This window comes from Aythya fuligula, chromosome 4 (genome assembly GCF_009819795.1).
Source record: "Aythya fuligula isolate bAytFul2 chromosome 4, bAytFul2.pri, whole genome shotgun sequence".
Classification (NCBI taxonomy): Eukaryota; Metazoa; Chordata; class Aves; order Anseriformes; family Anatidae; genus Aythya; species Aythya fuligula.
This window is the reverse complement of record NC_045562.1, coordinates 46900087-46971153: the sequence shown is the minus strand read 5'-3', so window position 1 is coordinate 46971153 and position 71067 is coordinate 46900087. Positions and strand designations below refer to the sequence as shown.

The following is a 71067-nucleotide window of genomic DNA, read 5'->3' as shown; positions in this document are numbered from 1 at the left end:
TTACACCATTCTAGTTTGGCATCATGCTTCTCTGTTTAGGAAAGCAAGGTGTCACTTCCAGAACAAGTAGAGTTTTTACAGTGCTCTTAGACATGGACATTGAAGTTTATCATCTGTTTGGAGCTTTAACACCATTACTAACTGCACCAGGAATGCCTTAGGTTGGCTCAGCATTTGAGTGTTGCTCTCTGAAGCTTTAGATGATTCTGTTGAAGTGCATCAATTCAAAGAGGGTCAGAATCATTCAAATTCTACATAATGGCTTACAGTTTAGAAAATAGCTATCGTCTTCTACTTTAACACCTACCCAGGAAGTTAAATAGTCTAACTGTATTTACAAAACTCAGAAACTAACAATAAAATAATCTGAATTTTTGATCTGCTATACTGACAGTGCCCATACACTTCAACTTCAGTAACAGAACCCTGCTGTAAATATCCTGTGGTTTCAGACACTGAGAATTTATTTCCTTTCTGGCTAAGTTTATCCAGAGCAGGATAAATCACATCTATGTTTTTCTTATCTTTATGTGCTTAAAACCCTTTGCTTGACATTCAGGACCTGAAGAAGCTGCAATTCAGATTGGATTCCTTCATGCTTCTGAAACATGCATTAAAGAGTGGCATAAAAAAATCTTAAGTTTTTACCTGTATAAGGAATAGAAAAAGACTTTTTCCACATCAGCAAATATTTAGTTTTATCTATATTCAGAATAGTAAAAAAGCATCAAGTCATCTAGGAACATGGAAGAAATTTGCTCCCTGACTCAGTTGTGTTACTCAAATAGCAACGTGAAAGCAGATTTAAAAATAAAGCAAAAAAAAAAGCAAACAAACAAACAAACAAACAAACATTATTTTGCCCAGGACAGCATTTTTTTCTAAGATAAGAAACTCTTTGCTGTCAGGAAGAGTTGCATCTTTGGTGAGGGGGTGCAGTGGAGCATGACAGCAACAACACTGCTGCTTGCATCCCTCTGGAAAGCTACCCTGGAGATTCGTGCTGTGAGAAGCCACGGCAAAGACTGCAGATCCATAAGGAACATTTTTGTTCTGCCAGCACATCTACCTCACTTGCTGGACACAGCTTATTCAAAAACTTGTCTGTGTGTTAGGGCTTATGCCCTTAGTTATGTTCCCAGAGCTTTTTTAGGGTGAAGTTGTGTCTGCCCTCACATTCTCAAGAGGAAATTGAAAGGATTTTGTAAGCAGCTGTCAAATTCCAGACATTATCTACTGCTGTGCCACTACCACAAAATTGGAAAGGCTGAAGAAAGTGAAAATAAGTCCTGTATTGCACAGATGATTGGAGCTGAACATTGTGTAGGTGACTGATACTTGTGTTTTTTTAGGAAATACCCACTGTGGTCAGATTGTGTAAATTAGGTTGGTAATTGCAGAATTTTTCTAATTCATTTTCAAGGGGGATTTAAAATAAGTGGCTTTTGTTCCCTCTACACACATACTGTTCAACAGCTCTCTACACACATCATATTTTTAAACCAGAGAATGAACACCCATGTAAATGTGCTTGTTCATTACCTTTTATGCAAACTTATTAACCTTAATGAACATGAATTCCACAGAATTTAATGTACCGCAACATAAAACCTTGCCCTAAATTTAACTTTACCATTCGTATTTCTTAGAATTACTGGACCTCAATGCTGAAAACCCCAGCACTTTATATTTAAGCACACAAGCGGCATCAAATCATGCGGTTGACCTGACCTTAACAGAACAGCTGATTCTTTCCCAGTTCAGCTGGAGCTGTCTTGAAGGAGTTCAGACAGTCTCCACAGCAAATTTCCCTCTGTGTTTAATGGATCATTCCTGCCCACCCAAGCCAGGAACCACAGACGGCAAAATAAAAGATTCACATATCCTGCTTACATTTAAATACAGTCAAATCATTGCCAATGTCCCTTGCAATTAAAAAAAATATATATATACTAGTTCCAAAAAGCTATTTTCTTCCTCACACCGTGACTCCAACATAGAGCGCATGGCATCCCCACATGAATTATACTCCTAACTTTTGCCTTGACAACCATCTTTACCCTCACCATTTATACTTTATAAAATTCTCACAGCAGCAAGGTCTCCTGGCATAAGTTTTACCCATCATTTCGCAAATCTTTCTCCACACACAGGCAGTAATTAAGTCAGTAGGACAGAGATGAGGACAAAGGTACAGTCCAAGAGTATAGAACTGGGTCTTAGGAATAACACCAGGATTTTCCAAAGAGCTGAGCTGAGCGCACACCAGTTCTTTCCAAAGTCATAAGAATCATGTGAGGCCTGATATTCAGGCATCATCAAATCTTTTCTTTTGTGGCAAGCCCTATTTACAATGTAAGAGACACACTGCATTTTGAATGTCCTTTGGAGATAAAAACAGGATTAGAAGGGCATTAAGGAAAGTTACTTGTGCTGAACAGCCAGAAGAACTACTTCTCGGTTCATTCAAAACTAGCATTCTTACACAGAAAAGTAAACAGAGGACTTTTTAATCACATCAACAAACTCGGTTCCCTACTCTGTCCCATTTGTCTGCTACAGATTGGATTGATTCCTGCACAAAACATTCAGATGTAGCTGTCATGCCAACTGCACACACCCTACCTTAAACAGGCACTGGGCAAAATAGAACAGCTCCCGTTATTCTCTTGGACCAGTGCCACTTGCCTGGTTACTACATCTGTTCAAGCCTGATATGGCATTACGTGCTTATGACAAATACAACAATGCAGAAACAATTATGAAATAAATTACGTACTCCTACTCTTTGTGTATCCTGCAATTTACTTATGTCTCATTTGGTTTATTTTCACAATTACCCTTAAGTGGTTTGCATGAAAGTATTCAAGGTTTAGTACACACAAATTTTATCATATGGATTTACTGCGATAGAGGCTCCACGGGGCATGCCAGAGGGATGAATGGCCTCTTGGTTTGTCGCGTGAGGGGTAGAAAAGCCCCAAATCCAGTCCTTTAGGTTAGACTGACAAACACGGCTCTCCTGGGAGAGCATTGCAACATCCCTGAGGGTGTAGGAAATGCTTCTATTTAGAGCAATGCCACATGAAGGCATTTATACTGAAAGGCCACTAAAGCAAGTAGCCCACATTTAATCACTTGTGTCTTAATGCCTCAGAATTACACAGATGTGCTCTGCGGCCTGATTGCAGCAAACAGCTGGAAACCAAAGAAAGGTGGTTAATCACATAACATGTGGCTAAGTCATAGTCAAGGATGTTGCAAATATTAGGAGCTTACAAGTGTCTCCTATGGATAATGTGTAGACATATGGCCAAAAAAAATAAAATCTAAAGACTAGCTCAGGAAGTCTGTGGAACACGAATTGTTGACAGTACAGGGGCAATTCTGGGAAATTCTTGCCCCACACTTGATCTATTCTTTTCTAGAAGTTTTTAGCTACCATCAAAGGAGACAAGGCTGGGCTGGATGGGTCTTCAATCCCATCTGGTGTGGCTGTTCTTATGAAATTAATATGTACTTCACTCAGCAGTCTGCCACAGTTAAGAGAATTTGGATTTAGTCCTTCCTCATCTCTCTTGTGGAAAACAGGCACAAGTATAGGTGATGCCTTACTGTGTTGCAACACTCTGTGTTTTGATAAACCAGGAGAAAACAAACCCAGGTATTAAAAAAGCTGTTTCCATCACTGGCACTAGGGAATTACCACAGGGAAGCAACCTCCGTCCCCAACCTTGGCAGTACCACTCCACACCCATGAATATGCTGCGTGTTCTCCTGCCTTCTGCCCCACCATTCCTTTCCTGTAATTCACAGGCGACCTGAGATTTCTGCTCCTTCTCCACACCCTTGAGAAAGTCCTGCCTGCACTGGCCACCACTCAACAGACTTTTAGTGCATCACTGTCCTGTTAGCAACGCTGTCTCAGAAGTTGCACAAATTCCAGACAGAGCTACGTCCTGTTTCATTTGACCACTTGACTTTGCCGTTTGTAAAAATCGCAGGTCTCCAAGGCAGAATTTTTACTTTGACTACCTGGTGCATATCAAAGAGTGGGGCAAAAAAATCTGCCAACAGTTTCCCTAAAGAGCAGACAGAGGTAATTTACCACTTGGAACAGCTGCTAGTTTGTATGTTGTTTTTGAAAACTGGATCAGTGAAGACTGCTGCAATTCTTCCCTCCTCCTCTATGTCATATGTTTTCTTCACATACAAGCTAATCTACTAAAACAGCAATGGAAATATATGGTCTTGTGCAACCCTGGACTTTTGCCTCCCACCCAACTTGAGACTATATTGCCCAACAATAAATGCAAGGAAAGCAAGACATAAAAAGCCTCCTTTTTTTTTTCAAAGTCTCCATGAGACCTAGGACCTTCTGTAATCAGTTCTTGCAACTCTAAAAGTACTAAGCATAAAGAAAGATAAGCCTGACAGTACTCTCCGAACTTCAAATATATGCTTATAGATAGTCAAACACACACAGTCACATTAAGCCTAATTTTGCAAATTAAAACTGGATTGGACCCTTGCAGCTGTTTTTCATGGCATGAAATGTGGAACTGGAAGGAGGGTTTCCATTTAAAGTTCCACCTTTGGATAGTCTACTGTGATAGTCTTTGCACAGTTTTGTAATAAACTTGATTAGCTGAAAAAAAAAAAGGAAAAAAAAAAAAAGATATTTCAAGGAACAGCTAGGAAATTGTTTTGTTATCCATAGTTGCAGACTCTAGAAACAGAATACTTTGAGAAATTAGAAATTACCCTAGAGGAGTATGCAAAGATGGTCACTACTACCATATGAATCATCAAATCATTTCTGTTGGAAGAGATCTTCAAGGTTATCAAGTTCAACCTGACCTACATCCCATCACCAAACCATGTCCCTTAGTGCCATGACCACACATCTCTTAAATACCTCCAGGATGGGGATTCCACCACTTTGCCTAGGCCCCCGTTCCAACCCCTAGCCACCCTCTCCATGATGAAATTCCTGCTAATATCCCATCTTAACCTCCCCTGGCACTATTTGAAACCATTTCCTCATGTCCCACCACTTGTCACCCGAGAAAAGAGACTTAGCCTCTCCTTGCTGCAACCTCCTTCCACCTAGTTGTAAAGATTGATTGTAAAGACCTCCTTTTCTCCAGACTAAACAACTCCATTCCCCTTAACCACTCCTCATAACTCTTCTCTTCTAGTTTTTCAGTTTTTTTCACCAGCCACATTGCTTTTCTTTGCACAAGCTCAAGGAACTCAGTGTCCTTGTAGTGAGGAGCCCCAAACTGAACACAGTATTCATGATGCAGTCTCACCAGTGCCACGTACAACAGGACAATCACTTCCCTAGTCCCACTGGCCACACTATTCCTGATGCAGGCCAGGATGCCATTGGCTTTCTAGGTTACCTGAGCACACCACTTGCTCCACTTCCGAAAATTAAATGCTGAGTTTGCAGCACTTAAAATTGCTTTAAATTTGCATTTCAGAGTTTTCATCTGGAGGTAAAAAAAAAAATTAAATAGTAATAGCTGGTAACTGTTGTACCTGTACATGAATCAGAAACAAAATAAAGACATTTTCTGTTATTTTCACCATGGGGATGGAAACTAGAAGAAATTAGAGACAGAAACAATCCAGGAAATTAGTGAGTCCATCTCTCTGCCAAGAGCAAATCGAGAAGTAATCCTCCATAACTACTCCAGCCACTCCCAAGATAATTAACTATGGAGCACTGCTAACAACGTTTTGGCTGCAGTTAAGAGGTTGCTTTTGATTTCTGTGTTCCTGAACTAAGCTGTATTCCCTGGAAATGGGATGTTAAGTCAGAACCTAGAGAGCTTTCAAAAGCATGTGGCATACTGTAGCTATCGCCTAATTTTAATTAACTTATTTTCCTTTTTAAGCCTTGAAGTTAATTCCAAACCAATTGTTTTTCCTTGTCTCTTTGGAGTCTTCCCCCTCAGCACAGTCAGTCTGTGTCATAATGGGTCTGTTCTCTGCAATGACCTCTGTAGGCAGCCAGGATAATTTCTTGTAAACACTCTATTTAGCCTTAAAAATAGAGGGATGCGTGCTTCAGTGAAGATGCATTCATCCTCTTCAACACAGAAAGTATCTCTCAAAATGAGCTGAACAGCACGTAGAAACTCACTTGACAAACCAGCAACAATTATTATAGGCTTTGTTTTTTGCTTTTTTTTTTTTTTTTTTTTTTTTTTTTTTTTTTTTTGCCAGTACTATTTCAGTGAAGTAGCAAAACACATTCTCAGTGAAGGCCTTGTAGTTAAAGGGGTTTCCTTTCCAGAGTCAGGCTAAACAAAAAAAAAGCAGGTTCTTATGCTCTGCACAGAAATGGTTTTGCACAGAGAAGATAAAACATCTTTGTTTTCTATGTGAACCAGCTGGCATCATAAGCAAAAGTCATCCACTAACCTAAAAGAGTTATACATGTACTAAGGATAAATTTGTCCTTATCTTTCCTGATTGGTGCGTTGGCATAAATATGAATTTTCAGCCCAGCCCAGAGTTTCCTTAGTAATCCTCCTACCTGCTAGCAGCACAGCTTTATTTCTGATACCTACCCGATGTATGTAATCTCAGGTATGATGCTGCACTTGATACCTATATTTGTTGCTCCTCATCAATGGATTGTTGATAATTCATTCTAGGATGTTTTGCATACATTCTTCTATAACTTTTATTACATTGGTGACCTTTCAGTAAAGTGCTGGATTTATATCAGTTTCCAGAAAAACACTGTTTCTGTAGTACCTAGACAATAAATATAATATATCCCACACCAGCTATTTTTATTTCAAGAAGTTGGCTACTCCTCTTCTCCTCATTGGAATATTAACTTTAAATTAAGTCTGTAACTAAATCTAAATTTAAGTGGCAAATAGTCCAGTTTGAAGAACAAGGAATCAAATTATATTAATTAATTAAAAAAAAATACAGAGAAAGAAAACAAATGTAGATCCTAACAAACACACTGATTACAGACTGGCTTTTAAAAGACCAATTTATTCTTTGTCCAGACATTTTTGCCTGATATACCAGATTGCACTTTGATTCTGACCAGTGTTTTCTGCTTTCCAGGAACAGTGTACTCATCATCATAAGTGTATTAAACCATATTTCTACTGTAATGCAATTGTTTAAGATGGACCTCATTTTTTTTTACACTTAAGGCAAATCAGAACATTACAAGAAATTTCTTCATAAGTTTTCTCCCCCGCCTTTTTCTCAAAGAGAGAATGACCAAGTTCAGCTGCACATATTCACAGATTCTTTTAAGTGCTTTCCTGTAATTCCCCTGGTGATCAAAGACAGCTGCCAGCACACAAGCTCTTCAACAGTGATACACCCAAATCCCTTGGTCCCTGGACTCCGATTTATCAATCCCCTTCAGCACATCAAGTTAGCTTCCAAAAAGAAGAGTGCTCAGCGATTAACTTGGCAACTCAATTCAAATCTGTCTTTATCGTTCTGCAGCCCGCACCCATCACAGTATTTGTATTTTTTTCCCAGACACCTTTAAACCCTTTGCAGCCCTGCTCATCATGTTTGATTAGCTACTCACCTCAGCCATAAACAACAGCATTCTGCTGCATGTTCAGAAGGAAACATCTCTCAGCCCTCGGAAATGAAATTTGAGAAGGGACCATATGTCCTTGCCTGAAAGGAAAAAAAAATAGTCAGCAATGGAATTTCAATCCTGTATTAGACAGAAATTTTATGCCTCTAAAAAAAATATAAATAAACAAACCAAAAGCCCAGGTTAAAAAAAAGGATGGGAACTTTGTACCACTGGCATATTACTGCTGCCAAGTCACTCATTCCCTCCCATAAAAGATGTTGAAACTGTCAAAGTATATAAAGCAACAGTAACTGCAATATGCATGTGACAGGTATTTTGGAATGTCTATAATTTTGTAGAAGACTTGGGACAGTATATATTTTCATAAGGTAAATGCCATGAGCTTAGAGTCTCATACAGAAAACTGTAGCTATATTAACATCTTTTCTAAATTTTTGACATGAAAAAGCTGTTCAAAATTGTAACATGTCTTTAGAATTTCCATTTTTTTCAGTGATATAAATAAACTGCAGATAAAGTTACATCCTGGGATGGTGAACAAAAGAGTGCTTTGCCAAAAAGCGTAGCTGCCTAGTGGCTAGATGAGTTCTAGGTGCTTCACAAACAAAAACAGCTGAAGAACAGTTTAGCAAGTGACAAGAATGAAGATAAATAGTATGGGTATGCTGCAGACTTCGGTGAAAATTTACTTTAATGTAAACTCATAACATGTGTTCGCTTCAGTAACAGTGCTAACTGTATGAGTATACTTAAGCAAAAATCCACCTTTAATGCTGGTTGTATGTTCTGTTGATTTATGTCATCAGAAAAACAATTTTCATGGGCATTTTTTTCTGAGAACAACCTGTAATGTAAGACCCATGAGAAGATCCCTTTATCAGAAATAATTTATGCTGTGTTGTTAAACCACATGCTAAGTCTTGGCAATGTTTATCGTTGTTAATGATTATTTGGAAATAACATAAACAAAATACAAATACAATTAACATGTCAACGAAGCTTAAGAGAAGCTTTCAAAGGCTGAAAATTCATGCTTCCTGCTGTTGTGCTCATAGCAAGGAGCGACAGCACTGACTAGATACCTTGGTTTCACTTGAGCTGAGTTATAAGTATAGAGGCAAAATATTCAAAAAGTGTTGTGGCAGAACAAGTATGCAGACTACTGCAACTTTATCGAATCTAAACTCAACTGGAAAATCACACCGTTTGAGTAGAATCTGTGTGTATTTATAGCACATTTTACATTCCTTGCGATTCAAACATCCTACTTGGTTTCTTTGGCTAAGAATAACAAATGATGAAATAGTCAAACTATTATGTATTTTTGCAAATAGACTACAGAATCTGGGTATTGCTGCTACTTAGCAATAGATATTAGTAATAATAATAGTAGTTATTACTAGGTATTAATGGTTTTGTACTAGGACAGACTGTTGTGTGATTTAAAATCACATCAAAACAATTTCCTTGCTTCTCCATCCGAACATGCTTTTAAAGGATCCAATAAAGTTTGTGAAAAGCATTATAAATGTATACTGTTATACATTTACTGGTTAACATATACTGGTTAATTATTCCTATTTTATTTAGTTTTAAAAAGTAACACCAGAATCTTTGCTCAAAATTTGATCCCAATCTATCCATAAACTGGAGCGCTCTGGGAGGGCTCGAGCCTTCTTGAGTGCTCTGAGAGCACTGATTTACTGCTTTGACGTCTAAGGTATGCCAAAGTAACTAGGATAAAAAATTCTCATTAAAATAGACTTGGCAAGGTATTTGTTCCTTCAGTTCATGCCTTAAAACTGTGTATTTGAGCCAAGATTTTTCTAAACATGCTGTGTGCACTGGCAGCCTGAAGGCTCTTAATAGTTGCAGGACAAGCATAAAGAAAAGGGGGGTTGAACGATTGCCTGTGCTTCAAGGTTCATTTTTCTCTTCCAGATCCTAAAAAACAGCAGATACCAGTACGAGGCAACAACGTAAAGCGAGTCTAACGCGTGGAAATGCCGCCTCCTGGTGGCTAGTTTCCAGCATAACCTCGAAAACCAGGGAAGAAAAGCACATCCCTTTGTGCAAGTACTGAAATAAGTTCATCCAGGATATCGGTGTTCTTTAAAAACAGAGGAGAGGGGTGTAGAGATAGTAAAGAATGGCTGGAAATTTAAATAAATAAATGAATAAATAAATAAATTTAAATACAAAGCTACCTAAGATGAAAAATGTTTTTGACTTATGTTTTTCCAAAAGTAAGACTCATTTTTTTTTCTTAAACTAAGACTGTTTTTCTTCTCAGCCTCTTTATCTTATACAAATATACAGCTTCCAGTAGCTGGGAAGACAAAAAAGAGAAGAAAAAGCAGAGCAGCGAACAAAGATATAATATTCCCCCAGGATATAAAAAGAAATTATATAAAAAGAAATTATTCACTTTTTTTTTTTTTTTTTTAAGCTACATTTCCTGATAAGGGTTTTTACAAGATGAGAGAATGGTGATATGGCTTCATACCAAAAGAAAAATAATCAACTTCCCATTTAGACACAAATAACTATTAAGAGATATTTTTAGGTTGATGGGATTGTTAATACCCAAAGCAGTATTTTAATATTATAGCCTGTTATCATTTGCACATAAAAACACACAAAGTATAACATACTCTGAAACAACCTGTTAAGAGTACCTACCTTTTCACAGCTGCTGATGCCTAACTTTGCTTTAACCGTTAGGCAAACAAAATGGCATATTTTCAGCTTTGTCTTTTGTACGAATTTCATCAGCTCGGTGTGGATAATATGCTACCATCTTTTATTATAGTAGTATTTATATAAGGTTTTCTATGTAATGTATTCAGTGCACCTTTAGCAATAGCAATGTGGTCCCTTTTTGTAGGCTTTGCTCTGGGAGCTGTTAGATTGAAGTGTTGTTATAGCAGACATGGATTTTCAGATTATCCTTTTCCAGGAATGATAGGAAAAGGCAGTAGTGTGAACCACTGATAAAAATAGCTTTTTTTTTTTTTTTTTTTTTTTTTGTAATTATTAATAGATGTAGCCTCAAGATCAAAGCTGAGATGGCCAATATGATGCAAAAGTTAATTTAATTAAAAAAAAAAAAAAAAAAAGAGAAAGAAAGAAAGAAAGAAAGAAAGAAAGAAAGAAAGAAAGAAAGAAAGAAAGAAAGAAAGAAAGAAAGAAAGAAAGAAAGAAAGAAAGAAAGAAAGAAAGAAGGAAAGAAAGTTAGTTGTGATATTTTAGTTTTAAACTTAAATAGGATCTAAGGCCTAACTAGGCAACTATGGACAAGAAAAAAGGCTTCATCCTCTTATTACTGGGTATCGAATACCTGGTTTCGTATGTCTTTAGGGGTTGATATGAATTGCAGGAGTCCAACTGATATAAAAGATGAGTTTGCAAAGGTAGTAGATAACTTTGTTTTCCTGTTGTTGTTGGGTTTATCATCATTGAATATAAGAATATACTCGCCTGTATTCGCAAACATTCTGTAACTCATGTACTTTTGATCTAAAACAGTTTTTCAGTCACAACTGGAATAGCAAATTTTACCAAAAATACTTATCATAAAACTACTTTTCTAGTGTACTAATGAGTGAGAGAAATATTTGTTGGATATTTTGTCTGTGGAAAACTTTAACAGCAACAATTCCAAATTTTATAATCAAGTATACACTTTACACACACACACAAAAATAATAATAAAAAACAATGAGTAGACAACCTTCTTCTTCCTTGACAAAAGGAAACTTTTGACAGAATTCTTGTCTCTGTAATACCAATTTTTAGTACTAATGTGATTTTTTTTCTTCAGTTCTCTGTCATGTTCTCTGTTATCCTCTTTAACTTTTCTTTCTTTTAATATATTACCTCCTCTTTATGTATATATATATATATATATATATATATATATCTATCAAGTAACCTACTTCATCATTTTCAGGATTACCTGAAAGGAAGTAAAAAGAAATACATTTTTTCCTTTCCCAGCAGCATATAAGTGTCAGTATTTTGCTTTAGAATCTAATCTAATTATGTCTTAAAGATTTGGTATCTGTTTAGGACCATAAATTTTCATGAGAATTCCTATATCCTCACATGCTAAGTTCTCTCCAAACAGGGTAGTGACAAAAAAATAATAATGGAAATAAGGGACAGTGTTTATAACTGTGTCAATGAATCTCGGGTAAGTGTGCTTTTCAAGAAAGCTTTACAATTAATGTAGTACATACATGCTAGAGGGTGTTGCTACTGTATATAAAATAAGAGATGGCAAGCTAAAGGGGAAGATTTAAATAATATACACAAGACTGGAAGAGATATGAGAGATATCTAGGATGATACCTCATTAAAAAACAGTACGTACATCTTCTGTGTAAGCACCTAAGCCATGGCCCTTATGTGAACACTTAAATGATCAAAAAATTTGCCAGTGCTATAGCAGAAACTGCCATAGTAATCTGTTGTATCATTTACACAGCGTTCCCCAGTTTCATAAAGGAATTTGCCAGCTCTCAGGTAGGCTCAGTATTGCAGGTAAGATTGCTGTTACTATTTTGGCATGCTTTGTATTTCAGATCTTGTTTAGTTTTCTTCTTCTCTTCTGGATGTAGAGAAAAATCTGCAATAAAATATGACAGAAGGCACTAGTATATGAATCGCAAGGAAGTCCATGAGACTTCCACTGGGAAAACAAGAGGACGTACCTGAGAATTATGTGGGGCATCATACTGCAACTGCCTGAAGAGACTATAATGAGGTTAGTGTCAGCCATTTTTCGCAGGTGACAGCATGCAAGAAAGCCTCAAATTGTGCCAGGGGAGGTTTAGATCGGATATTAAGAAGAATTTCTTCACAGACAGGCTGACTGGGCCTTGGAAGTGGCAGCCAAGGGAAGCGGTGGCATCGCCATCCCCAGAGATACTCAAGAAACGTGTGGATGTGGTGCTTAGGGACATGGTTTTATGATTCTATGGCTTAGTGGTGGCCTTGGCAGTGTTAGCTGGATGGGTGGAATCGATGACCTTAAGGTTTTTTTCCACACTAAACATTTCTGGGATCCCGTGCTTGCCTGAGCCCGCCGGGCTCGCCACGCCGCCTTTCGGCGGGAACAGCAGCTCACAGGATCCAGGCAGAGCAAAACTCAAAGGCGCCGCCCGCCCTTCGCTCCTTCTCCTGAGGAGTTTTCCACCTCAAACCCCTCCTTTTTTTAATTTTCCCGGGCTGCCGCCTCGCCTCGCCCCTCAGCCTCGCTGCCCCAGTCCGAGCCATCGGCTCCTCCTCCGAACCCGCCCCCGGCCCCCCTACTTGCCCCGTGCTCCTCCCTCCGCCGCCGGGCTGCGGCTGCGCTTCGTGGGTGGTGGGAGGCAAATGGCGGCCGCCGCCTTCTCCTCCTCCTTCACCGTCTCGCTGCGCCCCTGCTTGGCTCCCCTGAGGAGATGGCGAGCCCTGTCCTGCCCGGCGCCCCGCAGCGCCAGCGGCTCCCCCCGCAGCGCCGCCAGGTACGGGGCGACTTCGCCTTCCACGCCCCCGCCAAGGGGTGGGGGCTCCACAAAATGGCCCCCCCTCAGGTGTGGGGCGGCGACACAAAATGGCCCCCCCCCGGCTGCTCCCCGGGGGTCCGGGCGGTTACCTGGGCTGGAGAACCCTGGCGGCTCGGCTTTCCTTCCCCCTGCTGGCAGAAATCGGCCTTTTCAGGATTATTCTGCTCCCGGGACCTGCAGTTGTGTCTCGATTGTTTTACGCAGAATTAGCTTGTACTGATTTCTTGGCGTCTGTCAGGTTGTATAACGATATTAATGGATGCTGGAGAATTTCTCTCTGAAGAGAGAAAATGTGGTGGTGGTGGGGGTCCATCTTTTTGCATCTCTGCCCTCAGAAGGGCAGGCAGCTGCTCTCTTCTGGATGAGTATGAAGTAAAAAATGGGGGAAAAAAGCAAAAAGCGGTGTCTGTTTATCTCACATAGCACTGCAGTGTTTGCTGAAAGCTTTGTAGCCTCTGTTTTCAAACATGAAAAGCTTCATAAGCAATACCGTGACAACTGCATTAAGTGCCTTCACCTTCTAGGCATTATGTATGTTTTGGTGCATGTGATTCTGCTGTTTTTCTGCACAAATGTCTGTGTTTCTGTAACAACGTATGCCTACTTCTGTTCTTCGTTGACCGTAACTGTTTTTTCAATTTCTGGTAAAAGTAGATACTCTTATGATAATGCTTTTACTGAGGTTTTCATTGGGAAATACAGTGTGCATATGGAGTTGAGAAGATCCTGTTATGAAGCCTCATATGATTTTGGACTTGTGTGTATGTGGATCTAAAAGAGTGGCTGGCATCTTGGTGTAATATTTTGCAAGTCACAAGAAAGACTCAGTATGTGAATTGTTTTAACTTCATGCAGGCTTCAGAGTAAGAGCATCCACGAGCAGGTGTGATGATAGCGGGGCAGGGAGCACAGGCGTGCTTGCTCACTGACATCCCACCCTGTCAAGTTTTCTGTGTGGATATGTTTAAAACAATAATTCAGTTGTTTTGAGTGCTTTGGCTAATTTGTTGTAGTGTATAACCTTTCTGTATACCTGATGCCTTCGTTGGTGTGATTCTTAAGTAATATTTCCATTGAAGGAGTTAACCTAGATTCTCAATCTGCTTAAGCATCAACATGCTACAATGTTTGCTGTTTCTCAATTTGACAGCTGTGAGCATTTTTCCTTGAGCAGATGTATATACTGTCTTATTAATGTGGAAATAGGTGTGGTGTTTTTGTTTTAATCTCTTTTTCTCCCTATTTTTAAGACTAGTAGAGGAAATAATTTTTTTTTCAGAACTCACCACTGCGTTTTTTCCATATGTTGTTAGGGTAATACTTAAAAATCCTTAATGTTCGAACACCCATGTGTTTACAAGGTTTAGACACAAGTCACTCAATAAATCTGGTGTTTGTTGGCTTTATTTGGCCCATATGGTGAGTTGTCACCAAATATTTTCCTTGTTTGGCTATGATAATAGACAAATATGCATCTCATTAGTATTAATTGCAAGTTATTTTTGTGTGGCTTCTTACAGTTGAGACAATGCAAAATTGTTTTTTAGATCATTTCTTTGTGTCTCTTTTTTTTCCCCACTGAATGTTATTCTAGGTGCAGCCTTGTTTTCCCCCCAGGATATAGTACAGAAAGGAGTAATGCGAAAACCTGATCAGATCTGTAGTGGTTGAAAGTCATTCTGACTTCTATCTAAAAGAGAAGGCTTTATTTGCTTTTGCAAGTTAGCATGAAATGCATTAATCTTGGCAAACTAACTCAGCATATGTTAAACACCACCATTGCTAACTGCCTGTGTGTACAAATGCATGTTAAAGCATCAAGCATGCGTATTTGCAGAGAAGGTTCAAATATCTTTGTTTTGGATGGTCAGTTCTCAGGCTGAGGAAGTGATTACTGCTGGAGATGTCAACCTTTTATTCTTTTAATAGCTAATCAATTTCTTTTTTTTATACCAGGTCTCTTTACTTTTTTTTTTTTTTTTTTCCAGAAAGGTTTTTATTTAATTTAAACCACACTTCTGTTAGACAACAGGTAACTTGTGTTTCCACAGCATCCTGAATTTGTTCGGAATTCTAAATGAAATTCTGGACCCAACAGAAAATAATAATGAAGGAAAGTAGTAAATACTGCTGTCCCTGTAGAAAGTAAAAGTAAAATGGGTACTTTTCTTATCTGATGTGTCAAGCTTAGTTCAAGTAACAGAAGCTGAAGTTTAACTGAGCACAAGGTGTAAAAATAAGTAATTCATTTCAGGAGCTTAAATCATTAAAATATTTGATAAGAAGAGCAATATATTGGCTTTCTACAAGATGATCAGTTAAGATAATATATTATAAGTACTGAAGTAATTCATTTTAGGACCTCTCTAGATGACCTTCATTTGAACTAACTATTAAAGTACCGAGATTTCAGCTTGTATAACTGAAATACATGTATGTATGGTTAAGTGTGAACACCAAGTACTGGGATTTCTTAATTGCATTTAATCAAGTAGACTTGCAGAACAGTAACACAACTCAATACCTGCTGATTGTGCCATACCTAACTTTGGGAAGGAAAAATACAATCTTTATATTCTAAGTAACGTAATGGTTATTTTACACTTGTTTCATTTGTATTTAGATTTGTAAAACCTACAATTTAGGTGCTGGCTGAGATAGGGCAAAGCTTCTGCTTCTTGCAAGATGGTCCTGAAGGAAGATTAGAAAAGGGGTTATGTTTGCTGTATGTGATGGTGACATAAGCTTTCAAATCTACTACACAACCTCTGCAAGGGAACTTTTCTAAGAAATATTGAACATTTCAACCCAAGTGATGGTTGTTGCAGTAGCAATATTTACAGGTTGGTTCCAGAGACTCTGTTTTTGATGGAATCTGGTGGGCATGTGGAAAGCTTTCAATAGCCTGGGCCTTGTGGCAACAAGGATGCTGAGTTTTGGAACCATTATCAAGCTACTGTGCTTTGATCTGTTGAAAAAAAGGATTGTACTGAGATTAGTAAATCGTGCATGGTTGAGCCTGTGTGGTTAGAGCCAGGTTTGTGATCACTAGCCATGAGTGAATGGTGGTGGGGGGAAGCTTCCCAGCTTGCTACAAATAATAATAAGATTTAGAGAGATCCGCACAAAAAAAAAAAAAAAAAGCTTTTCTTCTTCTCTTCCTTTTTTTTTTTTTTTTTTTTGGGAGAGAACAATGCATCTGAAACTTCACAGGCTATTTATCTGTAATTCTGTAAGATACTGACCTTTCACAAATTATTTAGTGATTTCAGTTGCTGTGTGGTTCACAGTCAGCCTCCAAAGCAAAGGCTCACAGTTTTAGCTGAGTATTTTTCTATACATCATTTTCAGTGAGATTATCCTTGAGACCTGGAGTCACTTCCGTAAGAGCATAAATGCATACGTACTTATTAGCATCTCACTCCCCAGCACCTTTAAGTTATGGGTATGGCAAACAGAGCTACACTGTCAAGTGATAAGTTTTCTTTTACATCTTGAAAGTATCCACGTGGCTATGGGAATGTCAAAAGAGGATAGCTCATTGGAAGTAGGGCCATCCCACACCTTCATGCCATGTTCTGGTTTTGTTTTTTAATTCTGTGTTTGTCAATTAACACGGGATCATTTTGATTTCCTATAATCTGGGGTGCCCCAGAGTATCCATTTTTTTTAGAGTAGTTTTAGCCTAAAGCCATTTGTTCAGTCAAGTTTTTATCTTTTATAATTGGCTTTCACTTAGGCTTGTAAAATTGGCTTTATGCTGTATTGAGAAAGATGCAAGTATCATGGAGTGTAATCAGTGCACCTCCTGTCTATGACATGTTATGTACGTTTTGTCCTAGCTTATAGTGTGTGTATGGGGAGGGGATGATTGTTTTCTTGTGTGTGTGTATTGTGGTATTTTGTTTTCTTTTTTTTAGCACTGTGGTTCTGTTCATTTGCTTTTGATTTTTTGGTCCTTGGATGACTGAGAAGCTTGAATGCAGTGGGGTGAGTATGGTCAGATTTACATGAGATCCTCAAAACTTAATAAGTATGTGGTTAGTCTTTTGGGGAAAGAGGCATGCACTTAAAATTGGCTGCTTAAGGATTAGGAGAACTGATACTTTGGCAATGCATTTAGAGTACAAATGAAATATGATGTGGCTTTTCTATCTGCTGGCATTAAAAAATTAAGTTGTATCATTAAATATACATTTGTAGCCTTAAATATGTATTTTGTTAAATTTTTGTATAATTAAATATATGTGCCATTGCTACGTAGTTGAGCATTAATTATTTATTTGGCATAACGAGTACATGGAATCAAGTGTCTTGTGCCAAAGGCGTGTATAGCCAAAGCATAAATCATGCAGGTGAGAGAAGTATGGAAATGAGAACATAAAGAGGAGGCCGTACAGGGGGAAAAAAAAATAAAACCACATGTTGATTTTTTTTTTTAATTTAAAAATTAATCCAAGTTAAACAGTGCTGAAGGTTATATTGGGAAGTAGTTAAAGCTGGAGTGAAATTGAAGGAAACAAGATGTTCATGTATTGTGCCCTAAGTTGGTTTGCTTAATGGGCCGAATGGTTGGATAGTTTGGTTTCAGCAGGGTGATTTTGTTTTTTGCTTTTTGTTTTTTTTCTTAATTACTAGGCACTGTGATTTATTTATTTGTTATTATTTTTAAGTCTCTTCCATGTTGGTGCCATAATTCTATTGGGGACATTTATAATATGTCAAATGTAGTCATGTTGAATTTATGCGTTCATTTTCAAGCAGGGTTTATGGTCTGTGTGTGTGTACCTGTAAAACCTTTCATTTCCAAGGAGCAAGCTCGAGCTTATTTTCAGCTCGGTAAGATCAAGTCTGTCTTCTGACTGGTAACTCCGCATCTGTAGTTCTGTTTCCAGGAACTAGGTGTTACCTCGCTGCATTTTCACAGTCAGAAAAGCTGTTGCTGTCATAATATCGGATAGTTGTGCCAAGGAAGCTTAACTGTAGGTCTATATTGTGTTAGGAGTTGTTGAGTTTCTGTGAGGAAGCAAGAGGCTCAAACAGTGTAGATAAAAGCTTCAGCAGTGTGGAAATGTCACGCACGGTATGCAAGGTGAGCAGCACCTCTGCTGACAGTAAGCACACAGGCGTGAACGTGGAGAAGACTCGAGAGAGCAGGAGAATAAGCAAGGTAGGATCAAGCTGGCATTTGGGGGATCCCAATAAAGCAGGCCTTAAAGAAGAGCAGTTTTGGTAGAAATGCACTTGATCTTTGAGCAGCCAGCCACTGAGGAGAGCACAGGAAGTTGATGAAAGAAATTGGTAAAGCTTTTAAAGGCTAAGTTTGAATTTTGTTGTCACCAGTATCACTCGAGGGCGAGGGTTGGACTTGTCAGTCAAATTTCTTACTTAATGTCACCCTCTGCCACCCACGATCTACCTTGTGTTCCACTTGAAATAAATGTTATTTTAAAATACGTTTCAACAGTTGTCATCTTATTGCTCAAAAATTGTCATATTGTTTGAAGGGAATGAGTTGTAGGAGAAAATAGAGTTGGCTACTATTATTTCTGGCCCAGAAAAATGTGTGTTCAGATATTCTGTTCTTCTTTGTAGCTGAGTCCTCATAGCACTGTTGTTCAGTGGTCTGAAATGTAGACAGGATTTCCTCAGCTGTCAGTCAGATAGAGAAGTGAAGTTTAGGTGACTTCTTTTATATAAAGCCTTAGCCTGGTATTTTGGTGTTTTGGGGAATTTCTTCCTGCCCAGTTTATTTAACTTCACACCCTTCTGCTTTTAGCTTCTTGGGTTATTAAGGTTTACCAAGAATGGCAGAAGGCGCACAAATCTCTGGAAGAAGTGAAATGGAGCTTCATCTTCTTGGCTGCTTAAAAGTATGATATCAAATTGTATAGCATACCCTGTTTCTGAGTCAGCAACACCACAATTTCTTGCCCTCTAGCTTTCTCTCTGTTCCTGCTTCTTCTTTCCTTCCCCTGCTGAGCAGTAAAGTTGATTTATAAAGGTTGGCTTACTTCATTAAAAAGTTAATATCATAGTACCTGAAAGTGATGCATACTGAAGGCTTATTTCTTGCAGGTTGGAGGGGTGCATTTGGAGGGTTCCACATCCTTGGTTGGGGTCATGATCACTGCAGTGATGCAGGGAATGATGCTGAGGGGGGCTGGAGTCGGTTGGAAGCACAAGACACTTGAGTTTTCCTCTGCCTTTGCTACGAAGGCAGGGCAATGGTGGTGGGCGCTTCCCAGGAGGAGGATGCTTGTCTGTTGTAGTGCTGGTTGAGGTTAAGAGCAAGATTTTGGGAAGGACGGGAACATGAAAACAGAGGGTGTAAGAGCAGCTCTTGACTTAATCAGTGTAGGTGTTTCTCAGCTTTCTTAAAATTAGCTTAGATACATTATAATCAAGCTTTGGACAGAATCCCACGTCACATATATTGTTTGAAGTAAGTTTGGAGAGTGAGTACAAAAATTCCTTAAGACAGAAACAGCTTTGTGGTGTAAGGCTGTTCTTGTGTCCTGTTCCCAAGCACAGGAATCGATAGCTACTAAACCAGATTGGCTATGTGTGCTGGGACGGTGGGGTGTGAGGCAGAAGGCAGGTGAAGCTTCTCTTTTGTATGTACTGGTGGCGCTTAAATGCTTTTCAAATAAGATCATATGAAGAAATAAAAAATCCCTTTAAATAACTGTGGTTTTTTTCCACAGGTGGATTTGTACTGCATTAGTATTTTTTCAAATAATATTTGGAATGTTACTGAATTGGCTAGTCCAAGGACTTGCAAGTGTTAAACACAGTAGATTACACACTTAAGTGTCTTGTTCATGCAATTTTTTAGATGTAAATGTTGTGTGCCTTTTTGTCTTTATAGCGATGAAGCAACCGTTATCTCAGGGACAAAGCTTGCTAAAGAAGTCTTGAAGGAAGTTCAAAGGGATGTGGAATCGTGGATATCCTCTGGAAACAAGAGGCCTCATCTCACTGTTGTATTAGTAGGAGACAATCCAGCTAGCCATATATATGTCAGAAACAAGGTAAAAGCAGCTACAGCTGTAGGTATGTACAATATAATATAAATGTTATTGTAGCAAGGGCAAGATACAGTGCTTTAAATATATATATAAACATATGTATCTAGAAGTAGCAGAGTGATCTCCTCTGTATCTTTACTTGATTTTACTCAAGTAAATCCCTGGTCCTGGAATAAGGACCAGTCAGTACAGCATCTCACTTCCAAATGGAAGTAGCTTAAACAGAAAACTTCAACTTTATTGCTCACCATGGAGCTGCAATCTTGTGAAGTAACTTGAAAAATCTGAATTTTGTCTCATAGTAGCAGAACAGTCATGTTACCGGTATTAAAACTTACTTATTTTTATTTTTTTTAACTTCTGAAGCTACTTCGTCAAGCTACTGATTTATTTTTTTTTTTTTTTTTGCATGGTTCATCATGAGATTGCACTTGACACCTAGAAATACAGCATTAAAGCCCATAGAATTCAAGTGGGATTTTTTTTGGAAGTACTGCATGATTATTGAAGATGTTTGTCAAGCATCAGGCAGGTTGATAGACAAAATGAGTAAGCTCTGTGTACATAAATTTCCTGATTACAAATATGTTTCTGTTTTTTATCAGGCATTTCTAGTGAGATCGTACTAAGGCCTGAAGATGTTTCTCAGGAAGAACTGTTAGATATGACATTGAAACTCAACAAGGATCCATCGGTTAGTGGTGTATTAGTTCAGCTACCTCTCCCAGGTAAGTGATCTCTTATCCCATCCCTCTAATACAGTCAGCATGAGAGAAAAATGTTTAACACCTTTTGCTGTGGCAAGTCTGTCTCAGTGATATAAGAAACTCCTCAAAACAGGACACATATAATGAAGGACTAAATGAAGAGATTATAGAAATATGTTTGTTGTACGCAGAACAACCCTGCCCATTTTATCTATTTGACTTCTCTGGTTTTATTTTCTTCTTAACATGTTGCACTGCTTTTCCTTGAACTCCAAGACCTTTGCCACAGACCTTTGCTCTTCATTCCCTACCTTCTGCCAAGTTATGATACTTAGCAGACAATGCTACAGCCTTTTTCACAGTAGTTGCAATTTTTGCCTGTTCTGTGCTTTCCCCAGTGTTCCAGGTGAGCTCTGTGTTAAGGACCTAAAAGCCTCTATAATATTCTAGCTGATTTACTTACCCCTTTGCAGTCTATACTAAAAACTCACCTGGCTGATCCATACAAATGAGTTGTCAGTAGCTGGCAAGATGGTCCTTAGACAGAGGTAAACTTTGCAGATTTTCTCACAAACCTACCTAAATCAACGTATTTAAACTAGTGTAAACATTCTTGTGGAGATGTGCCTGAATTACTAGAGTTACTGTAATAAACTGGCATGTTGAGTTTGCCCCACATCGGTATTTCCAGTTGTTGTCTTTTATCACATATTTAGAATGTAGGCTATGAAGTGTAGAAGTGGTCTTTTTGGGGGATTTATAGATGCAAGTTCCTAGCACAAGGTGGGACCTGATGTGTGTTAGTGTTTGTAAACAAAACTGGTGATCATGAAGTGGAAGATCAGTTTTTAGGTAAGCTCTTTGTTTCCCCTTTTGTAGTCTTGGTTTTTGCTTTCAGGCAGTTCTTACAGTCTTAATTGTGTATCCCCAAAACATCAACGGGACAGGTGGTATATTTATGGAGGAAGAGAAAGATGTGCTTTGTTCACGTTGATAATAGACTAATTAGAATGAACACTGATTTATGTACTTATTCTTGCACTTCATATTATATGAAAACTACCTAATGGTTGTGCCCAAATTTGCCACCTGCTGGAATAAGTTGGCCACGAGGTGGAAGTATAACACCAGTAAGGAGAAGGAGGTCTTGGATATAAAGAACTATGGGAGCTGGCTGAAAGTGGTGGGTTTGCTTAGAACAAAGATCTCTGTCTGTAAGAAGAGATCAGGGCAGACAGGTTATTTAACAAGAACTCACAGAAGACATTCAGCACTGACAGCTGAGGGATGGAAAACTTCTGCAATGTGTGTAACGTAGGAGAGAGTCACCCTCCAGACTCCCAATCTGTGGCGGCATTCCCCAGAAGAGGGAGGTGTTGTGTGTCACATCTTTTTTGTGCTGATCCTACATAAAATAGTTGGGTACTGCTGGCAGAAACACTTGCTATCAGATGGATCAGGACATGCAATAGGCTTTTAAGCAGTCTGCCTTCGTTGTACAGAGTGATACATAATTCAACAAGGGACTGAAGCGTTAGTGATTTTTCAAATATTCAACAGGTTTAAAAGAAACAATCTGAACATGACTCTAGTTGTGTCAATTCACATGTCTATTGCTAGTACCTTTAAATGTTTTAAGGCCACAAATAACTGGGTTAACATCCCCTTCAAGAACTACAGTATGTCTGTCACAGTAACTATGTTAAGACTAAATAGTTTTCATTTAACCTCTAGAACTTGCTAATTTGAAGCCTGGCTGTTGCCTACCGTAGTAAAAACCTTGGAGTAATTTAATTAACAGCAGAACCTTTCCAAAACCATTTTGTCCATGTAGATATACAGTAAAGGTACATATCTAATCCATCATGAACTGAAAACGTTCAGGGAATTCTTTTTATAATGGATGTAGCTTGGAGTGCTGAATTATTACTTGATATTATTTATTAACTGCTAAATATCACGCTCTGGCAAGGGAACATTAGAGAGAAGGGCAGAAAAGTTATTTACCTCCAATTTTCCAAAGTCCTTTCAACTTGTACTGTAATGGAAGGATACAAAGACCAGAAGTTGTGAAAACTTGATCAGTAGTGGCTGCTTACCCCACAGTTGGGATGGTTGTGTGGTTTTGGATACTTATTTATTTTTTCAATAAACCGCACACAGGTGTGGCTTTTGATCAACATTGGGATAAAAATAGAAGCAGAGAATAGCTTTGTTCTCTTTGACTTTTGTGAGATGGAGCAACTTAACTTTGAGGATTATCATCTTTGCCTGAGGAAAACTTCCTTTCTGTGCACCTTTTGAGTGCATTGCTTCTGATACGGTAATGGTTTCGTGGAGAGTTTCCTTATCTCTTCCCTTGCCTGGAAGATGGCTGTGACATGTTAGATGCTTGTCTGAGATAAAACTAAGAAAACGTCATTTTTTTTGCATTCTAAGCAGCAACGAGGTGTGGGACAAATTGGGATAAACATCACATCCTTCTGTTGTGAAGGACAGTGCCAGCCAAAGAGCAACCTGCTTCCATGAAGCCAAGCACTAAAATCATAGCAAGGGCCCCATACAGCTTCTCAAGAAGATTGCCAAGGAGCTCGTCGCTGCCACTGAACTGCTTCTTCTTTGCTTCCAGTCCGTGTTTCTTGATCCACGTGGCATATTATAGAATCTCTTTTGTTCCATTGTTATCACTTCCATCAGTCCTCTCTTTTGAAAACCAGTCTTAATTTTTAGTATGTCTGCATTGGAGGCACGCGTTATTTGTTGTGTAAATAAGAGCTTGGAATGACAGCAAGGAGGTTTGGGTGAACCTCAGCTGAAAGAAGGCTAAGCGTGTTCTCTGAGACTGGCACTAACACACTGAAGAAATGACTTTGCTCCTCTGGAGCAAGAAGGGGGGGGTGGGGAAATACTGTAGCCCTGTGGAAATAAACCAGGAAGAATATCTTGTGGCAAGTAAAAGCTACACACTAGGTAGTTACTACATATACAATTGCAGCTGTTGTTTCTTGTTGGAGGAACATAGGGGATGATGATGATGATCAAGCTGGCATTCTATAAGCAACTCTGATGAGGCCAGGAAGGTGTCCGCATCTTTGTTTCTCAGGCCCATGCCAGCTGATTTGTTCCTAGCTATACAGTTGTACTTCTTTCCAGTACATTGTGCCCTTTTTCTGAAATTCCATAAATCAATTCTTAGTGGAAAAAATGCACATGAAACAGACTTCTCTGCCTCTTACATGAAATTGACTTTTTGCCTGTCTGTTTCAGGGAAGCTAAAGACAGACAGGCAAAAACTTACTTACTTACTTACTCTACGTACTTAACACCTTAATTTCCACAGGCCCGTATCAGTAGGATACAGAAGGAATTCTCCATTTTCCCAAGGGATAAAGTTCCACTCTCAAATCATAATAGTAAAACCTGTTAAGCGTGGTCTGATTTAACTCTAAGGTGTCTTTTGTTTGTTTTAATTGGAAAGCTTTTAACATGAGCTTACCACATTTTAAGTTCCTTAGTATGCATGATATATTTTAATTAGTTTGTTTCTTTTCATGCAAAATAAGACAACACATGAATAGAGCAGGGTGACCACTGAATACCATAAAGATGTCTATAAAACACTGTTATTGGAAACGTCTCAGTTTCATGATCAACGCTCATTTTCCCTTTATTGGGCTTTTTTAAACATCCTGTTATGTACCCCGAATTGGCCTTTGGGATATGTCACCTCCTAACAGCAGAGTTCAGTTAGGGATCTAGCCTAGAATGGGCATTCCGTCCTTACAGAAGAGATGCAAAAAAATAGTTCTGAGATGGTACTAAAGCTTGAGCGTAGTTCTGGAAAATGTTAAATATATTTTTTAAATGTTCTTTCTGGGTCAGATTGGAGACATGCTTTATAGAGCTGTTCCTATAGTGTCCTAATGTATGTAACTTTTACATTTGGTTTTGTAACTTCTCAGAGTTGGAACTGGCTAACACATATCTTTATAATTATTACTATCAATGTTTATGTATTGTAAGCTTTAAGCAGCTGCAGACTTATCCTGTGTTGCTAGCATGTATGAAAAATGCTTATAATGAATAGTTATAAATAATAAGTTATGTGCAGGTATCTTCATTTCAACTGTATTTAATGTTTGGAGCTCTGTGCTATCAAACATTTTTTTTTCATTCTTAGTTTTCCAGAGAAAAGGCCTATCTTCACCCCCAAATTGGCAAATTCTTTAAAGCAATTGTCATGTTATAAAATTGAAACTGAAGATAAGACCTGTAAAAATCGTTTGAGATTACCATTTACTTACATTTGATTAAAACTTAGTTAATATATCTTGTGGTCTGTTAGAGAGTGATGAGAATATGCACAAAATGATTTTCCTCCTATGATTTTTTGAGCCAAATTATAATTAATGCTTCTAGATTGTAGAAGAAACTCAAGCGTTGTGCCTAAACTCTTCAATAAAGCCATCATTGGTAGCTGAGTATCAGTCTTAAAGTTTGACCAAATCTTTTGTGTTAGCTGTGTTGTTCACTGACTCATTGAATTTCCAGTAGATGACAAGGAGGGTTGAGGTTCTAACTTTCGTCATTGAGGGGGAGATAATTATTTTAGCTAGATGGAACTTTGTTTCTCAGTGTAATGATTCAGGTAGGACTGATGACCCCTGACAAGTGAAAGAAATGTAATTTGAAAGCAATGTTTCCCAGACCATATAGATGAGCGAACAGTTTGTAATGCTATCGCACCCGAAAAGGATGTGGATGGATTTCATATTATTAATATTGGACGTCTGTGTCTTGATCAGCCTTCGATAATACCTGCAACTGCTGCTGCCGTGTGGGAAATAATAAAGCGGACAGGTAAGAAACTGAACAATATTGAAACTTTTATTTAAGAAGCAGAAAATGAATGAAGTCAGGTGTAAATGAGAAGGTGTGGGCTATCCTAATGTTTTGCACTCATTGAAGAACAGTGTTTAGGGGATTAATCTAAAAAATAAGGAGGTGCCAAAGATAATGAGATCTTTCTTTTTATTTTTTACCAGTATTGTAACTATTAATTAAGTGTAGGTGGTGGTTCATGTGAAATACTCAAAGCATCTTTTTTACTTCCTTTCTGCTTGCTAGTGTTGCAAGGAACTTAAAGAATATTACTTAACTTTGTGATTAATTATAAAATACAAGATATCCATTTGTAATTTCTTGTGGGGCAAGGTGGGGGGGGAGAACAACAGAAATGAGAACATGTAATTGGTCACTAGAAGGGGAAAGGATAGTTATAATATGACATCACTTTAATGTGTAACTATAGATGCTCCTATTGACTGATGTACAAGCTTCTGCTTCACTTTGTGGTCAGAGAACAGAAATTAAGTCCCTCTGAAGGGAGGTTTAGGTGACCTGAATTAGTTGCCAGTTCTGTTTCAACTCTGAAAGTCAAAACTTGTTTTGTGGCTTCAACATTGTGGGTTTCCAAGTCGTATTGGTATCAGCAATCTGCAACAGCAAATAATTATATATTGGGCATTGAGAAGGGGTTTATCTCAAAATAGCAAAATAAAATCTTGTGCTCTGTTTTGTTCTGTGTTTTCTTTGAAGGAATCCAAACATTTGGAAAAAATGTTGTTGTAGCTGGAAGATCTAAGAATGTTGGAATGCCAATTTCAATGCTTTTACATACTGATGGAGAGCATGAAAGACCTGGTGGTAAGACGGTCAATGTTGTCAAGTATTTTAATGCTTTAACTTGCAAAATCATTAAAATTAAGCTAGCCTAAGGATTTGGATAAAAAGAGAGAGCTTCTGTGTATTGTGTGGTAGTTGCAACTGGAGCAAGGAAGTTAATTTGCTGATATATTTCCTGATCATTTCTCAGGAGAGAAGGTTAGTTTCTGGACTGAACATTTTCTGGTGTTATGTCATCACTTTCTTAACCTTTTGAAACAGCTTCCATTTAAATTAAGGATCATTTCCCAACTTAAATGATTCTGTGAATGGGACCTGGAGCAACCTGACTTAGTGAAAGGTGTCCCTGCTTATGGCAGGGGAGTTGGAACTAGATGATATTTAAAGGTCCCTTCCAACCCAAACCGTTCTATAATTCTAAATAGCTAGCACCAAACATTAAGGATAGTACCTGACAGCCTAGCCTTAGAGCTACAGCAGTTTGTATGATGTTTATACTAAGTACAATAGCTTATAAGCCTTATCTTCACACTTATATAATGCTGATTTCAAGTTTTTCCATACATAAATAAAAGCATTAAATGTAATGTTTGTGTTGTGCTATGCTGGTTAGGCTGTGATTATGAGAACACTAATTACCAATGAAGTAGCTTTTCAGTGTAAGCTTTATGATACTATTTGTTGGTTTGGGGGATTTATTTTTTTCTGCAGTGCAGTTCGTATCCCCTTGGAAATCATAGGCTGTAAGGGAAATGTTTTTGAGTAATTTTAATTATAGAAGCATGTATGTGCTGCTGTAACTATGTTGTAGGAAACAACAACAGTATTCTATGTAATGTTTATTTTTGCAGGTTCATTTTGATGTTAGAAACTGCCACAATGGTGTGCGCAAAGGAGGTAAACGTGGATGTTTAATCCCAGGCAAATTTAATAGGAGTGGAGTGAAATCTGTTATTAATATAATGAAACGCTAAAAGCTTCTTACTAATCATAGAGTTGGTTTTTCCATTCAGCCTCTGTGGGAAAGTTGCTATTTGAAACTTCTCGGAGTGTTTGAATTGTAATTACCATCGGTGTGTAATTTTGGTCTCATCCCCATTCCTGTGAAAATTAGTAGGATTTTTGCCATTTACTGCAAATACTGGGTTCCGTGTAGTACTGGCAGTGCTTTTCAGTGATCCAGCAATGAAGCTGGTAAGAGGCTTTCTTTGGTTCAGATGTATATTGTAACCTACTCCCATGTTTCTCAGTGGGAAATTAAGAGGTTTAGCAACCTGTGATTCTTTCAGCAACTTATTCTAAAACCCTAAGCAGTGGTGCATAAGTTTTTATGCTGTAAATAGTGTTTTGTAGTTGTCATCTTTTGAGTTAGTTGGGTCCATGTCTGAATTTTCTTATATTCTGGGACTGTAGCTGTACCTATAGCTGTACCAGCTGTACTGGCCAACAGTGTGACTTGCTCTTGGGAGCTAGTCTGTGAGCCTGCTGGGCTATGAATGAGCTTTGTTCTGCTGCAAGGTAGCCTGCCTAGGCTCTCATTTCTGGCATAATGCACATGTACTTCACCAGTAGCACCATTTGCTGGGGTTGTCATTTATGCTATGCATGTCAAGTGTGCTGTGTGGGGACAGAAAAATATTCAAATATACCTTTCCGCACCCTGGAATCTAGATGTGAGAGGAGTTAACTTGTTATTGTTACCTATTAACCTTATCTTTGCTTATTCTGAAGAAGTGGATGCCTTTATAAGGCAGTCCTTCTTGTTTTCCAACCTGCAGAGCAGTAGTATACAGTGTAAGGCATCTGACAATAAGAAAATAAAAACATCTGTTGTCCTTGCACACTAAACAAGCACTAAACACGTATTGGTTGTGTACATGCTAATAAATCCTTTTCAAGCTGAGAGTACAGTTTGCACTCCAGACGTGGAGTGGGCTACCTTTGAAGATCTGGTTGGTGTTCTGCAGTTAACTATCTTGTCCTGCTCGGAGCAAAAGCCTGGCTGGGTGTGGAGGGGAAGGCAGGCTAGACAGCGGTTTCAGCTCTACCACAGTGGTTATCACAACTGAGGGACGTATTGTGACAGAGGAGAAGCCGAAGTCAGTTGAGATAAACTGAGACAAGCAGTGAAAGAGAATGAATAAAGCTAATGGTGCCTGAAATGGGGGAGGTGGATCTAAAGTACAGATCGGAAATGTGAATGTAATAAAAGTAATAGCTGAAGTGGAATTATCCTTTTCACCTGTGTTTTAGCAGCTGGTAGCAGGTCAAGATGTACGTGTTAGAGATACAAAACCAGGTAGCTTTAGCAAGCGTGCAGTTTCTAGATGAAATGTTTTGAACATGAAAATGACTTGTAAAATTGCAGATTTTTATTATTGAACAGTGGCAGGCTTTCCTCTATGTGCACATTTAGAATGGTTTAAGTTCGTTAAGACAAATTAAGTGGAAGCTTTTTTCTTTTTCTTTCTGACTTTCTGTTGATGATGTTAGAGCCCAGAAAAGACATTGCAAGTGCTGACAAAACACATTCAGGTTATCAGTCAGGATAGGGTTTTAACAGCAACTGGTACTGACTTTGTGAAATAAGTGTGGTTGAAAAGTGATGCCAGGTGTATGGATAGGTTTTTAGGTTTGTTTTGGTGTATTTTTGTTTGTTTTTGTTTTTTGGTAGTAGGTTTTCAATTCTTCAGAAGCAGAACTGGAAAGCTGGGGTCTGTCTTCATCTGTGACATGTAGAAACTGTAACGTCCTGCAGGTGGCGATAACTGATCATGTAGGAAAACTATCTGTAAATTTACAGAGCAATTTGTGTTCTTCATAGACAGGTCAAGAGACTTTACATTATAAGCTAGGGAATTAGCTTCGCAGTATCATGCTAAACCTTATTTCCTAAATATCTTCCTCTGTCTTCTTTCAGCACAAGTAACAGTGTAAAAGTAACTTTCTGTTTTGGTCTGATCTCAAATGGAAAATCTACCCTTTTGGAGGTGTCTGTAAGCTTCTGGGCTTACCCCTCTGGAAGGTGGGGTTGGCTTTTTATTTATTTATTTATTTTGTTGGGAGTAATTGCTTGGTTTCAGGAGCTGACTACAGACATGCATTTCAAAATTATTGTCAGGAAATGATTTTAATTCTTAAAAGCTGATCATAACTTTGGATCTAATCCATTGTTTTCTCTCATCCTGCTTGCTGAATATAGTACAAGAAGTAAAAATAACCTTACTATATATGTGGCTTTTGAAGTAATGATTGTAGTTCCAGGTAGAACATCTTTCTTATCCTTACCTGAACATATGATAACAGAATATTACTGTTCTATTCAAACTTTTCTTTCCAGAATCCAGTGTTAAGGATGACTTCCATGTGTGAAGGATCACCCTTCATAGAACAATTCCTAGAGAAGGGATGTGTGTCTCACCAAAGGACAGATGTGATTCTCCTCCAGCAGGCAGCATTTTGTTTCAAATTTGTTTTAGAATGAGTCCTCCAAAGGAGGAAAACTATAACTGTCTCTACAGTCTGTACGTGACTCAAGAATGTGTGAGACCTCCATAAAAACAAATCAGTAATTGGAGGGATGATGCTTTAGATTAGCAAAATCAAAAGTAACAATGAATAATTATTTTGTCATGTTCCTTTTTTTTTTTTTTTTTTTTTTTTTTTTACTATTGTTAGTTACCCTTTGGATCAATAAGTGACTTTGGAGAGAGGGAAAATAGAAGGAATCTAGACATGCAAGCTTTATGTACTGTTTGGGGCCTTTCTATTACAAGAAAGGCTAGCAGTGCAGAGATGTTCTTAAGACGATTGTCTGTCTAGGCTTTTGATGGACTTGCATACATAGGAAATAAAAGAACACTGGTGAAAGATGTCTGCTGGCAATTCTCATTTCAAGAAATTGCTTCTGTACATCTGTACTTCTATGTCATTAACTGAAAATACTTTAATTTGTTCTCCTTGAGGACATGGTATGAGGTGTAGAGACTGAAGGAGGACAGGTGATAACTGAAGGAGGAGGGGGATGAAAGTTGTGAGAAAAGAGCCGAGAAGTCAGAGTGCAGTCAGGTTGAAGATGAGATGCTTGAGGAAGACAAGTAATGAGATAAGAGGTCCAGATTAGACAGTCAGATGCATTCCAGAGGCAGCCACTGTGGTTGTAAAGACTGAGGTGGCAAAAATCTTAAGTTTAATGGCTAATAATGTGACTTTGGAGCCCATGATGAATTAATTGAAGGTGGAGATGAGGGGATATAACACCAGACAACTACGCAGTACAAATAGTTGTGGGGGAGAAGCATGGCATCAGAATATGCAGGAGTTTCATTTAATAGCTGCTAGTTTTGCTGTTTTCATGGGCAGTCTTAGAGGGACTGCTACCCTTGGTGTTGCACGTGGTGTAAGACCTCAGTCCCTATTTCCATGTCACTTTTTGTGTGCAGTGGTCTCTCCTCAGCATCTCCCTTCATTTGCACGAGGTTTTTTATGCTCTAACAGCAGGGTTTATTTGTAGCTTCTTGCCAAGCAATGTGGATACATGCAGGAGCAGGCCCCAGAGCTTTTGAGTTTGCCCAAAAGGATGTGGTCTTCTGCTTGTGATAACTTCAAACACTTCCTACTCTGGTATCAAGTAAGTGTTCAGCAGTTTTTCCTTTATCAGGAGATAGAAAAGCTGGTAGGGCATCTGCAAAATCTGAGCGCCTTTTAGTCAGTCTCTTCCATTCCTGTTCTTGCACTTGAGCTACGCAAAACAATTACTTTAAATGCTTTGTGTGTGTGTGGAAAAATGTATGCGTTTGATGTATTTATTCCTGAAGTGGTTACAGGGATAAACATGCTCAGATCCATCCAACTGGAATCCTACAGATCATATAAATATTGATGCTGCTGTTGATTGTGTTCTGCATGTATATTGAAGAACATCCCTCCTCACTGAAATCTGTTAGTGTTCCAGTTAACAGGGGGATTTTGCTGTCTGCCCCCTGCATGCAATTGTTGGTTAGACAGCGTCTAAGCGAAGACCTTTGGCCCAGAGTGTCACTGTTGTCATGGCTGCTAAGCCTGTTCCCTACGCAATTAGGCCCTGTGAAGAGAAGAGCCTTGGTTGTCATCGTGTGGCTTTGGTCAGATGATCAGCTGTGCTCATTCTTGAGAGGGGGCACATTAGTAAGAAATGATGCTACTTCACTGAACGTGAATTACTGTTTGTTCCTTGAGCAGTAAAAATTCGTCAGAAACAGAGGCCAAAGGCTAAGCACTGACCATACAACAGGAGGTCAAAGGAAGCGTTCAGGGAGTTTCGGGACAGATGAATGACAAATGTGGTTGAGGACAGAGGTCTGAACACGCTGATATTATATTTGAAGCTTTAGTTTGTGACAAGCAACTGAGCCTTACGGTGCATTCCACAGGTTGTGCTTAATAATGTAGGTGACAAATTCCATGCTGGGTTTCTCTGTGTAATTCTACTAAGTGTAATGAAGCTGATGGAGTCAGTCCAAGGTATATGAATTAATTAATCCTGCGTGAGTTTTTAAGGATAAGCACTTTTTCATGCGTGTAAAAGGCAAGTGTTACAAGCGTTCTGACTGTGCTGAAGTAAGTGATGCATCCCAAGACAAATTTGACGGTCATCTTTACTGTTTCTGGTGGACCACAATGATTCACATGTACCTGAAAGTAAATGCTTTACAGGCCTTCTGTATGTATCAATTAATTGCCCGTCTTTTGCCTTTCAGGTGATGCTACAGTGACCATTACTCACCGATACACGCCAAAAGAGCAGCTCAAGATCCATACTCAACTTGCTGACATTGTCATAGTAGCTGCAGGTAATACTAGTTGTTAGTACTCTCATCACAATGTTTACAACGTAAAAAGAAAAGCTTGGTGTCTGTTGATAGCACTACTAGCTATGTCACCTGTTTTACCAAATATTTGGTGCTCATGCTTGCTGAGGGTGTTGCAGTACATAGGATTTCTTGTAAGAAAGGCAAGTGATCTGGCTCTTTGTTCTTGCCCTTCACATTTGCAGACTCATAAACTGTTTCTCATCACATGTGACACCTTTCCCTTAGGGAGACTTCAGAGTGAACTCAAGACTGGGAACCAGTTAGTGCATAGTTTATACAGGTATAATTATGTAAATTAAAACATTCTCTGTACAGTGCAAAAACCGTGAGTCATCTAACTTTTGACAGGAGGGTTTCTTTAAATCAGCTGGAGGCTGCATTCACGAAACAATGGTATCTTTTTCTTGCTGTTGGAATTAAGGACAGCCTTGGCAAATTAAATGGTAGTTTTGGTAACATATGCATGTTATTCATGGCTGATTTTTTTTGTTGGTATGTTGACAATTATCATGTCAAGAGGAAACGAATGGTAATTGCCAAAAGGAAGGGCTCTGAAAGATCCGTGTCTATGTTCTTAAAGCAATGTAGAATGAAATACTTTCAGTTTGACTTGTCTAGAAGAAAGAAACGAGTAGCAGTGCTTCTGAGCTTTTTTTATTTTTTTTTTTTTACTTGATTGGTATTTATTAATTGAAATATAAATTAAGCAGGGAAAAAAACAAACAGCCTCTGGTCAAATTCTGTGTCCCCTTGGAGTTCATGACATCTTCCTTCTCTGATACTGCTTTGGAGGACCACAAACAGATTCTGTCTTTGTCTTTTTCTCCTCCCTTCCTCTGTCTTCACCATTCTCAAGACCAAGTCCTGGGAAGTTATTTTCCAGATTTGGACAGATAGGTACATGTCCAAAGCTCATCACTTCCTGTTGAAGCAAGATGTCCTTTTTTCAGAGCTTAATTGCGCTACCTCTTTCTCATGCCAGGTCAGGAACAAGAAACAGCTCAGTTCTCCCACATGGGATTACTCAACTGTGGGTCAGACCAGAATTCTCACACGGAATGAAAAATAATGATGTGTCTGCTAATTGGAAATAAACTAGTAATATCAACATATACTGCTTCTGATTTAATCATAGTTGAAGGTTTTTTTGTCTGCTGAATGCTTTGTCATCAGTTACGCTTGTAGTGAAACATTTCAGTAGCAATTCAGCTGTGTTTGTTCACATTATTTTTCCTCATGTCATTTGTAAGAAGAGCATGATACAACACTTGTTACACAACATGAGATATGCTTTGAATGATGAAAAAACCTAGGGCTAGATTGTGCAAACAGCATGCAGCCCTGCCCCAGAGAGAACTCTGGGGAGGATGACACCTTGGAAGGGTGTCCCTCCATGTTCCCCTTCTTGAGAACTCTGTGCATTGGGTCTTTGGGATGGTGCTGGGCTTAACCCTCGAAACATGTGACCAATGTAGTGAGCAGTGCAAGAAAGGAAGCATTTACAGTGTCACAGACCACCATGCAAGATGTGCGAAGGGAAGAAAGCTTTCTGTGAGTCGGTTTCACCCTAATAGTTAACTAAACTCCGCCATAACTGCCTTCTCTCTCCCAGACGAGGGAAGAGGGAAGACAATGTGATGAAAAAGGGCTCAAGGGTTGAGATAAGGACAAAAAACTGCTCTGCCATGGTACACCATGCAGGGGAACTGCTGAGGAACTTGTGTTCCACTTCATCCTCACTTTCTTCACTGACCACAGTGCCTGCAATCTCGTTTCTTACATCTTTTCTCAATCCCCTTTCCCAGCTGCTGTTGTGCAGCCATTTGTTTCCTTTCTTGCCTGCATTCTCATAGAAGTCCAACCAGTGTTGCTCATTGGCATAGCTCTGCCAGCATCGCTCCCTTCTCTCCCTTGTAGAGTCTGCTGGAACTGGCTTTTAGCTAACTTGGGGCAACTTCTGAACTCCTCACCGAGGCTGCTCTTTCAGCCCTGCTGCTACCAAACTCTTGCCACGTAAATCCAATACACTGTGTAAAAGAGCAAGATTTCTGTTCTCCTCTTCCCATATAATGCTCTAAGAGCCACCTGCCCTCTGCCTCCCCTTTTGGTGACTTGTGACACTAAGCGTGTTCATTCTGTTATGGTGCTCTGTCTCTGAGGAGTTTCCTGTTCACTTGCGTTCATGGTTCTCAAACAGTTCACACCAGGTGCTTCTGTCTTTACTCTGGAGTTTGGGAATGCCCATCTTCAGAGGCTGCTTCTTGTTGGCTCCCATCCTTGGTACCCTGGTTGTCCAGCTTTCTGTGATGGTAAATATTGATGCAATTTATTCCTTCTCTCTCGTCCCCTCCCAACTCATTGCATCATGAGGCATTCCCTTAATTCTCATTTTCATTCCCTCCCTGAAATCTTTGTCTCTGCTTCCAGCTGGAGCTTTCTCAACTCTGTGCCACACACCTTTTGCCTTTCTAGCCAAAGTGTAGTATTTCCTCCCAAGCACACCTGGCACTCTGCATCCCACTACGGACTTCATAAGCCATTGTCCCTGCCTATGCAGACATCCTATGGTGTCTGCTCCTGTTGCTATCACACCAGTCCCATACTGACAGACTAAGTAAACCTTTACTTATGGTGCTCATGCAGCTGTTGCAGTGTTTCCAGGGCAGTGATGGAGGCAGTAGGCAGTCTTTGTCTCCTGTAATCTGCTGCTGCTGCTCTTTGGGCTTTCCAGTCTGCCTTGGGAGAGACAACTCACCTGCCTGCTACCTTCGGAGAGAAGGTGAAGAGAAGGAACCGAGGTGCCAAATGCCAGATGAAATTCTTCTGGGCAAACTTGCACTGTCCCTCAGGACATGATCTGTGGGCCTCCTGCATGGGAATTGCTGATTTGCCAGGGTGCTTTATTCAGCCAGTCGCTGGTTAACTTCCTCAGGATTTAGCTACCTTACAGTCTTTATACCTAAACTGGGATTAGGGAGGAGTTTATTTTTTTTGTTGAAAGCATGATTCACTGTTTTTGACAAAAATTAGTAAAGAAAGATTTTCCCACATTCTTCAATCACTGCATTTTAGGAATAGCTGCTCTAACGCTTATCTCTCCCTACTTGGTATGTAAAGTAGGCTTAAGTAAATAGATCTGCTCATTTGGTTTGGGGGTTAGTTTATTTGTTGCTATTAAGTATTTGGCCTATTATCAAACCATTTTACAAAGGGTGTAACTGTGCAACTTCCGTTAATGTGCTTCCATCCCTATCACACACAGATCATTAACCCCCATAAGACGAAGGCATTATCCAATTACCAGCCAGCTTGCGATTGATTGCATAAGAGCGATGAAGTAGATGCAGCCAGATCTTATCAACGGCATAGGAAAGAATTTGAGGTCTTGGCTTGCTCAACATTAAAAGCAGAGTTTCAAGCTTGCGTCCTATGGGGGAGTGAGAAAGGAAAGGAAGGTTCTTGTGTTGCTTGTAGCCAAATGACTTGCTGGCAGACGTCCAGCACTTCAAATGAATCCATAGCTCTTGTCTGCCAGCAGTTGCCTCCAATAACACCATGCTCCCAAAAAACATGGATGTGCTTTCTTCTTTTTTTTTTTTTTTTTTTCCTCCTGAGAGAAGGCTGATTTCAAGGGGAGGGCAGCAGAGGGAATTTAGATTCCCCCTTTGCAGATACTACTACCAAGGTAGCCGTTCTTCAAAGAACGTAAAACTGAAGGAATAACTGAAGAAGCAGGGTAAAAGTTTAACTTATTTGAAATTTGCAATTTCCTTTCATTCCAAGCTAGAGGCTGTGTAGCAGGAAAGAAATTTTGGAGGTCATTTAAAGCAAATGCACAAAAAAGATTGCAGCTGTTGCCTTTAAGGTGTGATAGGCTAATGTAATGCAGATGATGGCTGATGACTTTGTAGTCTTGACTCTCTGATAGCGTGTACTGACTTAGCACTAGATAGCACTAGACGTAGGTCTCAGATAGTAATTTGCCTTAGCATTTGAAGAGGTGGTTCATTTGTTCTGAGTCTGTCCAGGAATTAATTTTCAGATGTCTGGTCACACATGATGCTGCTGTTGGTAAGCAGTGCTTGTGTTTCTGTTCTAGGGCAGCCTTAAAATTGCTGTTCATTAAGAGAGCTCCTCCTGAACTCCTGGTACTTGAAAGAAAGGTCTTTTGTGTGCATCCAGTGGAGCTGTTGGTATGCTAGAAAAGCATTACCTATTACTTGAGAACACTTGGGAAGTTCAGTGACATTCATCTTGAAGTAAATGTGTAGTGCTGTCTGCTGTTTGCAATCTGTTGTGGCAGTTCTTTGTGAAATGGAAGACGCTTCCAGTTTGGGAGTGCTGCTGTAGAAAACAGTGTTTTGCTATCCCTTCAGTAGGACCCAGCTCAGATCCTGTGGGCAATTAAGTTGTCATTGTTGTGCTTCTCTTGTCCTAGCACCTAAATAATTGTTTTGGTGTTGCTTGCAATGTATACAGATAGATGAACTGTGCTGACTGGGAACATATGCTGTTGCCTCAAGTTTTTTGTCCAGAACTTTAAGTGACCTTTTAGCATTTATATGTGCTGACTATCAAACATCTTTGTAATGAATATCAACATATTTGGAATTTAAATGCATTGAGAAAATGAGTTATATGTGGAAGTTCTGCGGAGGCTTGTCACAGTACCCTGCTAGCTAGGGTTTCTTTACAATAGAAGTGTCAAACCCCAGGAAATTACCCAGATGTAGCTCACCTGGAGCTGATGAAGGTATGTGATGTTGAGGTCCGGCATCTTTGGTCAAGCAGGGAAGTCTGTTCCAAGTGGCAGAATTGCAAATCGTAGAAAAGTAGGGCAAGGAAGTTTTTTGAAAGCCCCTGCCTTAACTTCTGGTGCACTATGATGGATATTTGATATACCTGTTCAATCTGCTTTTAACATTTCCTGTGATAGAGACATGGTTCTCTTCTTGGGCTACTTGCTCCCCTGTTCCTCTGTTCTTATGGTTTAAAAATTCTGGACAGTGCAGCAAAGAACAATTTTTTTTTTTTTTTTTTTTTTTTGCATAACATCGGTTGTGGTTGTTTGTGGGGATGGGAAGCCTAGTGCCAAAAAGCTTTTTTGTGTTTTTTGAAGGCTGCCATGAAATCAGGCAAGTTCATTCGGGGCAATGTTTCCTCATAACCTTCATTGTTCTTGTTGGTGCTCATAGAGATGGACAGACAGATCAGAGAAAGCTGGCATCCACAGCAGGAATATGGTGTCCCAGCTGATGTTGTCTGTTGAAGAGATCAGGAGTTTTGCGTGTCTTGCAGTAGTGTGACTGTCTGTTCAGGTTCAGTTGATCTAATTTCAAATTTTTCTTGTTGAAAAGTGACCACCTAACCAGTTGCTGACTGCCTTGCCTTTGCAAGGGGTAATCATTCGTATGTAAAGGAATGGTATCTTGCCTTTCTTGCTGTTGAATGTCAGCTGTTTTTTGGTGCTTTTCTCCTTTTTGCCAGCGGTGTTTGAAATCTAAGCTAATCTGTTTCAAGTTCTTTCCAGCTTTGGGTCATTTGCATTTTGTGTCACTACTAAATAGTAGGTGTTCTCTTCTGTCACGTTAGTGCCATTATAAATGAACACCTGGCCCTTGTAGAACTCTTTCCACACACACTTAGGTTTTCATCAAGAACCACCAGAGCCTGTTGTTACCTACCAGTTATACCTGAGTACAATTACCTGGCCAGTATTCTATCCAGTATGCTTTTCTTTTCTCACTCAGGAGGTCAGGTAGAAGAAGTTCTATTTGAAAGGCAGTTGCTTTTCTCTTGCAGACTGATCTGACACTTATGGGTAAATTGAGTTGGCCCCTTTTGTTTGTTTGTTTCTGTTGTTTACCTCATTTATATATTGGAGTAATGAAAAATAAGCTGGTGACATAGATCAGATTCTCTCACCATGCTTTTTTTTTTTTTTAATTTTTTTACAATAACATTTTGTGTAGCTTGTATTTAGTATTTTATTAACTGCCTGAAAAGCATTGCATTTAAGGAGTACGTGACCGGTCAGAGAAGGCAAGAAGAGTAGCATGAATCGAATACAGATGCTCAGATGCTAAAAAAAAAAAAAAAGCCAAGACAAAAGAAAACATTGCCAAGATAACATACATAGTTTGCTTCAGAGGTTCCTGACATTTCTGGACTGGTGGAATTCCAACAACCCTAAACATTTCTTGTAGCTCATGCAACACCTTTATCATCCAGCTTTTTTTTCTTTGGAAAAGTTATGAAGGTGACTTGCCACCACAAACCGGCAAGCACATAGTTCACTGGGATCATGTTGACTACATTTGTGACCACAGGCTTATCTGAAAATATTCGCTCGGAATAAACAGCTGTCAAGCTTTTTGTCTAAAAGTTACAGGCTGTGTGAAGCCAATTGTGTTCTCTGTGTGATATGTCAAGAAAAGTTTAAGTGAAAGATTTCTTTTTATTTATATTTTTTGGTGTAAATATACATAACGTGCATACACACATTACTATAACTTGGAATTGATGATCTAAGACTATCTGGCTGTGTTAATCAAATACCTTGATGATTCCAGGTATCCCGAAGTTGATTACAACCGATATGGTCAAAGAAGGTGCAGCTGTGATAGATGTAGGCATCAATCATATCCATGATCCTCTTACGGGAAAGACCAAATTAGTTGGGGATGTGGACTTTGAAGGTCAGTGAAACACTAATATTTTTATCCAATAGGTTCACATAAAGTTGGTGGGATTCTTTGATGATGAATACTTTGAATAGCTCATGTCCCAGATAAGACAACACTTGAAGGAGTGTGTGTTTGTTTTCTTAAATAAGAAACAAGCAATTTGTTCATGTACCTGCTCTTAAGAAATGATATGTTATTTAACAGCAAGCATTACTTCTAATTACATATACGAGCAGCCTTTAAGAGATGCAGATGAGTTCTTATGGATGTTTGGTGGCAGCAGTTTTAGCGAGATGCTTGTCTCCAGGCTTCTTTATCCTTTGAGAATCTTTAAAGCGTCTCAGAAGTATGCATGCATGCTCACACACAAACCCTGCACAAAAACAACCCACAGTTTCTGCCGTTTCACAAGTGTAAGGTTTCCCACTGATCGTAGCAAATACTATGATACTACAATTTCTCAAGCCTCTTTTCACACTTAGACTTAATTTTTTGAAAACGTTAACCTCTCCTTCAGAGGTACCGTTTATACTAAAGTTTAAGGTGGGTTCATCTTCGGCTCTTTAAAATCTTGGTCCAGGCAAGCCTAACTGAGATAATATGTGATGTTACATATTGATCTTTTTATGTTTAATGTGTTGCAGAGCAAGTTCACAATGTAATTGGATTAAATATCTCTGCTCTGGAGAAGCTCCAGACTGGAATAGCAGGATTGTTGCAGTCGAAAATTAAAGCTTATTGGCAGAGTTGTGTGGGAAGCTTAGACAGCATTTACCCACATTATTAATGGTTCTCAACAGTTCCTTATTTTGATAAGTATGAAAATCACCCACAGGGTTTTTTTCATAGTTATTAACATCTTGGCTGGCATAATGTCTCAAAGCTTAATTATATTCAGAATGTTTCTAGCCCACTGTATGTATTTCAAATTACATCACTTGCTTAGTTCCTGCGTATTTTACTCATCACACATGATATCTGTCTGCTAAAATCAATGAAATTAACCGCACGGGTGTAGCTAAGTCATTGTTTCAGCATGCATTTGGGAATTTATAGCTGGATGTATAAAATAGTTCTGTTAGAAATATTTTTCTAGAGTGCACCTTGAAAAATTTTTTGAGTTGTTACCCTGCTTTTGCCATCACAACTAAAAGGTTGTTTTCCGTATACAGAAATAAACTAAAATGAAGTAGAGAGGAGTTCCAGGGTTTTTTTTCCTGCTTGTTTGTTTTAGCATGTTTGAAAAACAATATGACTTTCAGAAACTTGACAGCGTGTCCTTTTTGTTTGTTTTCTTTAAATGTATGACCTTCTGAATGTAATGAGTCTAGATTCAATGGCCATGCCATGATTCAGAGTTTCAGCAATGCACTGTATCTGTCTCGTCATGTCTGCTGTGGGTTGCTCTCAGGATTTTACCTGGGGGGAGGGAAGATCCAAAAAAAGAGGGAGGAACTTCAACGTGGATTATGCCACTGCAGCTCCAAGTAGCATTTCACTGTGCATTGCCAAAGGGAAATTGTTGTTGGTTCATTAGTATCGGTGAAAGTTTCACTAAATCTCTAACAACAAAAAAAAACTATCCCTGTGTATACAGTTCAAAATACCAAAGAGTAAGTCACCCTTGCCAAGCACTGATCTGGCAGTTAGGAAATGCAACAAGCTAGTGTATTCATGTACTAAATCGTTTTATCCTTTCCCTCCTGTTGATCACTTGACTGAACTTATATTTAAGCTTAAGTGAAAATGATTTTTGCAGTTTAAGGCCAAGCACACGAACTGGTATGATGTATGCCACCTGTTTGATGTAAAGTAGCCCACCAGTGTCTATTCTCTCATCATCCCCTTCCTCAAGCAGAAAGATGTTTGGGGTGGGAGTGGGGGTTTGGTGGTATGAAAAAGATTTAACTGGCAAGTCAGGGGTTAAACTCCATTTGTAAGAAATGGTTGGGGGTGGCTGACTTAACCAGGCCATCGGACTAAAAACCCCTGGTAGAGGAAATAAACTTGATGAGGTGGATGGAAACTGCTTTTATTCCTTTGTAATGTCTTAGCAATGCTTGGATGCTGTCTTCTAATCTAGGGAGCAGGTCTGAAACAGGAGTTGATCTCTAACAAGAAGGGGATGACACTTAAAGTAACTGTATTTTTTTAATGAACTGCATTCATAAATTCAGTATAAGAAGTACCTGAAGAGAAGAAAAAAAAAAAAAAAAAACTTACCACAGGCCAAGAGAGTTTGATAGCCATTGAAAATGAGTTTTGCGGTTCTGAAATACGTTCTAAAATCTGCAAGTGTTAAAGTCATGTCCACTTGGGCTGTAGGCAGCTTGAGCTGCATGCAGTCACCTGCAACCGGAGACCTTGCTGGTGACAGCACTTCCCACGGTGGCCTGAGGACTGCCTGCTGCTGTCTGTGTGTGTGTGTGTACACCCTCTGAAGCCAAGGGACACGCTCTGGCTGTCCTTTTAAACTCCACTACATCAGAAGAAACAACAAGATGGTTTAGTCTGCTGAAAGCAATTTAACAGTCACCTAAATATCACGTTTACAGCTGCTCGGGTGGCTGGCTTGGTGGTAGCGGCATCCGGACCCTTTGCACTTTCCAGGCTTACCTGTTCATTCTGGGCAAAAATCCCAGGCTGTGTTTTGGGATGTCTTTAAATAAGGCTTGTGATTTTCCCCTCAAGATCCTCTTTATTTTTGTGCTCCAAGTTGTTCACATTAAAAAGATTTTATTTTTTCCAGAACACTTCCATGTGCAGTTCTAAGATAGCTAGAAGAGCAGGAAAGAAAACACTGTGCACTTAGGTGGAGGTCACCCATGCAGCTCCAAGGTACCCAGCTCCATGTTGCTGGGATGTTCGAGACTGCATGGGCATCTCTCCACGAGTCACCAGCACAGCATGTTCAGTGTGCTCCTATTTATGTGAAGAACTTGCCAAAATATTTGGACCAGGGAGGGGTCGCCTTGGCACTTCCGTGAGCCACCACGAGGGAGGATGGGAAGCGGTGTCATCCTTAGATCATCGCAGTGCCACTTGAGTTACTTTTAAGCAGTGAATTTCAGTCATAGAAAGGGGCACATGTTTCTGTGGACAGGATAATGCTCGTGTGGGTGTAGCTGGCCCAATTTTTTAGGGCTTTTGTTGCCACAGCATTAAAGCTAAAGGGAGAGGAGGGCTGTGAGGACCAGGAACGAGAAATAAAGCAGCAGCTTACCCAGAGCATTTAACTGAAACAGCTCTTCTGGGTGGAGCACCGTTTCCAGGTGTGACTGGTAGAGCAGGGTGGCAGCACACCAATGTAGGAGCTAACCTTTGTTACACAGGAGCCTCAAAGAGCTGCTCACCTCCCTGCCCTGCTACCTGTCTGGGGCTGGTAGCAGACCTTCCAGGCGATAGTGGCTATTTTCCAAAAGCACAGCATTCAGAGCTGCTTCCTGAGCTGGGCCCCAAAAAGCAGCTGCAAGGCTTCCCTCGGTTTGCTGTCATCACCCCCAGGTAGCTCCTGCCTGAGAGTGGCCTTTTCCAAGGCTCCCGGTGCCCTGGCATTGGAGGTTTGTCATAGAACCAGGAAGGAGGTTTGGTACACAAATTGCCACTGCAGCTTTTCCAGCTCATTAAAGGTGGTGTTAGTGCTGAATTGTGCTGTTCGTGGGGTACACAAGTCTTTGTGGTGTTGGGCAAAACATGTCAAAAATGATCACTAACAGTATCTGAAAATGAACTGGGACAGGCCTGTGAGGCTGAAGTGTACAGAAAGGTAGTGTAGTTTCTTTAAAAAGCAAAACAGCTTTTGCTGGCTACATTTCTGTGTGATTCTTCCCATATTTTTGACAAGCAGCTGCTAATACTCAGTTTTTGAGTCTTTATTGTGTACCTATGAAGACAACTTTTTATTTAAGAAAGCTTTCTAAGCAATATGTTGGAACATCAGTGGAGGGGTTTATAACTGAGAATTGTTCTGTAATGCCTAGGCAATATAACACATTTTGGACGAGAGGTGCCCAACCAGGAGCAGGGAGAGGTTTCTGGTACTGAACAGCAGAGAAGGGGTATCTTGACAAACCAGCAGTACAGTGACCAGTGGTGGGCATGTATTATAAATATGCTTTCAAGGAGGGATGATCAGGCACAGTGACCACAGGAAAACGAGGGAAGGGATATGTTGAATATTGTTAAGGAGGAGAATGGAGCAGGCTCCTGTAGCACTGCCAGGTGGAGCAAGCACATCAGTTCAATAAAAACCTGGGAAATGGATCCTGTCCTGATGAGCTACAGGACTCACTGCTACCAGGCCATCGGGCGAGGTGACAAGTTTCTGAGATTTGTTCAGGTAGAGGAAAGATTTACATTTGAAGCCAGTTCCTTGGTGGAAGTGGGGGCTCTGCAGTTGTCTCGGGTAGGGTTTGTGACAGCAGTCACTTCGATGGTTGTTTGCTGCCGCTCTGCGTTCGCTGTGCTACCTTCCAGGCTGTAGGCTTCTTCACCGACTGTTGAATCCTTTCCAACATATCTCTCTGTGCCGCTTATCCAAACAGTGGTCATGAAAACAGAATGTGGATGTTCCAGCTGCTTTTGCTACTGCTTTTTTTCCGGTTCATTTTGAAGAAGTGATATTCTTTCTGCAGGTAATACAAGTCTAGTCTTCATAATCCAGTCACCACGTTGCTCCTTGATAAAAACCAGGGGTAGCATTGCCTGCTGTTATGCTTTGCTAATACAAGAAACCACGTTATTTTGCAAATTCTGGAATCTTAATTCCTTCCATTTCAAAATAGTGGCATGTTGCCTGTTTTCATAGTTGGGTAGGCTACTAGTTGCAGTGGGTGGATGCTTCTAAGGAGGGTTGTGGGCAGAACGTTTTGCTCGATGGGAATGTTAGCACTGGGTTGTGACTGCCAGAAGGCCAGACAGAGCAATCATTGACTGCTGGCAGTAACCTTTTGGATAGAAGAGTTTGGGTACTCCCTTACAGAGGAGTCTGCATGTCATGCAGGGGTCTAAGGAAGTCATCATTAGCATCTTGAATTTCTGCTGCCACTGCTTATTATCCCAGGGCTATTGCAATATTCCGTCCACCTGTCTCTGCTAATAAGCTGAATTTGAAAGTAGCCATGCAGCATTATTTTCTGCTGGAGATCATTAGCGGATAATATCAAAAAGAAGGAATTGTGAGAAATGGGGGGTGTATTAGCTGAATGGTATCCCATGGTGCATGGTGAATAATCCCAAAATGTGTGTAGAGCAGAGCATGGGGTATCTACTGTCAGTGCTGGGCACGTGAGTTACACTTGTGCAGTGCTGCAGGGATGCAGTGATCCCAGGGAAGCTTTACAGGGACTAATAAAGCTGTGTGGAAACAATGCTTAGGCAGGAATTATTCTGCATCACTTAATGCAGATGCACAAGACCCAGAATTGCATTCAGGTTGAGACTTGCCCTTGGTTTGTGTGATTAACCCTATTAGGTGTCTGATGTTCTTAGCTTTAAAGGGACGTAGGAATGAAGGGCTGTTTCCAAAGCAGTGGATCCTGTTTTTCAAGGAAATAATCTACATTTCATTTCTTCTGAAGAATCAAAGGAAGATTTTCAGATTCTAAAGAAGCTGCAAAATAGCAGCTCCTCCCCCATAGGCACCTAATTTGTATACCAACATTTTCAAAATGGCCAGAGAAACGCCTGGGAGAACTGCACGCATCTCCAGAAAGCCAAGGTAAAGCTAGGGACAAGGTGCTGCTGTTGCTGAGAAGCAGAAACAAGACCTTCTGAAGGAAGCAACAGTGCAGCACCTGATGTGCTGACATGACAGTGGTCACACTAAAAGTGCTATTTTAGGACCATCTGGCCAACTACACTTCGCAAGGAAAGGACCAGGTTATTTTCCCCCCTTTGATCACTGGCATTCGTCTTGGAGAATTGCATTCACCAGATGAATGTTAACCTGTAGAAGTGGAGATTTATCAGATGTTAGGTCTGTAACTTAGACACCTGTTCATTTAAAAATCTGGGTTAGCTTTTGTGAATAAGATATCCAGGTGTTTGTATTCTAGCTGATATAAAATAAGGCTTCTGCCAGGCTGACCCACAGCTATTTCCATAATGACAGAGTATGGTAGAGAAATTCCCCAACAACTTGTGAAAACAGAATACTCTGTGTTTACTCCTGAGCACAGTTACTAGCACTAGAGGCGATGGATGTTGTCCATGATGTTCATTAGAAGGCTTGCTTTCAGTAAGGCACAGTTGAGCTCTGGACTGCACCTCTGTGTAAGTAAGATAGGAGTGTTCTGAATAACACCACAGAGAAACGTGTAACATTGCCATGGAAATGGGCTCATTTCAATGTAAAATGTCTAAAACAGTTTGTATGTTAATTGTTACGGTGTTCACTTCAGATGTGGGTACATTTCAATAATTATGACATTGACTTGGGAATTTGCAGTAACTGTGTTAACCATAAACACCCATCTCAAACAGTAGGCAGCTCAAAATAGTATAACTAATAAGACAAATTATTTGTGTTTGAAAATACTAAGAATAACTGGGAAAAAAAAAACCACCAACAACTCACATTGCAATTTGTTTAGCTTTCCAACTTTTTAATAGTATATCTGGTGGTACCAATCAGCAGAGTAATTAAAACCTTCTCAGCTGTAATTAGCAACTCTCCTCAGCGAGGCTTAATCTGCTCTTCAGTTCAGTGAGATATTTGCCGCTAACTTCTGTGAATCCAGTTGTTAGGGCCCTGCGTTGAGAAGTTCAGATGGTGTTTTTCATTCCCTTTAACGTCCCTGAAAGTCTTAATAAATGTTTTGCTCAAGAAGATAATATCCAGTTCTTCAAATTCTTTTTTCTAAGAGCTTTTTATTCAGAACAGCGAAGCACCGCGTACTTTGGAGAGAAGTACAGTTAAAGCAGAGGCAAGATACACTGCTTGTTCCAAAATCAAGCTGCCAAATTTTCCATCTATTGATTGCTTCTCAGGGTTAGGTATAGATTCTGCTACCCAGTGGGTTCAGTGGATATCACAGAACCATTAAGGTTGGAGAAGCCCTCCAAGAAGATCATCTGGTCCAACCATCCCTCTACCACCAGTGTCACCCACTAATCCATGTCTCTCAGCACCACGTCCAACTTCTCCTTAAGCACCCACAGGGACAGTGATGCCACCACCTCCTTGGAGGGCCCATTCCAACGCCCGACCACTCTTTCTGAGAAGAAATGTCTCCTCATCTCCAACATGAAATGGCTGTAGCTTCGGGGTTGCTCTTGCTTGGTGTTTTCTGTGTGTGTGTGTGCACCCTGTCAAAAACGATGCTTTTCAAATAGTCAGATTCAACACAGACTGCATCTATGTGGCAAGCTTGCAGCTTCTTTCCACACTTCATTTCAGACACGTGGTGACAGCAGGGAGAATGTGACTTTCCAGGAAATTGTTTCTAAGCAAGGGCTAGGGTTCACAATGGCATTTGGAAAAAAAACTTCATAGTACTCAGTAATATGCCATTTGGACTAACCATTTTTAGCAAATAACTGCTCATTAGGGTTTGTCATGCAATGAATTCCCAGCCAGGTGCACAGAATTCCTTTACAAGTAACCTGAAATTTCAGTTGATTATATCTTGCACAGTAAATACATCAGGACTTTTTGCTACATGACATTAATTCCTCGTGCAAAGAGTTGAACTTGATGGGTATTACCTTAAATGCTTTAAAAAAAAATACAGGCATACTGATCTCCTAGCACGAGTGCTTGAGATATATGCTAACTTTGGCTAGTCTGACATGTTATGTGGTTGGAGCTAATTCATTTTTGTCTTTGAGACTTAAATAAAATCAGTGCCTCCACTTCAGTATAGGCACCCTAGTAACACTGTTTGGTGGTGGTGCTTTTTTAAAACAAATAAATAAATAAAATTTTAAACAAAACTTCTCTGAGGGAGCTGAGTATTTATGGCTGCCATTGCAGTGGGAATTTTGCCACTGCCATCTGTTTTTCCTCATGCACAGTTGTATTTATTGCTCTTTATCCATCTTAGGAAGCAAAAACCAAATCAGCCAGGAAACTGTTCTCTCCCTCTACATTTTTCTGAAGCTCTTTGTTATGATGGTACAATGTCTTTGTTAGAAGCTGCAAACTGCAGTGAGGAAAAGAGGCTAAAGAAGCAGCAACTTGCTTGTGCTTCGCTGTCAGTTTTGGTAGCGTCCTGCTCTTCTTGCAGCTCCTCAGGAATAGGTTTGCTTTGGGCCTTCAGAAGGAGATCTTTGGAGTATTGAAGGTGGCATCAAGGTCTGCAGGTGCAGAGCCGTCTTCCCGGGGTGGTCCTGTCCTGGTAGCACCGAGGTTTGGTAGGAGTGTCCTCCCTTGAGGAAAGGGCAGCCTTATGCAGGTAGATTGGCTTAAGCAGATTGTGAAGCTATGCCCTGCAAATAGCCCCTGGATAGTAATACTCAAATCAACAGCACTACCTCACAGCTCTGACTGTATCCCAAGACTACCATGGTTGTAACAAGATTTCTGCATTCTCATTTTCCCGTGTTCTCCAGTCCTGTCCCAAGTTATGGGCCTTTGTGTTTGATATCAGTTAGGCGTGTGTGGACAAATGAAGGAGAAAAACGTTTTTGGACACGTTCTTAGTCAATACCTTTTCTTTTTTTTTCTCTCTCTCTTTTCTCTTAGAAGTAAAGAAGAAAGCTGGCTTTATCACTCCAGTGCCAGGAGGGGTGGGACCTATGACTGTTGCAATGCTTCTGAAGAACACCCTCATAGTTGCTAAAAAGCTCCTTTACTAGAGCAAGCAGGCTGTCTTGGAAGAAGAATCCAAATTGTTCTATTTATTGACATACAAAACCTTTATTTTTTACTACAAAGATATTTATTTCTACGTTGTATTTATTTTTTCATGTAAACTCTATTGAAGGTGATGGTTTACAAAATGTTAAGATGCTTTGTGTTACCTCCAACTGACTTGTGAGCAAAACTGAATTGGAGAATGCGACCTGTGCTGATGTGTTGGTGGTGGTCAACTGTGTGTGTGAAAATGAAGAACAAAGCTTGAATTACAAATATGCCTGTTTATTTTGAGATGGGGTGCTATTGTCGAGTTTATTTAAATACTTGGGACCCTCAATCTTGTTTAAAATGTGCAAAAACTGGATTTCAGCTTGCTAGATACCTTTTGGGTTGGGTTCTGATGTCATGGAGCACTCCATGTGTAGTTTAAAGTCTTGAATATTATATTTTTGGGTAAACATTTAGATAGCATCAATCTTAAATCTGAAAGGAATGAAAGACTGGAATTTGTTTCACCTGTCAGTCACTATTGCTGGCAATTAATGCAAATGCTCAGTATGCATTTTAAAACAGTTGTGTACTTAAACATTGGCTAAACTCTCCTCTTAAATGCATTCAAGAGGACTGCATGAATAGGCACTTAGAATTGAGGCCAGAATTGTTTTCTTGCCATGTCTGGATTTGTTTGACTATGTTTTCACACGTGGTACCTACAAAAAAAAAAAAAAAAAAAAAACTTTGAATCGGTGACTTGGTTGGATTGGACTTTACCTGGATAGGATGTTGTTAAAGTGACTTTTAATGTACATTTCTATGACGTTGTGGGGGCGGAAGAGAAAGAGAGAAGCAAAAGTTTATCCATGGTGGAAATATTTGTATTGGAATTTGAAATAATTTACTTGGTCTCTTGTTTTCTGAAGCAGCATGAAGGATTTTAGTTCATGGTGGAAGGCTGAGGCCTTTCCTTGTTTACATTTTGCTGCTTAGAGAGAACTGGGTGGGATAATAAAATGCTTGCTTTAAAGGGAAATAGAGACTGGGAAAATAAGTGGGAAGAGGAATAATTAGCAGTATGTTTAGTTCCAAAGACAGATCCAGAATAGTCTCATGCAATATGAAATTTCAGGGGGCATTACTGTGAAGATGCCAGGTTTACTGAGTGTATGCACTATTGACGTGAAGAGCCGCCCCCAGTTCCCACTGAAGTCAGTGGGAATCAGTTTGGGCTGTTGTCTTCATAAATTTATCTCATTTGGGCAAACATTATTTCAGTCATGAGCCTTTGGCATATGCCAGTAGACTCAAGATTACGTGAATGGGGAAGAGAAAGAAGTGTGACTCAATACTGCTTCTGTTTATTTAAAAAAATAATGCTTGCTATAATAAAAAGAAGGAAATGGATCGTTGTTTCTGTGCTGCTTGTTCTTCTGATGGTCTTTCTGAGAGTTTTGCTTAATGTAGTGGTCGTAAAATAGCTTCACAGATGCATCACTAAGCACATGGAAGCAATAGTGCAGACACTTGCTTATCTGTTCAAATTAAGCAGTTGGTCAACCCATCATGGGCTGAGGTGGAATAAAACTTGTTCAGTTCTGCAGATCTTTCTGTGGCAAATGTTAATACAGTTGGTGTTGTTTTTTTCTTTTTCAGCATGTTAAAAGTGGAACGTTGTTCGTGTTTTGCTTGTTCATTATTTTGTTTGTTCACGTTGCTTTCCTGAACTGACGGTCACTTTCTGTGCTTTGACTGAAAACGGACTCCGCATTTTTGGCAGAAGAACAACCTAAGGCATTTTGCTTATGTCACTCAAATGAGTCTGCCTCTTTCATATCCTGCAAGCAGTTCATTGTGCATCTTCAGCTTTTTCTCTTTTCACCTCTCCCGGGTGAGTTAGCCTTGCACAAAAGCCAGCCAGACGGAGGTTTCGCTCAGCGGCATGCCGTTTTGGGAGCTGCCAGGCGCATCTGTGAGAGTGCCCTCCGCCGTGACATCCAGAGGGAACGGACAGTTTCCAGCCTGAAAAGCACGCTCGTGTGCCAGGACCCAGTCAGGTCTGGTCCGAGCACAAACACCCCGTGGTGGACAGCCGCACGGCCTCGTCTGCTGAACCCTTCTCGCAGGCCTACCGCACCCAGCTCTGTTGCCTAATGATGAAGCCGCCTCTCGGATTCAAGCCGGATTAAGTTCCCATTGTGCAGATGTGTGTTGAAAGGAAGGCTCATGAGACTTACCCCTGCTTGGGACTGATAGCAAAGGTTATCCAGGAAGGCACACGCACTCCCGTCGATCCGGGGAGTGCACGAGCTGCACTAGATCAGTGTGCAGGCATGTGGCAATTCAGGATACTGAAGGAAGGGAAAAGCCTCCTGGAATGCAGTCCATGAGCAGGAGAACGCATAATTAAAATGTGCATAACTAGCTTGTGTTTTTCCCTGAACTTATGAAGTGGTTAGATTTAATCCCATAGATCACTGAGGAGAGCGTGGTGTAGAGGGAGAACTTGAGCTGACCGGAGTTGTTAGGGCATCTATCAGAAGGTTTTGTGTGGTTTTTGTTTTTTAAATCAGTTGTGGTAAGTTTTTTGTTGCTCAGAGCTCACAGTCGAGAAACCGCAAGTTGGGGTGAAGTTAGCAGTTTTCTTGGGGTTAGAGTCAAGAGTTTTGGGGATGTTGAAGTGATTTTGTGTTACTGAACTGGGCCTTTCTGATGATCTCCTCCAGTGCGTGTGGCTGCCTAAGAACCCTTTGGAGGGACCAGTCCTACTTGTTCCAAGGTGCCTGTGACAAAGGAGAGTATTTAGGGCTGTGGAGAGCAGCTTAGTACAAGAACTGTGTATGTCAGGTATGTCTTAAAGACCTACAAATACTTGATGTAAAAACCATGATTGCTCTCATTACGCTACCCACTTCCTTGAAAGGGGAGCGATGCGCTCTCGTGGCTGGATAGAGGCAGCAGGAATGATGGCGTGGCCGTGTACAGCCTCCTCTTTCAGCCAGTATTTTCTCTCCCCTTTGTTTTCTCTGCACTCTGCCGGCTCCCACCTGCCACCCTGCACAACCACAGTCTCTGATGGGGCTGGTGCCCTGCCTTGCTTCAGAGGCCTGTGCGCAGGGCAGGCTGAATGCAAAGTGGTTAGCACGCCCCTCCGGCTCCCCAGAGCCTGTGATCAAAGGCCTCTTGCTGGCAGTCGCTGCTGGAGAACATCAGCCGTTATCTGCGTGTCTGATCGCTTCCTACTCCTTGCACTAGCTGCACTCGCAGTTCCTCGTCAGGATAGCAGCAAACTGGGGCACAGAAGGGACTGGGGCAAAGCAGGGGCTGGACCCCGCTTCCTGAAATCCGTGGCAGCAAGCTGAATGTTGACCATCTGCCTGGAATTACCACAAGACTTGCATTGCTAAGGGAAAGAAAGAGCACCTTGTTCACAATACATCTTTTTTTTGTTTGTTTTGCTCGCTTCTGTTTTTGCTGTATTTCATTGATCTGCTCTGGCACATACCAGGGCTCTTGAAAACTGCATCTTTGCATGCACAATAATGCCCACAGGTAATAGGAAACTAGGGTTTCAAAAGAAAACCTGATCCCATTGCTAGATAATAGTAGTTTCCTAAATAAATGTGTGGTTGCCCCAGGGGCTGAGGTTGTTGCCAGATGCACCTTTTTTTGATTGGCGAGAACAGCAGATGACGCTTCATGGCATATAAGTGCAAGAGAAAACACACGGGAGCACAGATAAGCAGAGCAAACAAGCTACCTGGAAAGAAGAATTGAAAAGGTGCTAAAGCAGCTGCCTGCAATGGCATTTGGAATGCTAATTTATATTTTGCTGAAAGGTAGGTTTGGAGGGGGCTTTTCTATGGCATAGTACGCTGGGCTTTCTGGAGCAGGAGCTCACTCTACCTGAAATAAGCAGTAGGAGTAGAAAACATGCAAAGACGTTGTGAAGCAGCATTGTTTTAGTTAATGTGAACCTCAACAAAGTTTTTAACAGATAAATAATAATTTAGACTTGGAGAAGAGGCTACTTTGTTAAGTAGGTGTAATATCGTCTGTAATATATTGCAGGTAGCCTTGTCAGAAGTTACATAGATAATCGAATGGAGATGGATTTTGGATTTCTGCAAATGATATATTTTTTTCTCTCACAATCGTAATAATTATTCCATGACAAAAGGAGGTTTGAGGCAGGAACATTTTACATGAGCTGTTATTACTTTTCTGCATTGCATCAGAATTTGTAATAAGTGGGTAAATGCTTTCTGAATGAAATGAACCTTGAATAGATACGCTGAGTTTTTCTGTTACAGTAAGCATCTATTTGCATTACACAGCAATGGGGGCACTGAGTGAAGAATCAGCTATTACTGTTTCATCCCTCAGCACAGAGTTGTGGAATAACTGGACAAAAAACAACACTGAAGGTATTTGTGTTCCATTCTGTTTTTCTCTATTAATCTGCCACTAAATAGGTTTTATTTTGTTTTATGCTAATAGCTGCTGTAAGGCTCCTGTCAGTTAGACAAAGTTGGGTTTTGAATATATTGTACGTGTGGGATGAGCTTACTTTATTCATGGAGCCTTAAAATCCTCTCTGAAATAATGGCTGTCGCTCAGCTGTGGTAGGCTCGTTGCTGACCAGCTCAAGAATCACTTATCCAACCCTTTTTATAATTAGGGGAAGGTATTTTGAGGCTATTTGGGATAGATTATCTACACTTTTACTGGTCATTTATGTTTTAACTAGTGCTTGGTTTCTAGCTGTCTTCAGTCTGAGTCTTTATGCACTGAAGTGAGAATGCGGCAAACGTAACTTAAAGTGATGCCTCTCATTACGGTTACTCAGTAGTTTTTCTTTGTTACAGTTTTGCTTTCGGCTATCACAGCTTCCCCAGCCCTTTTCAGAGTGCTAGCGCTCTCTTCACTTTCTTTTCTGACTGAAATGTGAACTCAAGCTATTTACTTGCCAACATCTGAGACCAGAGTGCTGTGTTTATCCTGCAAGCTGCATTCTTGATGTTACTTCAGGTGCTAGTGATGTCATTACTTTTGGAGACCTGTGCGATCTGGAACTGAGGTTTTGGCAGGTCAGTAAAGGAGGAAAGGATTTTAACTGTGATACTTATTAATGTCTTTGTACTTTTAAAAGAACATAAACATGCATACAAATCATTTTCTGCTAATTGTAAGTCATCTTGGGATGTCTTGCAAGCTTTTTTTAGTAGATCCATAAGCTTTTTATTTTTCTCATAACAAGTCAAACTGCTGTTCTCTTTTTGTGTCTGTTTTGTCAACGCGGTACAGTTTTATAGACACAAGCACGTTCGTACACATGCTGTATGTGTTGGACTGTATTATTTTTGTGTGTATGTGTATATATATATAATACATATGTATATGCACTTGCACACACATCTACATACTTGTAACAGTCAAGGTGGTGTTGATTTTTGACTGCAGTAGTTTGATTTATTAGCCCAGCGTCTGTGGTCTGGCCTAGTGGATGTGTCTGACACAGTTCTTCCAGTGCAGGAGTATAGTGAAGTAGCCGTATTTGTTGGGACTCGATACGTACCCTGTATTATTTCTAGCCAGCAGGAGTTATGGGTCATATTTTAGTAAATAAGAGTTGTGTTTACAGGAACACAACCGTGACTGCAATTGTTCCCTGCTAGTTGCAGTTGTGCAAATCCACTAGGTCCCCGTGCTGTTAGCTGAGAGCGTGTTTTCCTCAGTAATACCACAAATGTATAGCCCTTCAAGCACACGTTTGCACAGGTAGTTAAAAGTATATGTAGGCGTACCTTATACGCAGCCCTTGATAAATCAGAAAATGTGATTTCTGGCAAGAAGATGAGAAAGAAATGATTGGAGGGTCACCAGAGAAACTGAATTCACGGGTAAGAATCACTAGAGGAAACAGCAGTTTTCTGTGGGACTGCAAGTCCTCTGAGGACTGAAGTGCAGCTTGTGGAGAACGCCTAACTTCTGCTCGAGGAATAACTCCATCTTCATCCCATCTACAAGACCACGTCCAGTTTCCTGTTGTTATACCTTAGGCAGGCCAGTGTAACCAGTGCTGGCACTGGGAAGCATTAGGCTCTGTGATCAGTCGGGGGAAAAAACGTGTGGAGAGCTTACAAAGCAGGGTCGAACAACTTCAGATGCTCTTTCAACCAAAATGAAACTTTTGTAGTGAAATTTTCAGCCAGAATTCGGGACGGGCTTGGTTTAATGGGGAAAAACGAGGCCCCTTCATTGCCACAAGCTGCTTCTTCTGTGTGACTTCAAGGGAGGTCCCGAACCTGGGGCTGACCCCTTCCCTCCCCTTCCTGACGCTCCCGTTCCTCCCTGGCACACCATACCTTAAGGCTGAGCTGTCGTGGTCTTAGTGGCTCGCTCTTTTGGTAGCCGGTCTGTCAGTTTTGGCATGCCCGGGCTTCCAGGTTCCTGTCGTTTTTGATTTCAAGTCGGATCTTGCCAAGTGTATCTGCAGGAATGACTCAGTGGTAGGCAGCTGTCGGGTGCTTACACAGCATGCTTTTCTTTCCTCACGTGACTTGAAAGGGCACATGGATGTGTTTGTTCAACAGCTCGTTTAGTATCTAGGTGGATAATGTGATATGAATTAGCATAATGCTCTGGGATGGGTTAGAAAATCTTTCTTTTTGTTTTCGAGACTCATCATTCTTGTAAAGGTAATCATTTGTACTTTTGCAATGTCAGAATAATTAGCACTTGGGATTTGCGTGCGTACACTTCAGATGGGATCTTGCAATCCACACTGGACAAAGCTCTCGCTCCTGAAGTAAGGGAGGGCGAGCTCACTCTCTTGTGGCCTGTGTTACGAGATGTTTGTCTTGAGCACTTTCCAGGCAGGCCTCTGTTCAAGGCTGACCTTAGTTTCTGATGACAAAGCTGACTTGGGTACTCCGGGGAAGTGTCTGTGTGCACTAAGCAAGCTTTCTTCCAGGAGTGGCTGGATGGAAGGCTGCCATCTCTCGGCAAAGGTGGTGCAAATCAGGAGGGATGCTTTGGCAACGTAGCAGTGGGAGCATGAAGCTCACCACTGAGTGCTGCTGCATGCGGGGCTGACCTGGGAGTTGTTCCAGGCCCTCTCTGCTGCGCTGCAGTGTGCTGTACAGATGGGGACTGAGCTTGGACATCTCCCACAGAGCACAAGTGTTGTCTGTCGCTGGATTACTAGGCCAAAAATATGCAGCTGGTAATACAGCTTCTGGCCTTGTGTTTCTAGCTTCAGGACTTCTTTCTCCACAAATCATCAAGAGGCACTTGTGAGTCTTTCTTTTTACTTTTTACAAGACTAGGGAACGTGCTGGAAATGTGCTGTTTTCTCAGCCCAAAGAATTATGTTTTAAATTAAGATAAGCTTTTCCTTCTCCTCTGTAGCTTTGCCTGAGAAAGAAGAAATCCCTTTGCTCTTTTTCGAGAAGACTTTTTCTCTAGAGACCTCTCCATAAGCTGGAAGTCTGATTTCTCTGTAAGATGTTAGGGGGCACTATTTTCAAAGCAGTGTTTTTCAATCTGAGTGCACGAGTGGATTCCTGCTGTGAAACGACTCAGACTGAACTTGGCTCAGAAAATGGGGGGAATTGGTGGTGTTAGTCTTGAATCTGATAATTGTTTTGTCAGTATAATCTTTCTAAACCTTGATTCAGCACTTAGAAAGGAGGCTTTCTGTTTGCTGCGCCGTTGGTTAGTCACTGAGCAGACCTGGGCACCTTGTCACCTTCCCACCTGACGTTGTGTTTCTTGTGGTCCTAACGGAAAGCTGCTGCTGATGTTGGCTCAGTGAGGAAATAAATCATCTTCAGTCATCTTAGAACTGTCCCCTCAGAGAGTAACACACTGGACATCCCACCCCACTGGAGACTGCTGTAAATTGGGTTGAGAGACCAGTTCAAACTGATACTCACTTTGAGCCTTCTTTCTGTTTGCTGCAGCCCTTTTCTTGTGACAGATTAATCAAACCATAACTGGACACTCTGCTAACAGGAGACCATGGAGAACAGGTTGAGGGAGCAATCCCACCATTCCTCGCTTAATTGTAGCTGCAGTACTGACAGACAGGAGTGCAGTGATTTGTCTTGTGCTGGGAGGAAAAGGGAAAAGAATTCATTGTTTGAATTCAAACTGGGAAGCATGCTAAGAATAATTCAGTGCTCTCATTGTACTCGTAGCCCCCTGAGCGAATATTCCATCATCATTTTTCTACACACTCTTCAAGAGCAAGTAATTTACTTGCAGTTTGTTCTTCTTCCAAAGTCAAGCTGGTGGATCTTAGAAGCTTGTTCTGATAGCAGCGTTTGTCAAGAGACCTATCCCAGTGAATCTGTATATTAGGTGTCTTTCTGCACGAGCTGTCTGTTCCTCTTGAGTTGTGAAAATATTTTTGAATTACTCGATTTTTTTTTTTTCCAAATATAATGCGGCTTTTTCCCCTTTGACAGTAGAGTACACAGAGCAGCCGAGGCTCTTGAAGCTTATGCAGACCTGTCTGGAAGAACACCACAGCTATTGCATTAATGGACTCTGCGCTTTCCACAGTGAGCTGAGGAAACCCATCTGCAAGTAAATAACACTGTTGATAAGTACTCTTCTTACAGAATTAGCCTCGTTTCTTTCTCTGCTATGCTTTATTGTTGTAATGTAACCCAAGTTTCAGCAGAGCACAACTTCCAAGTGGCATTGAAGTATCTGCAGGCTTAAAGCTTGGCACAGTCTCGGATGCTGTGCTGGCTCAGGACTGATGACAAAGCAATAATGCTGTGCTGTTACAATACTAAGGAAGAAAGAGGGAGAATTAACTCTCTAGATCCACAGCCTCAGTGGCATCTCAGATCAGAACTAGCACCATAGTTAAAGAATGTTCACAGCAGGCGCAGCAAAGGGGACAGGATATTTTAGGATGACAGCTCCAACTCCACTACTGTACAGCTGCTTACATACCCTAGATAAACTGGGACAACTGGTGGTCTTGTTGAAGAGGTTCTGACTGAGTCCCAGATTCAGTCCATCCTAGTTTAGACTTGTTCTAAATTGTTTAAAACTACTCAAAACTAACATGTGTTTCTGAAGTACAAAGTCTAAGATATTCTGAGTAATTTTTACACGGTGTATATTTAATTTGTAGGTGCCTTGCAGGTTATAATGGAGAGAGGTGTGAACATTTAACACTAAATTCCTACGCACATAATTCTTACGAACGCTACATTGCTGTGGGAATTGGTGTAGGGATACTGACAAGTGGGATACTTGCCATCATCTACTGCTACGTAAGAAAGAGGTACGGGAGACGTGTAACCTTCTCATTCTGTTCAACTGAATTACAGTGGGGGGGAGAGCTGTGCAGAGTTTTTACAAGGGCATTGGGAGCATGTTCTTACATTTGTTGTGTGATCTTAAAGGAGCTGACGCTCAATATTTCTGTTTTCTGATCTGCCGGTTGTATAACACGGTGCAGCTTTGCTAAAAGTGGGTTTTGTTGGGGCTACTTAAATGAATCAAGCAATTACATCTAGTTCTGTTCAGACTACGGGGGTTTTACAGGTGTCTGGCTAAAATGACACAACCTTTTCCATTTTAGATGCAGGAAATTGAAATCGCCCTACAAAGTCTGCACAGGAGAGACGGCGTTGTGAAGACGTGGCGCTGGGACACTTAGCAATCTGCCTGTAGGCAAGAGGCGGTTCTGTTTGGAGAGCCACCCCCCACCACCTAGCAGGTACCCCAGCCTCGCTGACGAGGTGAAATGAAGGGAGTGACGGAGCGAGCGTGTAAACGGAACTGCTGCAGAACTGCTGGGCTCCACTCACTTTTGAAGAAAGACTTGATATTTCTAGTGAAGGCTGCTAGATGAGCAGGTCAGAACAGCAAGGGATACTTGCAGCCTTCTCAGCGCTCTCCTGCGGTTCGTATTTGTCCAGGGGAGGACTGAGTCATTTTATCTAGTTTTTGGTCATTTCAAGCCCTAGTACAGTGTTCTGCTCTGGTCTTTCCTGTCTTTTTTTTTTTCTCCTTCCCTGAAACAACCTGTTTCATAATGGCATTGTATTCTGAACATCATGTGCTGATGAGAAGCCATCTGGATTCTGCTTCTATTGCCGTATGGGACAAAATCATCAAGTGCTTTGGACTGAGGAAAATACATTGTTCTCGGAGACTTAGTAAAATCTGGAATAACAGGTATGCAATTTCTGGAAAATTAGACTATGACACCTTGGGACACAGCAAGTTCTTAACATTTTTGACGACAGAAGGAAATCAACATCTTTCTCGAAATGGATTATGGAGTGTGCTCATGACAAAGAACACAAGTCTTCCCAAACATCATATAGCAGCTCATCACATTGCTGAAACTTAATGCAAAACATTGCCTTGCTGCATGGTGATTTCAGAACAAGACTCCACCTGCTACAGAATCTGGAATTTTGTTATGCAACTTAGCATGGCTTTGCCAAGGAAGCATGTTCATTTTACTCCTTGTGCACATCCTGTGCACAACGTGACCACTCAGATAAAAAAGAAATGGCCACAGGGATTTTGTTTCATCATGGCCAGACAGATTATTACCAGGTGCTTGTTTTTCTTCGTCTTTCCTACAAAGAAATGCGAAGGCCGGAGGATTTTGTTCAAGGAGAAGAGACTGAGTTGGTTGTAAGGATGGTGGCACTATTTGTGACTTCTCACTGACATTTGGAGGATTTGCCATTGCTGATGAGACTGGAGATGGCTCCCAGAGATTTTTCATTTCAGCTGTTGCACATTGTAGACAAATTTGCTGTGCTTAGTCATCTACAAGGAAAAGGCAGATAGGTACCTCAACAATCTTTGGGATTTTTGTGGAATAATGCAGGCTCATAAATTGCTATGCGTTGCTGAGAGGTTCAATTTCTTTGTTATGTGAGTTCATTTTTACCAGAGGATGGTTGTCATTTGTTTTTTGTTTAAAATAATAATAATAATAAGCTGTGTATTTGTGAGACTACAATGGTAATGCTGAAGTGTGTACGGAAGGCTGGATTTTGAGGAGGTAAATGCACGCTGAGCACTTGAGTGTTCAGAAGTTCAGTGGGCTTCTCACATGGGGGATCCTGGTCAGTAACTGAGTCTCAGCTCTTGATTTCATACAAAAAAAAAAAAAGGGGGGGGCAAACAAAAAAAAAAACCCACAGCACATCACCCTGATTGGACATGATTTTGAAGTCAGCTTTCAGTTGTTGCCCTGTTTTCTGTGTCACCTGTATGTAGTGAGAGAGCAATCAGATGTTAATACCTGTGCAAATGCACATAGGCGTGCAAAAAACACCCCTCACCCCTTGCACACACACACTGTCCAAAGGCTGAACTGAAGTACCTGTTAAAAACTGCACGTCATCAGGAAAACACAGGTTAAAGATCTTCCTTGTATCTCTGAGAAATTTTAATCGCTGGACAAGCCGAAAAGAGGAAAAGCTACAAAGCACTCGTCGTGCAAATTAATCTTTTCCAGTGTCCCTTCCTGTACACACCTTGCAAGTGTTGCGTTCATGTGTAGAAAAACCATCTTTCTGCATCAAGAAGTCTGTCATGGAGCAGCCATTCACAGGAACACTTTTTCAGTGCATATATGCAGCTGCTTGAGGAGTTTTCAAGGCAGGAGTTTGAACAGCTGGAATTTCTTTTGTCCTAAAGAGCTGTCAGCAGAGAGATGGATTTGTGTGTGTGTGTTTTAACGATTTGTGAATCCACTCGCTGTTGTTCTTCACTATCTGGTGGCCAAATGGGTGCACTGCAGGACATCGAAGTGCTTCTTGAAAAGTATTTATTCAAAACAGAGATACTCTGTACCTAGAGAAGTGCACACTGATATTTTTTTATGTTTAACTAGAACATGGATGCCAGCTGAAAAGGGAGGTTATTTCAAGGCCCCAGTTTGGCAGGAAGCTTTTTCTAGTTTGCTTTCAGGACCAAGGCAGCTCTGTGAGGGCTGTCTGTGAAAGTTTGCAGGGGTTTTGTGCTAATGGAAGAAAACCTCAAGAGTGAAATACCAGATGAGTCCATGGCATGCAAAATAAAACTTGGTCTAAGCACAGGGAGAGTAAAATGGAAAGACAGATGGAAGAAGGAAGAGAAAGGAGGTCTTTGCTTTATTTTTTTTATTTTCTTTTTCCAATTGGTAGTGAGGCTTCCAGATGTGGGTTCCTCACCACTTGGGTGCTATGTCCTTTGTGCCAAAGCACGATGTGGGAGCAGGCTGCCAGCTCCTCAAACATCCCAGCTTGGTGGCACCAGCACAGATGACTGTTCTCTCTGTCAGCCTGCACAGTGTCTACGGGCTGTAGCCCGTGTGGGAGAAGAGCCTTGTCATTGCTGTTCTAAGGGATTTCATCAGGCCCAAGCTGTGTTTGAGGCATCCCTGCAGGAATGAATCACTCAGCTGTTTGATGCAGTGACCCTGCTGAGGAAGTCTGTGCTGCCTCAGATTGCTTCGTGGAGTCAGCTGTGCTGAGCCCTGCCTTGATAAGTGACAGGTGCTACTGGGCTAGTATTGTCTGTTGCTGCTTACAGTGCTGAATTTCCTGCAGAACTGGCCCGTCAGAGGATCGGGATCGTCTTTCCTGTCTCATTTATCGGGCTCAGACTCTTTCTGTAATGGCATAATTAACAGAGCTGTGAGCTTCTCTTTCCTATTAGCTGCACGTGCCAAAAACGCTGCCATTTCAGGAGGAGGCCCTGTGCTTGCGTGGCTTCTGGGCACCCCTGCGTCAGGCTTAGTGGGGGCACCAGCTCAGCAGGGAGGAGAGAGAGATGCTAAAGACTGGGACCTGCCTTTGCCTTGCACGCGATCCTGGCTGCTGGAACCACACCACGATGCCTCGCAGTGCATCACTTGAGCCTAGCTGTCTATATACCACCAAACCCTCTCCCTGCTTCGCAGCAATCCACCCTCAACATCTGGGTGCACTTTGTCACTAATGCTTGGCTGGGACTTGAGCTCCTCCCCAGCATCTGACACCTGTTTTCTTCTGAAGTACCTGGGTAGCCCGCAGTGTACCTGCTGGCAGCAAGGCCCATTTAAAATGCTGGGATGCAAGCCTGTGGAAAAGATGAGTGTCCTGGCAAAACACTACTCTTAATCTTGGAAGGAAGCATATTGCTGGCTGACAGTCAGTGCACAAAGTGTCCCTGTGGGCACTGAAAACTGTCCCACCTTCCTGACAGGGTGTGCTGCTGTTTCCCAGCAGTGCCCAGGATCACCCATGAGTGCATCAGCAGCCTGAGCAGGGGGCATGCAAGCAGCCAGGCCACTGGCCCAACTCGTCTGATAGCCAGTCAGCAACAGCAGGCAGTGCCAGAGGCTCCTGGAGCTGGTCTGAGAAATGTGGTGGCAGGCAGGCAGGTAGGAGAGTTTTCCCTCAGAGAAGGTTTTCTCTTACATGTATTGTTGCTAACAGAGAGCAGAGTTTGGATGATAATCCAGCAGTGTGTCTGATCCTTCTCACATACAATGGAAGAACAGCTTCTTCTAGTGTGTAGTAAAAGGAAAAAAAAAAGGTTTGTGTTCATGTGGCTGGCAAAAGGCTTCCTTGGGCATCGTTTGAGCCATAAATGCTGGGTTATGTCCTAGGAACTAGAGGTGAAGTGCTAGCAGTTCTCTATTTCAGGCAAAAACAATAATATAGCTCAGCGTAACTTTCTGACTTTTTAGTTCTTAACACTAGTTCTGTTTTATTTCATTTCTGGTCCATGTAATGTGCTGTGGTTGGAAAAGCATCCCTCAAAGAGAAAGCCAATTTGGCAAAATAATGAATTTAATAATTATGTTAAGAATAGTTGCAATGACCTCTGAAACTTAATGGATTTGACTTCACAGCATCCATGTGAAGCAGATCAGTGCTTTGGGATGATGTGCTGTGGAAACTGAGATGAGGAGGGACTAACTTCACGTGAGTGAGAGGTGTCAGGGCAGCGAATCCAGACTCCTCAGAGCCTCTTGTGCTATAGCCAATAGGTCATGGTTTTGCTCCTTTTAGTCCTTTTAGCGCTCTTAAGAAATGGTGTTATCACGTAGATGGATAATGCACTAGTAGTTTTCAGAGAGGGAAAAGAAGGGAATTCTCGGTAAGATGAAAGTTCAAAGGCAAGAACATGAGTTTCTTCTTGAATATTCATTTGAGCTCTGGGTGGTGTATGACATGAGGACAAGGTTTTTGTTTGAGAAGTATGACAACAAACCAGTACTTGGGAGGGGAGAAAAAAAAAAGACAATTCACATTTGCAAGTAAATGATCAGCAGGTTGTATGCGGTTAGCTCCAACCCATTGTGTGCAGGGTTTGTGGAAGTCCTGCTCATTTCAGGAGCTCCTGGCCAGGAACAGAACAATTTCAGGGCAGCCTTGAGAAAAGTGAACATGACAAACTAGGAGGGGGGGAATGTACTGGTTATTGTTTACATTTCAAGGTGTTGGGTGGCTCAGAGGCACGAGAGAGCAAATTGGCCTGACGACTGAGAGACTGAAAGTGCTGTCTGCACAGCTCAGTGCTTTGGTCACTGCGTTTGTAGAGCTCTGATGGCATCTGCAGTGACGTGTGGCTGCTCGTGCACGTCACGTCCTTTGCCTGGCTCTGGAGAGGGAAGCACCTGTAGAGGTCCCTATTGTACTATAAATCCAGGAAATCACTCAGGATGCCTTTATGACCCAGTTAACAAACAAACAGAAAAGCGCAGCTACTCATTAAAAGCTCAGTGTAAGTAGTCATTAATTATCATGACAGCAATAAAATCTTGTACTATGACTAGGCTCTGGGCTGCTCCTACTCTCGCTGAAGTGAGTGTGAGCAAGAGCAGGCTCTGAGAAGCAGCTCTCAGCGAGCTGAAGGAGGTGTCGCAGCACAGCTGCTGCTGCTGGTTTGTGCCTCCTCTGGAGGAGGACCCATGAAATGAGAGGAAACAGAGGCACAGGGAAGCCAAGTCACTTGATCTAAATCCCAGAAAACAAGATGGGTGCGTAGACCCTGGGCCTTTGGCCTGCCCTTACATGGCCTAGGTAATGGCTTTTTCTCCCATTTGCAGCCCAATATTTTGCTTTTATTAAGAAAGAACAGAGGTATGAGGCCTGGCAAGAGACCCTGAAAGAGACCCCCGAGGCAGGGTAGCCATTCAGTAGGCATCTTATTAATAAAGGATGGAAATCTGTAGCACCTACGATCATGTTTTCATGGTCTCACATCTAAATCTTTTCTTTTCTTCCTTGCTGGGGCTTCAATTTAATAAATGTTCACATAGAAGAGAAAGGCACAATGTAGGCAGTAAGTGGCACAGAAAAATACAAATATAATGCTCTCCATCATGGGATTTTTCCATATAGCTCATGGATTATGGGTTATGGTCTGCGTCCTGCTGTTACATCCCTGTAGAAGCAACAGGTCACATAACCACACCGAGGCTGTTGTATAGCTGGTCCAATTGATTGTTAGTTTGATGGAATTGGCCAAATTAAAATTTTAATCTTAAAAATATGAGAAATTCACAAGCCAGGGTAAACACAGTTTTAAATGCTCGTCTTCTCTAACAGTTCAAGATGAGCTGAACGTGGGACTTGAGGCGTGTTTTGCCAAGCCACCTTTTGGGAGATGCCATCCAATTTTTTCCCCATTTTGGCAATCAGGAGTCCTGCGAAATTGTCAGGTAGCTCTGGGATCGGTTTTCCAACTCAAGTCAGAGGTATGCAGATGCCACATTTGGGTTCTGTATCTAACAGTGACTCACTTAAACACAAAATTTTAATGAAATCTTCATGTTGAGTTTATCTGGTGCAGGTTTGCAAACAGGTTGCCTAACAGCGGTTCCATTTTGGCACTCTTATTTAAACAGTACTTTGTCCTTTAACAGGCAGAAGCACAGCTAGGTGGTTCTGTGAGTACTAGAAATTGAAACGTGGCTGTGTTTCCTGGCCATGACTGACCCAAAGTACCGTTTGGTGGCTTTGCCATTGGCCAAGGAGAGACTGAGGATGAGGAGCCAGGCTGAGGCAGCTGTGGGAAGGCTTCCCAGGCACAGCACGTCCAGGAGCCCAGTGCTGAGTGCACCCCACGTGCTGTGCAGGGGCTGCAGACCTCCTGAGAGCTCTGTTTCTGTTTGCAAATTGATCTGCCTTCAGCTTCCCAAGGCAAGGAGCCACAATGTGACCCGGGGTTGGGAGTGGTACAGCTTGTCACTGTCACTTTACGACATATGCTCTGCTCTTTGCTACTTTGAATTATTTTATTGTGGTATTCTGTCATCGTTTTTGCTATGGCAGGCGAAGAAAAATCCAAGAACTCTTCCTCTGTCTTCTCTGTGCAGGACTGCAGCACAAAGATGCCTCCTGGTAGCTCCTGCTGAGAAATAGCACAGCCAGGGTTGAGACACAAGAAGATAGGGCCGTGCTTTGCAAGAGCATCTGACTAACCCGAGCAAAGCTAATTTGTTTGACATCATTTCTGTACGTAAGACTAAGTCTGTTTGTGTCCCATTGTTACGGCAAATCCCATGATGAGCTGCGTTTTATTGACTTCTGCTGGCCGTTTGACGGAGCCCCGGCGGCAGATGTGAATAGGAGCGCTGTTCCAGGAAGCTGTCTAATAGATACTCCTTGGGATTTGGAAGGTTGCAAGGCAACCAGTAGGCCTGGCAGGTAGCTGCAACAGCTTTACGTAACAGGGAGGACCCAGGAGCTTTCAGGGCATCCCTGCCCTGCGAGCCAGCCAGCCCAGCAGCCACCCCGCAGGGCGGTGAGGCATCTAAGACGAGGCACTGGCAGGCAGGGGACAGTGTGGGGACCGTGATTTTATGGGGCCATGCCACATGGCCAGAACATGCAGATTTTGACCTAAGTGTTTGTGTCTTTTCCCTCTCTTCAAGACTACATGCACATGCTTATGCCTATTTATTGGAGGGATGTTGCTGAGACAGCAAAACACGAGGAGGGGCCCCTCAGGTGGCCTCAACTGCACTTGTGCTTTTTGGCAACTCTTAGCATCTTAGATATTGGGTCTTGGCAGCTCTGGCACAGAACGTGGGCATAGCAGGAGAGCTGCTGAGAAGGGTGGTGGTTATGCTGTGTGATTTTCCAGGAAGGAAAATAAGTGGATGCAGAGTTCCTAGATGACTGACTGACTGCCGTGCTACAGGGCCTCGTCCTTCCGTTCAATTCAAGATCAGACCTGGGTCTGCGTGGGAGCAAATGCTGGGATACCTGTAAGGAAGGCTGTAGCAGGTAGAGTGGTGGCTGTGAAAACAATCCAGTAGGAATTTGTGCTAATTTCTCTTGCTGCCTTGGTGGCAAGGGGCAGAACTGTGAACTTGAAGATGAGCATGAACTTGAAGACAAAGGCACATTGAGCCTGGTGAAAGGCTGATGAACCCGTGAAGCTTGTAATTTCCAGCCTGATCCTGTAAAACAAGTCAGAAGAAGCAGGATTGAGCATTTAAAGGCAAAACTATGTTCAAAACCCAGAATGACCATTGGAAAGAGCTGACCAGTTACACGGAGAGTGGTAAGACCTGTGGAAGGGTGCAGGAGATGCCTGTCTCGCTGCCGTGGCTTCTGCTTCAGCTGTGTCCTGGTTTCCCACTTAGGACCATACAGCTTAGCAGCTTGTCATGGCCCCTACACCATGGTGAACTTGCACAGCTTGGCTTAGATTGCTTAAAAGAGCAGCTCTGAGTTATCCCTGCTGGGCCTGCAGCCCCTGTTAAATGAATGCAGACCCCAGCAGTTGAGCTGGATTTTGTAGTTGCATATGGATTGGTGATCAGCCAACCTGACTGAACCAAGACTGGGATTTTGTTAATCAAAGCCCTCCAGAACGTTAGTCCTGGTACAGCAGTGCCTGGGAGCTCACTGCCCTCTCACAACTGGCTGTCATCGGCATGAGGACTGGTGTGTGTCCAGCAGCTGGGGGTTAAAGCACAGCCTTTCCTCCTTTTCCAGGTAAAAGTGATGTTGCAGATCTGCCTGCTGCTCTCGGAGCAGCAGTGGCTCAGGCTGTCCTGGTTTACCAGAATGAACCAGCACACAAACGCAGCGCGGCTCCCGAGGAGCTGACAGACTGGAAATTCTCTTGCCCTTTCCCCTCGCCTCGTTAATACTTCTCTTGACTTTTTCTGGTGGCACATTCATTGCTTCTCAAGTGCAAATATGTTTGTGAGGTCTCCTCCCTCGGGCACATCTCAGCCATCTGAATGCCTTCCTCCATCACTAACTGCTTTTCCCATCAAGATTACAGCAGCAAAAAATGTTCTCTATGGGCTGGGTGCTCCCCTATGCATGAAAAATGTGTGCAGGAGCCAAGAAACACCAGGAGTTTCTTCCTGATTGTTCCAAATAAGAATGGGGAGTGACGCAGGCGAAGGGCATGACCTTACAGAGACACATGCACGCGTGCTTTGAGATCTGCACAGAAATGGTCGTGACCTCAGCCAAACCTTACGGGATTTAGGGGAAGTTGGACTGGGTTGTGTGGCCTCGGACATTCCCCTCCAACCCTTTCTTCTTTTCCAGCATGGTTCCTTACAGGTCCAGCCTTCCAGGCCTTCCCAGTGCAGGTGTCCCCTCCTTCCACCATCAGCAAGTGCAGGAGGAAATCCCCTAGGTTTGTTCTCTATGGAGGCCTCCAACGGGTTGTAGGGCAGAGGTGCCAAGGAGCGTTTCTGCCCGGGTTCTGAGCACTGCCGAGGGCTGGGCCGGGCCCCAAAGAGAAGAAAGTCCGCGAGGTTTCACAGGGTTGGGAGGAGAGATGGAGCCTGCCATTCTTGCTTTCTCCTCCTGTTATTCAGGGCAAGTTTGCACTGGTTTGACCTTTCCGTTCATCTAGGCAGAGGACAGATATCCCGGTGTGGGATCCCGCTGTAAACTGGTCCAGCGCACTCTTGTATTTCAGGTGCCGCTTTCAAACTACAGCCTGCAAAGTCTTAAAAGAGGTATTTAGGATGATTCCGCAGAGGGTTAGTTTGATTGCTTTTTAGACCATTAAGTGTTTGTGAAATGCAGCCATTTAATGTCTTCACACGAGGATTTTTAAGAGAATTAAAAGAAGGGATCTGGGATTTTCCCAATTAGCTCTGGCCTGACTCCAAGACCTGCCGCAGGCTGTAGTAAAACCCCTGTTGATTTCAGTGGGTATGGAATTAGTCTTTGGGTGTTTAGGCATTTTTAGGCTTTTGATTGCCATGGGCACTCAATTACTTAAATTTCCTTAAAATTTACTTTTTAATATTTATATTACTAGGGAGTTCCGTGGGATGTAAGAGGAGCAGGATGAGAGATGCAGGCCACCATGCTATGCAGTAACAGCAACTCATAAATGTAAGCATGCTCTGAATATTATTGGGAGGTTAAAAACCCCAGGGTGGGGGACAAAACTTGGGTATTTTTCTAAATACAGGACAATTTGGACAGAGCCTGTAGAAATCCTGGTCATTTTTCCATCAACTTCACGAGGCCTTCTGGTTGCTGTAAGATAGGAGAATCTGGGGGCATCTCTTGTGTTTGTGCCAGTTCTTCCTCTCTTGTTCTGCAGATGAAATTGTACCAGAATTAGCACGGCTGGCTTTGAGGGGTGACTTGTGAAATTACACCTGGCAGTGGTGGGAATTAGCCTTTGTGTGGTTCTGTAGGATTTTCTTCTTACCAGCTTTTTATGTCTGCCATAGGACTTCAGGACAGTGTGTGCACTACCTGCAATGCAAGTGAATTCTAGCTTTTCTCCTCTGTGCTGTAGCTGTTTCAAAAGAAAATATGACACAGATAGGAGCCAAATTCCCTTTGTCATCAAATGTTTGAATCCCTTAGAGACTGTGCATTGTTTTCCGTTACTTGCTGTTCGCTCAGCACACTAGCTCTCTGCTGCCACGTACGCAATTTCTCTTACGCCAAATAACATTTTCTGTGCTCAGTGTCTAGCTGACATGGAAATAAGTAGTGAAATGTTCATACATGCACCCTGAATGTACGATAGAAAACTTCTGATTTTAATGTACAGGATGTACCTTGTGCTGCTGCCAAGCTCGGGCTCTGACTTAGATCCCAAGGATTTTGGTAATGTTGTTGAGCAGCAAGTTTGTCTTTTGTTTCTCATAAAAATATCTTGGTTAACCTAGGACTCAGGTTCACACAGATCAGTACATGCGTAGAAAGCCCTGCGGAAAACATACCATTATCCTCGAAGGAACTTGGGTAGAAAACAAAACAAACCCATCTCCATCCCGAGCCTCGTGTGAGAGTCTGCTGTGTGGGGTTCTGCTGCGGTGTAGTGGCAGATCTGTGTCACTGGACACGGACCAGGCCCTGTGGATGAGACCCCAAAAGTCTCACACGTGTGTTAGCCTGGTCACTGCTGTTGGCTGTGGGAGGATAGTGGTCCAGGCCAGCGCAGAAGCTCTGCACTCGTGTGTACCAGTAGCAGTACGGGATGAAAGGGAACACAGCACAGAGGCCTGGTGGCACTGCACAGCGGGGCATGGGGAGCTGTGTATCCCAGGGTGTGTGGAAAAGTTCTGGGGTTCGGATGGAAGAGCTTTCAGAGACTCCATCTGATGAATGATTTCCAGTTAATAGCTACTGGCTGCAAAGGTAAATCCTCCTCTATTTCCAGCCAGAGCAAAAGTGATACAGAGATTTTTTTCATGTTCTACGCTAGATCTTGAGTCCAGGCCTTTCCACAAATCAAATTCCCCAAGGATTGTGGTCTTAAGCAGTATGCAAAATGATTTTCTTGCACAAATAAGACAGCATTACAATTCATATGTATTAACACAGGTCATTCTCAGACCAAGGTTTCCCTGTGTCATGAGTTTTGGGGCAGCACAAAGAAAACTTACACCTGCTTCAGCAGGCCTGTTACTTCAGAAGCTTGAGCTCAAACGTGTCTGTCACACACTGCAGACTTCCTAAATCTCCTGTCCCTTTTGTAAGGCAACAGAGTGCCTGGGATCAGGATGTCAGCTGCAAGTTCATTTCGCCCGTGCTAAGGGTGAGGAAGCGGCCAAGGGAAAAAAGCTCGGGTTGGTTCTCTGAGACCACCACGCACAGGATTTGCCATCTCCCAGCTGGCAGTCAGTGTGCCCAAGGGACAGAGTGGTTGTCGCCTTTAAGCATAACAGCCTGACAGTTGTGCTACTGCAAGTCTTCCTCCTCGTTCAGCTTGACATTTTTATTCTACTGCAGCGTGGATCTGGGCTCTGGGATGAGGAAGAGGAGTCTGGGAGGCAGCCAGTGCTGCTCTCACTTGCCACCTGCAGAGGAAATGATCTGCGAGCAGGGCAGGAGCCGGGATCACGGGAGATGCAGGTGGAAGCCTGTGCCTCGACACGCGCCTCAGGTAAGCTGCGCGTGCCTCGGTTCCACCCTCCGAGAGGTCCCAAAATAGCTGTAGGGATGCCGTGGGGGTGAAAGCATTGAAGACTGAGTGTAGTTCATAGGCGCTGGAGGATGGTGGAACAACGCTCAGTCCTTAAGTAGGTCTTGGCACCTGTAAATCAAAAACCAGTCTCACCCTCGGTGCGGGGGAAGCAGGCAGCATCTCGGCAGCCAGCTGAAAGGATGCGGGGACTCCCCTGGCCCATCATGCTGTAGGGAAGGGGAACACCTCTCTCTCTCTCTGCCTTTGCTTTTGCTGCTTGCCTCCTTCGGCGCTCCCGTCCATAAACAACTGGGGGGAGTTTCGGGTGTTATTAATTTTAATCAAGTGGTTTTAGGAATGCTTTGCCTCTGTGGAGCTTTCATAACATCAACTAATAGAGGCTTTTGGCAAGAGCAGTAAAGCAAATTGCTCCCACCCTCCCTTAGCGTGCGGTGAGCAGTGTCTATCCCAACAGCCACGTGACTGAAAGTCTGAGCACGGCGCAGCACCTGGGAGGCTGCGAATGCCCTTGTGAAACACCCCGGCCTCCGTGTCCAGCACAGAAGCGTGAGCCTCTGCCCTCCCACACTTACTTTGCCCGTGATCCCTGCAGACTTGAGCAGTTCTCCGGAGCTGCCCAGTTTGAGTGAATTGGGGATGTTCTGCCACTGGGTAGCACGTTCTCATGCCACAGTTGCCACCGAGTCCTATTTCCTTTGCTTTGGAAGGCTTACATCAGACCTTTAGGTGTTTTGGGCAGGAACTTTTCTGTTTATCTGCCTACCAGGTAAGGGAAAGGTGAGCAATTTTTATGCTTTAAATGCCTCTCATATCTCCCCAAGGGCATTCAGTTATCTCATTTCTTAGCTGTAGATACACTTGCAGTGGGTGTAAGTTAGTTTCCTCGTGCTTTATCTGCAAAGCCATCTGTGAAGCCCAGCTGAGTTCATAGTGCACAACAGTGATCTACCTCAGAACAAGTGACATCAGGACTTAACACTGCCTTCTCCTCCTGGTTTTAAAATTTACGAAGTTTGCCATAATTTCATTGCCAGTTGTCTGCGTTCAGCTGGTGCTAATGAAGGGATAGAGGTGTGAAAAACAGGCCCAACATTTCCCACTTGTGGTGGCAGCAGGAATGACACCAGAGCAGTCCGTGTTCCTTCCCTGTGGGTCCAGCCAAGGCAGCTCCTGCATCCGGAGCGGAGGCTGCTCTCCGTGCCTCGAGTATGGCAGGAGACAATTCTGCCCTCCCAGTCCTCTCACCTAAGTGACGGGCATAGAAGGAGATGAGAAGAAAACGGGGTTTGAAGGCTTTGGTGTCACTGACCTTATTCTAGGAAGCAGACAGAAATGAGATGAATGTTCTAGCTTTTCCTTGCTTGTGACACAGCATGTGACTCACGTCTTTCTACCAAAGTCTGGGGGAATTGCATGTGCAGGTGGGAGGAGATGCAGAACAGGAAGGCTGTGAAGCATGGGGAGAGCTGCTCTCAGTTTTCCCATAGTTTTAGGCAGGATTAACAAGATGTGCAAGTGCAGTCCTTTTTTCTGATATATACTGAGGGGGGAAAAAAAGTATTGCAAGACAACCAGGCTCCATGGAGTATTTTGCATTCAGGGACAGAGATGGAGCTAAGGGGCTATCGTAGCCTGGCAGAGAGGCCAAGACAGAAAGCTGTACCCTGTTTACCCTCAGCCATCTGCAGCAGGGACGGTAACCTGGACTGGCCTGGACAGACAGCTTCTGCTGCAGTGCATGGCTTG

At 41.7% G+C, this 71067-nt stretch overlaps 2 protein-coding genes across 4 annotated transcripts; both read left to right on the top strand.

Moving 5' to 3' along the window:
• The first annotated feature begins 12977 nt into the window (after positions 1–12977).
• MTHFD2L (methylenetetrahydrofolate dehydrogenase (NADP+ dependent) 2 like) lies at positions 12978–48646 on the top strand. Its single transcript, XM_032187294.1, has 8 exons — positions 12978–13113; positions 20027–20211; positions 20792–20914; positions 25601–25753; positions 26492–26599; positions 32317–32409; positions 39003–39128; positions 47803–48646. The coding sequence occupies exons 1-8, from the start codon at positions 12983–12985 to the stop codon at positions 47913–47915; spliced, it is 1032 nt and encodes a 343-aa protein (XP_032043185.1). The 5' UTR covers positions 12978–12982; the 3' UTR covers positions 47916–48646.
• A 2742-nt stretch (positions 48647–51388) lies between these two features.
• On the top strand, positions 51389–58944 carry EPGN (epithelial mitogen). Of its 3 annotated transcripts, none has more exons than XM_032186744.1 (5): positions 51389–51749; positions 52248–52337; positions 56388–56505; positions 57068–57220; positions 57521–58944. In XM_032186744.1, exons 1-5 carry the CDS (start codon positions 51713–51715, stop codon positions 57573–57575), a joined length of 453 nt encoding a protein of 150 aa, XP_032042635.1. In that variant the 5' UTR covers positions 51389–51712; the 3' UTR covers positions 57576–58944. The 3 variants fall into 3 exon arrangements, with proteins under 3 accessions (XP_032042635.1, XP_032042634.1, XP_032042633.1); XM_032186743.1 differs by having other exon boundaries at positions 56385–56505; XM_032186742.1 differs by having other exon boundaries at positions 52224–52337; positions 56385–56505.
• The last annotated feature ends 12123 nt before the right edge of the window (positions 58945–71067 follow it).

What these genes read in the sequence shown, in the direction of transcription:
- MTHFD2L (XM_032187294.1), top strand. Translation starts at nt 12,983, where the DNA reads ATGGCGGCCGCCGCCTTCTCCTCCTCCTTCACCGTCTCGCTGCGCCCC. An exon ending in AAAAGCAGCTACAGCTGTAG is followed by an intron (nt 20,212 to 20,791) that starts GTATGTACAATA and finishes GTTTTTTATCAG; the next exon opens with GCATTTCTAGTGAGATCGTA. An exon ending in AGAGCATGAAAGACCTGGTG is followed by an intron (nt 26,600 to 32,316) that starts GTAAGACGGTCA and finishes TTTGCCTTTCAG; the next exon opens with GTGATGCTACAGTGACCATT.
- EPGN (XM_032186742.1), top strand. Translation starts at nt 51,713, where the DNA reads ATGGCATTTGGAATGCTAATTTATATTTTGCTGAAAG. An exon ending in GACAAAAAACAACACTGAAG is followed by an intron (nt 52,338 to 56,384) that starts GTATTTGTGTTC and finishes CCCCTTTGACAG; the next exon opens with TAGAGTACACAGAGCAGCCG. An exon ending in TACTGCTACGTAAGAAAGAG is followed by an intron (nt 57,221 to 57,520) that starts GTACGGGAGACG and finishes TTTCCATTTTAG; the next exon opens with ATGCAGGAAATTGAAATCGC.